The sequence below is a fragment of the Dermacentor andersoni genome, chromosome 10, assembly GCF_023375885.2.
Source record: "Dermacentor andersoni chromosome 10, qqDerAnde1_hic_scaffold, whole genome shotgun sequence".
Classification (NCBI taxonomy): domain Eukaryota; kingdom Metazoa; phylum Arthropoda; class Arachnida; order Ixodida; family Ixodidae; genus Dermacentor; species Dermacentor andersoni.
In genome coordinates, this window is record NC_092823.1 from 50,166,904 (window position 1) to 50,227,851 (window position 60,948).

A 60,948-nucleotide genomic window follows, 5' to 3' on the forward strand; every position below is an offset into this window, starting at 1 on the left:
TAAGTACTCTCCACACTGAAGACTTTGTGTGTGTGTAGTTTTTTATTTTTTTTATCATTCTCTCACCTATCGCATCCCCTTGCCCCTCCCCCAGTACAGGGTAGCCGACCGGAGATAATATCTGGTTAAACTTCCTGTCATTCCTTTGCCTTTCTCTCTCTGTCTCTTTTGACACTTCAGCTTTAGCACCCACACTACGAACACTTGCATGTGGGTCTGAAGTAGACTTTAACAGAATATCTGTCTCCACGTCCTCGCCCAAGATTGAAGATTTATGTCGTTTGTTCGTAGAAGTCTCAGCCTGTCTCAGCGTTTTATGTGCACGCACAATATTCTTTGAGCTTGGACGCGTACCTGGATGCCAGCATTGAAATGGCTCAGATGCGCGCCTTCTATGTTCACTTGGTGCCCCTAGAGCCAAAACCATATCCGCTCTTTCCTCATTGTAGTAAGCCATATCTGCTTCTCAATGTTGGTCACAGCCAAATACCGTTGCTCTGGAAAACACGCAGGGATACGGGCGCCTGAGGAGCACTGGATATAGTGCAGTTCGCTGGGATTGGTTCAAACGAGTTACATACATGAGGTATGATCTAAATCCGGCAAACTGGAACAGCCTGCGGGCGCACTCTCTCAGGGACTGACGCGCCGGTCAGGGTGCACAAGTGTGAAGTCAGACACGGCCACCCCGTACTGCGACCACTAAGCGATGCGCAAGTGCTGGGTGCTAGATAAAAAAAAAGAACGCCTGGTAAGCAGTAAGTGGGAGAAGGACAGCACACGGGGCCAGTGCGCAAAAGCGTCATCATCTGAAGACATGCGTAATCTTCCTCGAATATAGGCAAGGTTTTTTTTACCACTAGTTAGTTTTGTCCCTGTGTGATTTATCCGCCGTTAGTCAAGCCCTAAGGTTTAAAGTTTTAGCACCATCGTTCAATTCGAAAACTACTACAAGTTCATTTGTGTACGAAGGCAAAATTGAAGCATCCGTCATCGCCTTCCATCGTTCCCACGCGCTTCGCCCTTTCCTTCTTTGAAGCGCAATCAAAATGCTGCTTTCGTCTTTTCTCTTTCGTGGCCTTAGACTCTTTATCGCTCCAGCTACGCTCGGCCAGCAGTATGCATTTGCACCGTCGTGCGATAACAGCCGCATGTCCAGATACCTACACCAGGCACAACGCCCTGTAGCGGGCCAGTCTCGCTGCAGCCGACCTTGTTCATCCATCGCACGCTTGAGAGCAGCACAGAAACACAGAAACACAGCAGCATAGTACGCAGGCTCCCCATAATGTGGTATTTTTTCATATTTGGCGGGCTTTCTTTGGAACGCGGAAAAAAGGACAACGTGAGATATATTGTGTGGAAGCAATTCATTGGGAGGTTTCTCAAGCTGCTTTATAACTTTGCGTATCACACTTGGGGTCTCCAGCCAATACTTAAAATGTGGATTAATTAAACATCACTTATTCGTTAGTCAAGGGGCAAATAAAAAATAGCCTGAATAGCTCTAGGTCAGTGCCAACATTATGCAATCGGCTCAACACGCTTCCGGGGTGCTTCTCATTTTCAAAACTTTGGCTCAAGTTATGTGGGCCAACCTGTATACACGACAGTGGTTGAGTAGTTAACTGACTTGGATTGGTGTGGCACTGCGAACTAAATTCTTCTATCATAAACTGATTGAACCATTTCTTCTCTGGTTTTCAAATGTCTACGTAGAAGTCTCCAGCGAATATCACAGGGTTAGTGTCTTCAAGGCTAAACCATGCAATTTGCGTGGCCACGAACTTATTCATATGACATTTGGGTTTGCTTGGAGATATTGTGTCATTGTGATATCCACAGTGGACATCACAATGACACTGCCTCGTGATCGTGAGCCAATATGCTGCTCACAAAGGATTCCAGTATACGCATCAACTGCAAACAATGGATCCCGATTTATTTATTTCATTTATTATTTATCAGTGTAATTAGTATTAAGAGCGGAGTGCTCGAAGAATGCCTCACTTCAGCCACGGATCGGCCTGGCATTGCACTATCGCCGGGATTGGACCACACTCACCTTGTTTATTGTTGATGCAATAACCCCAAAAATACATGAAAATCTTCGTTCATTTATTTCACTTAACATCTTTAGGCGCGCAGTGCATGAAGCGTGCTTCACTTCCGCCGCGGGTTGCCAGGGTACTGCACAATATCCGGGATCAGCGCATGCTGAGCTTTTCTATTGTGGCCGCACGGGCGCGAAAAATGCATTGAACCCTAGCTTGATATACCTTCGTTGTAAAAACATTCTGTCATCATCCGAGCACACACACCAAGAACCACTACATGGGCTGGAACATGCTCACATAAAATAGTGCTCACGATCTTTTACCAATGGCTTCAACGCATTCAGAATAAGAAAAGCAAATTAGTACAATAGAATGGCATACTTCAATAATTATATTCTACGACTGTTTAGAGAGCGGTGTTACTTCAAAAATCCAGCACAAATACTGTTTTTTTTCATTATTCTAGGATCATAGTCGTAAGTGTCATAATGTATTAGCATAATCTAAAAAGCAAACGATGATTCCCCTGTTTTTAGAACGAAGCAAAAAAAGTATTTGGTGTACAGACCCACAGCAGCTTGAGAGGGGATGAGGTCGCCCGGAATAATCAAATACACTTCGGAATGAATGCCGCAGAAGTGGCCCTTGAGAAAGCGCTCCGGCTCATGTGGACATCCCCATGGCCAGCAGGCGAATTCAACGCCTGCACGAAAATTCCTAACTGCCCTGACATGCACACTTGCCTTTCTTTTCTGCTCAGGTTGTCCTTCATTGCAAAGAAGGCAAATGTACAATATCATACACTTTTGAAGAAACAGAGCACCGAAGAATCGATCACACATTGTTAACTCGAGCATGTCGTCGTATGCGTCGGTAAATTGTATGGTAAAAAATAAATGGCTGAGTAATAGTTGTATTCTATCGATAGTAGTGAACCGTACTCTCAGCAAATCTTCATTCTTCTCGACGAAAGGTGCCGGCTGGCGACCTGAGCGGAACGTCGGCCGTTCTGGACGCATTTCTTGGTGGTCGTAGTTTGCCGGCTGCCGCACTCGCCGTGTCCGTGCTTGCATCAGTGGCCTCCTCGGCGAGTGTGGTGAGCTTCATCGGCCACTACTACGCGTATGGATTCCACGTTGAGTGGACACTGACTGCGATTCCGCTTGCTGCTGCCACGTGTTCGTTCGTGCTCGTTCCCCTTCTCTACGATCTGCAAGTGGCGTCTGTTTTTCAGGTTAGTCCCAGCCGCGTAGTATGTTTCTGCGTTCATGAGTTCTGCTTGGAATTTTACGAGCACCATTGCATGTATGTGTTCGCTTGGTAGCACTTAGCAGAAAAAGGTCATTGATGGCTTCTGCTTTATAGGGTGAAAGGATCAGTGTTAAATAGATAATTGCGCGAAACTCGTCAATGAGTAGCGTATGTTTGTCGTAGAACTGAACATTCGTAGGCGAACGTGCATGGTGCACGTGACGCAAAATTATTCTTTATTTTACAATTGAGAAACAGGTTTCAAATAACGACTTTTGAGGTTTCCCACTTTCCAAAAAAAAAGAGACATGCCTAATATTTCTGAACTGTCATGTTATTTCAGCTGTTAACGTTTTCATCTGGCAGAGACGGCGCCATTGGGCTTCGAAGGAAAAATGTTCCAACATTATCAAACAATAGTTTCAGTTTTTGTTTACTGTTATTCGTTATGCGATAACAATAAGAATAACTGCAAGTAGGTGTGAGCAATATTACACATCTTTCTGAAGTTTTATTACTCAATGGGTGCCTACTGCTCAAATGCTTTAAGTCCACAGAAAAGGGTTTACGAAAACTAGCTATCAGGGATTTACATGCAGCGAAAAAAAAGGACTGTAAATCGTTCTCTTTAACATTACAATATTTTTTAGCAGATGCAAGTGATACTGGTAGTCGCATTTTCTCAATCTACCTAATATTTTAAATTCCTGCTTTATAGCAAAAACACCCAGTAAGTTCAATACAAGTTTCGCACTAATACATTTCTCTAAATACATCCTATGATGAGCCACTTTCATATTAACATGCCTACACATTTGTGTTCCGCATCCTTAAGTGTTGCATCTCTTGCATTCTTGGTAAGTCCTATGCAGGCGCCTTATTGGTACGTTTATATCAAATAAAACTGCTGCTATATCGGAATGTATGACTTCTAAGTTCTCAATATATCCCACACATGCTTGCTCAATGCACAGAAAATTACTACTGTACCAGCACCACAAACACATCTATAACGGGAACCAGTAAAGCAATGAATTCGAGCAGCGTTTGGGTCAAATTACCTTGTAGAATTCATGTTTTGAATTTGTTTGCAGTCTCGCACGCACGTCCCTTAGATACGTTGGCTTGACAAGAGTATTTTATTTCAAGGATAACACTTCAAATATAGATGTCTAAAACAGTGCGCGTTACAGAGCGTAACGAAGTGCCGACATGCTGAACTATTATTTATGAATGGCTGATCGGTCTTTCTTTTTTTGTAATTACAGTACCTACGCATGCGCTTCGACAAGACAGTGGGCATCACTGCCTGCGTCGTCTACTTCATCCTCAGTGTGAGCACATATTTCCTGCTTGTCTCGACAGCAGTCTCGCGACGCTTCTTAAGGGAAGCATCACTGAAAAGAACAGCATAAACCCAACTTTTTCAAGAACACTCTGTTCTTTGCATGCTTCGTGGTTATTTCCCTTTTCTCAATGTGTTTTGGACCAATCTGCCACCCGAGAATCACACTACACTGACGCTGCTGACGAAGGCAGGGTAAACCATCCTGAAGTTACGCCTGTATAACACGTGCAACGTTTTCAGTGGTCTCAATTTACGCTTTAGTGTCTGTGCGCTTTTTAAGTGTGATCTCGTCTGGCCTAGTTTATTTATTAGGTCAAGAAATGTGGTAGTTTCGCCCTAAGTGAGACGCATTGACGGCTATATTAGGGTATAACAATCTTACACGATATAAGACTCGTAGATTTACGGGGGAATTTATTATAGTGCCGTAAACGAACACGCCCAAGGAGACACATAACCTGGTCCTGTGTAACGTAAGACCATTTCAATCTCTTTTCATTGCAAATCCGCCTTTGGCCCTCCGTGGTACGTAAAGATAGCTTAGGCGCCACCCACATACTTCGGACCCGGGCCATTCTAACCTGTCACGGAGGGCTCCTGGCGGATTTGTAGTAACAACAGCTTAAAATAATTTTACGTTGTACCAGCCCAAAGCTCACATGATGACTGCGAGCAGTCGTGGTCACAACTCTGGCAGGAGGAATGCCAGCACCGGGGTGAGCGCGAGTCTCGAACAACGAGTGTTACCTCCTGCACCTGACATTGCCTTTTAATTTTGCTCCTCCACCGAAAAGCTCAGCATACTACGTGACCCACACGAATAGGCGTGCCAAAAGACAGCACGCACCGGGGCACCGCTGCCTTCCTCGCGTTAACTCTTCGTCCTCACTGGAGTGATGCAAAACTATCGATTGCATAATTCATAATATCGGTAGCTTTTTCACTATAAAGCTAAATTTCCCCATCAATAGCGCCCAATAAATTAGTGTTGACAGGAAATTACTGATCGCCATATTATTATGGAGCACATTATATCGATAGTAATATTGGTAGTGTTTAAAATCACGCGATGTACCGCACGTATGACCTTCCACACGAAACTTGGCGATGTTTTTCCCTGTTCTGCATTTGCCTAAACTGAGTGTTACTGATGATCAGTTATCGAAAAAAAACTAGAATGGCGAAAAAAATATTATCCGCCGCAATGTCAGTAGCGAACCACCGCAATACTAACAATAGCACTACCAAATATTGTTTTTGTTACATTATGGATAGTTAGCAAAATATGTTAATTCTATTGATATCGCTGTCGATAGCAATATCATCGGTAGTATTTTTTACACTATCTCAGTATTTACACTATCACAATGCTATTGATAGCACTGATAGGCAATTTACCGATAGGTCTGCATCAGTGTGCCGTACTTGCACTGTATGCTAACTCTCGCAACCACTGCCGATCACGTGACCTGGAATGACCAGCGCGTCGCCTGCGCATGCGCCGACTCACCCACGAAAGCACAGCGGAAGCAACGCCGCGATGGTGCCTGGAGTACCCGTTTTCGCAATAAAACGCTGTAAGAGGTGAGCGCGCGAGTATTAAAAAATGCTAACCTCACAATGACAGCATCGTGTCATTAATAAGTAGTATGAATATTACGTTTTGAAAGCCATTATCTGGGCTTTTTTCTTAAACCCGCCATTGCGACTACGCTGCCGCTTGGGGGTTGTAAGTTCTGGTTTTTTTTTTATCAGTTTAGAACGTAACAGACTTCGAAAATGCAAGCCCTGATTTCCTTGCGTTGTCCAAGTGCAACGAAGCTTTGGCAGTGAACAACATCATGAAATAACCTGTTTAGTGCCACCAAACTTGATTGTCGGTGTGGCCTGATTTTTTGTGAACAGCCCATTGCAATATTTAGGCCGCTCGGTTTGATATTATTAGGCGCGAAAATTTTACATTGAATGTGGTGTCACAGTTAGCCTTTCTAAGCGACAGTGATTTTCGGAATTTAATTCTTGCCCTTGATAATTAGCACTCGTAAACGACAGAATCACGACGACCGCAGAAGGTGAAGGTTGCCCTTAGATGTGCGCGAAGAACGTGGAGAGAAAGACAAGACAGCTGGAACCGTGATTTAGATGGTTACACCTGTTGTTTAACTGATAATTTTCTCATTGGGTCTGCTCAAAATATTACACAGCACTCAATCAACGGCCATCAAAGAATATAATTGCAAAATGGAAGTGCTGTTTGCTTGCATTGGTGATGAAACGAGTACCTCGGCCAAACATCTACAAAATATTTGACCATTAATGAACGAGCTTGTACATCATGTACACCTGTCATGCGCACGGTAAATAATTGATAATATATGGCCTGATCTTTTGTTCATCGCAGCAAAGCGTCGGCGCTATCGCAATGTTCAGCTCTGCCATTGCAGTGTCCACAAGTGAGTATACTTATTACCAAGTTATGGCTACGTACTCGAGAAGCAACGGGAAGAAAGCCTCACTTATTCGTTGTGTTCGCTGCATAATATCCAACAATGTTTGGTTTGTCCGGCTAGAGACATTACATAGTGTAGTCCTATATAAATGCAGTGGCAGTGTCGTTTAAAGCGTGGTGTGCTAAACTTTAGACATGCACTGTAGGCTGTTTCGCTTTATCTCTGCACTACAAAAAAACGTTTTCGGTGCAGTAACGATGACCAACATGAAACAAAAATTTCTTGCGTCAAAGAGAAAGAAATGGTAAAATGTTCTGAAGGTTCTCCGCTGTTCTCAAGACTTCAATCAGATTTGAGATACCTGCAGCAAGTTCCTCAGAAGACAGGCCCTGACTTGGTACCAAATATTTTATCAAGTCACTTACTATTTTATACACCCTTTCCTAAAAACACCTTATTGAGACACACGCGGTTGCCCGAGGAATACCGGCGCATATAAATGCCTTGCACGTCTCTAGTCGAGTAGCCTTGCCAAAAACACGTCGCCGTGCAAAGGCAGGGAATGAGGAACAACAGTTTTCTTTTAATTGCCTTGGCTATTTCTGTCAGCTGTGCTAATACATTTTGTATTTCATTTATGAGAAGGTGTAGTTGTAATGGGAAGGCCTCGCGTAATGTTCAAATGGCCTGCGACGAAAGATTTTGGGGATACCTCTCGGATGGGAAGTCACAAAGCATGGTATGCGTATTTTAAAGCTGTTTTCGATTTCTCTCTGAGAAAACGACGGCGAAGTTTCCCTGCTAAGGTGGCTGCTCACCGCTCCTGTGAAAAATCTCGCCTTCCGCGTAAATACGTCCCATACATCAAGAGATTGGACCCCAAGGCATCCGAGGACGCTGCGGACGCTCGTGCGCAGTCTGTTTTTTCGACATTCAGCGAATGTCACTCCATCGGCCCTGCAGCTGAATTGTACACCGGGACTAAGCCTAGTGCCTCCGGTGACGCGCTGGCGGCGGTAGATTCACCGGCGCCGCTCGTCACGACGGCATTTCCGGCCGCGCAATTGACACGTGAGCCTGGATCGCAGCTCCTGGTTCCTGCTCCAAGTCCTCTGGCTACAGCCCACCCATCGCCTTCCCAAAATGCACATCAGACCGTGAGTGATCAGCCCTCAGGGCGGAGCCCGGCGATGGCTTCCTAGGCACCGATCGGGAATGGGGCTCCAGTTGTTGTGCGTGACGGAACGAGTACCCCTATGGACTTGTCTTCTGCGCTACCATCTGTGCCGTCAGCCTCCCGTGGTTCTCAGAAGCGTCCTTCGGAGCAATCTGCACCAGATTCGAGTTCAGCCAACAGCGGCTCCCAAGGCAAGCGTTCCTGTCTAACGACTGACCACCCAGTTGTGTCGACACCGGGCTCGGTTTGCTATGAAGCAACCATTAAAGCTCTGGCCTCCACAAGCCTCACGAAGATTCCGAACAGGATTATTCAGGCGAATCTCGATGCTTGTCTTGCCACCACAGGCTTCCGCGGCTTCACGGCCAGGAAGAAGTCAAATACTATCGCTGTGTGGCTCCCGACATTGGCTGCTGTCGAGCGTTTGCAAACGCTTCAACGTCTCTCGATAACAAGCGAAGTCGCCGCGCCGGTCCAGGTGTACCTGGTAGAGGGCTCGGATTTACAGCGTTGTGTCGTTTACAACGTTGACGTTGGCGAGGACCAGACTGCTCTCCAGCGTGAGCTCTACTGTCCTACTCACCGTGTCATTCAAGCGCGTTACATGGGAAAGGGGCGCTCTTGCATCGTCACCTTGCAGGGCCCACCAACTCCCCCAGCCCGCCTGTACTACTATGGCTGCATTCTACGACCTCAGCCATATAAACCCAGTGTCGTCTATTGCTACAACTGTTTCCGACCGGGCCACATGCGCCGATCCTGTCCATTCACAGCGCCAGATGAAGCTGTACTAGCTGGCACAGTGTCCTACCTATGTGGACTCTGCCAAACCGACGACCACGAGATAACTTCTCCAACTTGTCCCACAACGCAAAAGGCCACTCAGAAGGTTCGTCGCGGGATTCATAAGTAATGGCCTCAGCATGCTGCAACACAACCAGTGCCGACATCTAACAGGTTTGCGGCGCTCCAGTGGGATGACGACGACTGGCCAGAGCTTTCCGATCCCGACCCGCCTGCACCCCATTCCCAACAGACTTACAGTGACAAAGTTCGCAAAGACCGCCGTCGCCCGCTGGTTACACAAAAGCAGAGCGGGCCGGAACATCCGCGTGATGATATGACAGCAGTTGACAATCAAATTGCCCGACATTTAGCGGAGGTATCCAAGCTCCGACGGCACCGTGAACTACTTGCGCGTCGGCGACGTGGAGTGGAATCTCACACCACTACAACTATCGATTCCGCTGCATCATCGTCTCTGTCACGCCCTGCTGTATCGGTAGCAGAGTCTACCAGGTCTTCAGCTCCGTTGCCGGATAACTCTACAACATCTCTTTTGCGGTTCATGGTCAGCCAGTTATCCAACCTGACATCTGTGATTTTGGAACGGCTGGACTCGTAATCAAAATGGCGGGCACAGGTGTTTGTGGCGTGCTTCAGTGGAACTGTAGAGGGCTCTCCACGAAAGTGGGGGAGCTTAAATCCCGTCTACGTATGAACAAGTTGCAGGTGTGGGCCCTGTTACTACAGGAGACCAACGCCTTGCCTGCCATTCCGAGCTTCAGTGGATACGTGTCTCCTTCGATGAGTGACCGTCGCGTGCACACAGCTGCCCCTCCAGGAAAGGCGGCAGTGTATGTTGATACGCGCTATCCTCAGGTCTGCCTTTCTCTTGAAAACTGGTGTAACTCATATCAGGAGGTAGTGGCATTAGCTGTGAAGTTACTCAAGGCAACTGTTGTGGTAGTGTCATACTACATAAGACCAGCCGGTGGCTCTTCAAGAAATAATCTGGGCTGGCTAGTGAATGTCCGTCGCCAATACCCAGCGTGTCCTATTTTAGTTGGTGTTGATTTCACCGCCCCTCACCCAGATTGGGGGTACCCTACTTCTAGCCCTCGAGGCAGGCGTGTGCGGGACGCCTTCGCGGATGCGTTGTTTGTACTACTGAACCATCCCAATTCAGCAACGTGGGCTGTGCCTCAAGCTCGACGTACAACATACGCACCGGATCTTACGTGGTGGTCGGGTCCCGGCACTACCACTTGGCACTTGGAGCCCGACTGCTGGGGTAGTGACCACCACCCTATCATCATCGGCCTTCACCGTCAAAGGCCCGCCGATTGCGCCGCAAGTGTTCTGTGGTCAACTGGGACACCTTTCGCTCCGTTCTCCAAGATACTTCTGTGGACTCGTCACCCATACTTGTTGACCGTATACAAAGCGCGATCAATGAAGCTACGACCATCAGCTGGGTAGAAGTCGATCGACCGGCACCGGATATCGGCCTGCTCAACTTGTGGGCTGCTCGCAGACAAGCAGAGCTGGCAGCATCCCGAGACCCCACTTCTGCACAAGCACGTACAAGACTGAATTTGTTTACTGCTAAGGCCCGCAGATATGAACGCAACCTCTCGCGGAGGCACTGGCATACGTGGTGTGAGCGATTTTCATCCAAGACATCGAATGCTTCTCTCTGGCGAACGTTCCGCGCCATGGAACATGGTTGCCGCCGTCCAGACGCGGCAGCCGCAGCCTGCTTCGCTGCTGGCTTGTCGCCGGATGATTTCGCCAGAGAAGCAGCCCGGAAGTTTTTCCCGCAGTACAACGTGTGGCCTCAAACAGCTAATGGTGCTTCCTTGGCAGGCATTCCGACACATATCGACTGGTTACCATCTACAGCAGACTCCGAGGGGATTGCAAGCTCTTTCACCATGCCTGAGTTGCTTGCAGCGATAGATAGTACCAGTCGCAAGACAGCGCCCGGTCCAGACTCTATTACTTATGAGGTCTAGAAGAACCTGAGTTGCGCTGTGCTGCCTCACCTCCTCGACACCATTAACAAGGTATGGCTAGATCGCGTTGTCCATCCAGGCTGGAAATCAGCTAATGTGATCCCGATTTCGAAACCAAGCAAACGTCCGACTGACCTTGGCAACTTCCGACCCATTTCCCTAACGTCAACGTTGTGTAAGCTTGCTGAGAAAATGCTAGCCACACGACTGTCGTGGTGGCTAGAGCACCACGGTTTCTACCACCCTGCTCGAATTGGTTTCCGTCCATCCATAGGTACTGAAGATGGGCAGGCTGTTTTGGCATCCTCGGTTTTATCAACTCGTAGCCACAGTGTCCGTACTGTCCTCGCTATGGACGTCGAAAAGGCTTATGATAACATCAGTCGTGCTGCCATCTTGGCTTCAATTGACATGCTGCATTTTCCCCCTAGAGTGCGGAATTCTGTAGAATCTTTCTTTGAAGACCGACATTTCGCAATTCGCCTCAGCGGTGACGCCGTCGGCTCAGTTGTCCCTCTTCGTGGCGTACCCCAGGGATCTGTATTGTCACCCACATTATTCAATATTGCTTTCATCCCGCTTGGATGGCGCTTACACGATGTACCCGACATAAAGTTCTTGTTGTACGCTGATGACATCACGGTATGGAGCACTCATCACGACCTGCAGACTGAAGCGGCTGCCCTTCAATCAGCTTTAGATATCACGGCAACTTACGCTTCTTCGGTCGGCCTTAGGCTTTCCGTCAGCAAATCTGCTTACATGACAGTCGCCAATCGCTGGGGCCGGCGTAAACTATCTGCAACACCCATTCGTCTTCATCTATCCGGAACCCCTCTTCAGCAATGTTCAACTATAAAAATTCTGGGTCTGATGGTACACGAGTCGGGAACCGGAACTGCTTGGCTCTCCAGCGCTAAAAAGCAGGCAATTCAGACGTTGGGTCTCATTAGGCGCATTGCTCCTAAAACGGGTGGCGCCAGCTCATAAGTTGCGCGACAATTGGTGAAGGCGGTAGTGCAACCATGCCTTGTGTATCAAGCCCAATTCCAGCATTTGACGAGGGGACAATGGGATCGCCTTGATGCTGTTAATCGCGAGGCAATGGGGATCATCACTTGCCTTCCCCGCATCACCCCGATCGTGGCTCTCCAAGAAAATGCCCAGCTCAACACACTAGATGAGCTGGTGCAGCAGCGACGTGATGCTCGCACGCTTAAGGCCAGCATTTCACACGCAACGTGTGCTCTCAGGGCTTACGCTTTCTCAAACTCGCTTCTACCACCACCATCGCCAGTTCTTCCTGGAGTTTTGTCCAGCTGAGTGATAACAAGCCAACTGATATACGTCGCCCGACATCAACTGACGCGGCGGCGTCGCTTCGTGACCGAATTATAGCTCAAGATGCCCACCTGCCGCTTGGCTCCATCGTCCTTTACGTTGATGCAGGCTTTCAGGACTATGAAACAACCACTGCAATTTATTGCCCATGCGCACCTACCCTTAATAAGACGACCCGGTTTGAAATCCAAGAACTTCCTTCCCTCCCTTTGTGCTGAGCTCCTAGCTGTCCGAGAAGCGTTGTGCTCTGTGGCCGCCTTTCCCATGGTCCCCACGGCCCGCATCGTCATCCGCACTGATGCCCTCCAGGCGACGCGGCTTTTTCGACGCGTCAGTCGCAGCCCTGACATATGCCAACAGATCCATCTTCTGGCGGCACGCATCCCGCAGCCAATATCTATCGAGTGGATCCCACACGACCTTCTAAGCTTCCAAAGTCGTGCGGATTCTGCGGCCCGTATAGCGATCTCTGCATCGTCACTGCCTCAACTCTTTCACCTAGATGATGCCGCCCTCCTTTTATCAAGAAAGGAGCACCTCCGGCGCCGCACACGTGCTCTCATACCTCCGTGTGCGGTAAACATCCCCCGCGGTCTTACCCGTGCAGAGGAGGTTGCGCTTCGGAGGATCCGGGTCTGGGTTGCCCTCACTCCTGCCGTGACTAGGAAGTGGCCGCACTTTCGCCCGTTATATCCTCGTCCTGAGTGTCCACTCTGCAAGTCGCAAAATGCTGAAGCCGACATCCACCACCTGCTGTGGGTTCGCCCTGCACTGAAACCGACGAGGCTCCGGCACCTCGCAGCAGCGGGACTGTCGCCGCATAATCGTAGTGATTACACTGCTTGGACGCAGGGACCGCATTATCGATCCCTCTTGGACTTCATTAGGTCAGCAAATCTTTTTTCATTCATTTAATCATCCTTATTCACCCCCATCCCATACCCCTGTATGCCCTGAGGCATTTACCCTCGCATTAAAAAATGTTTTCCGGTGTTTCCGCTTAATGAGGTAACAATTCGAAATCAAGTGTTTTTTAATACTTAGGCGCTCTTTCAAGAGGTGCATAAGTTCTAGGTACCATATGGAGTTGTCAGCAGAGTTTATTACGCGGCTTATATAGCCTTACATGGTTTGCGGTAGCGTACATGCTAACTCGTGCTGGCGTAGATTTTGTATTTTACATGAAGGACGAATTTACTGGCATTGAATTAAGAATGCAGGGTGTGCCAGATTAGGGATTACTAGTTCGATTCTCTAAAATTATTCACACCATTCCAGCGTAACGTCCACAAAAAGAACCTGACATCTCGTTGCTTCGCAAGTACTTTCGTCTGTCTTTTTTCATAGGATATGTTACTTAAGTTCTTCTCTTAGAGGAAATCTTTTCACCATACCAAGTTATATCTCGTCCCGCACCGACCGTCAACACAAAACTGAAGAGCCATTTTGTCGAACTAATTTGTACCATTCTTCCTTCTTGCCGAGAACAGCCATTGAACGAAACCGCTTTCCCGCCCCCAGACTATCAATTTTTTACACCACTAACGTGAAGATCGCCGTTGAAAGGGCCTTAGAGTTTGATTTTTATTCTTGTACTCTACAACACACATTTTACATTTTCACCGCTCCTATCTGCAGTGCCTACTAGGCCTTGGAACTATGTATAATAAATAAGAAATAAATCAATAAATAAGCACATAAATAAATAAATAAATAAATTTAAATTACGCTCCATGAGCTAATACTCTTTTTTCCTCAAGTGCACGCTGTTTATGTAAGCATATTTTACCCAGAATATATGCTTTAATGGTCACAGGACGAAGGTTCTAAAAACTGTAAATGATCGTACTTGTCTTTAGTTCGTGCAGACGAAGCAGCTCCTATTAGTTACAGTTAAGACACTGACTCAATAATGGCGGCAATGTAGTTGTACTACAGCACATTATCGCAGAATGTGCGGCTACCTATGTGTCATTCTCACTTCTCGTTATCCAGAAGAGCCTGTGTTATTCTGGTTGATTCTCCACTGTCGAGTAGTGTAATTGAAATTGTTTTCTACTACTAATAAAATACACATCAGTGCGTATCACATGCAAAACTGTGAAGCATTTTTTAACCTTTCGAGCTGTACACGCCAGCAATGTCTTTGCAAGAAAGCTTAACATTCCAATTTAGACTGTACTCATATTTTAGGCACTGCATTAATTCGCGATTGTGTGCCAGAACTTTCATCAAACAGCAAGAAGTTAATGGTACCAGGAAGATCAGTAGGCGGCTCCATTGAATTGTGAGGAGGCCTTGAGTAGCAGGGAGAGGATACTTACCTAAACGAATTATTCAGTGAATCAAGGATTTAGTCAATAAATCCAGTTTACTTTCCTTTGACAGGGGGGATGCGAGGACTAAAAGACGCAATGGCTGGACAACGGGTTCCGAATCCCATCAGTTGGATTGCGCTTGGAAGAAATTATTTCCCTCCAAATTTCGATATCTTCAACGCTAGGAGTGATTTGCCATGTCTCTTTTTATGTTTCAAATGTTTAGTGAAGAAAGCAAGATTACGGTCACAACAATACCTTCTAGGTATTTACACGTGCGGTTTGTAAGCTGCTGGACTGCATTAGCGGAATTTTTTAAAATTTATGCAGCAGCTCGCTTTGACGACTGATTGAGCATTGAAACACGATTGAGGACATGTTCGATTGAGCATAAAAAAAGGAGCCTAGGTTGAGTACGAGAAACATACTTTATTTTTATACTTTATGGTACTGCTAAAATACTAGTCTGCAGTTGAATCCGAACAGTTTCGCATAAAGAGCAAGTAATAAACTGTCGTTTGATAAGGGCTTGAGCCAGGCGACATTTCTGACAACACTTGCCTTCGTCGGGTCAGTGGGGGTTAGGCCTCTAGCCAGGCAGTATGTGTAGTGACTGCACCGAACTGGAAAAGTATTCGTGTTGCTGGCACTTTAGTTATCAATCATTAGAAATTGATGGTTCGAGGATGATCACAAGGTCGAAGATTAAACTTTCTCGAAGTCTAAATTTGTGATAGGCCGAATGAACTCTTTCAGAACTGACGCATGGTATTATTAGTTACGAATTATAAGTTGTTTCTTCTTGTTTTAGTGTTTCCTGTTTCCATCATCTACTCGAACATTGCAATTGGTTTGGCAGGAACAATTTATACTGCTCTGGTAAGTACACGAATTATATATGCCCTGATGTTTTCGAGTTACAAAAAGGCGTGGCAAGCTTTCTTAGCCATATAAACTTCAAAATGTCAATAACATTTAAAAAAGGGCATTTGGAAATTTCATTACACTTTTTAGAGCACTGCATTATGTAGCAACTAACATAGACTGCTAATATAAAAAAGACGGTCATGACAATGGAGTTTTCGACGTTAAACGCTCAAATGTGTAGCTTCACAAGCGCCGGTACTAGGCTCCCTCACTTCTAAACAATGAAACATTGGAGCAATTTGAGGGTACGACGCACGGTACAAGTATGCGAAGTATATGATAGTTATAATTTGGGGTCCTCTTTAAGCGTGCGACTAAACGTGCAGCTTCTCTTCGCGCCATCATAATCACTAGCAAATAGGACATGTAATGAACCTTCAATAATTATAAAATACATAGTAATCAAACAGTTATTGAGGAATCTGCTGAGTATGACTAACTGCTCCATATGGCTTCATAGATTATCAAAAGGCATTTGATTTAGTTGAGTAACCATCCGTCAGGCACTGCGTAATTAAGGAACAGAGGAAGCACACGTGAATAGCTCATAAAATATTTACAGACTCCAGAAATACCTGAAATATCCACAAGAAATGCAGAACAATACCTATCAAGAAAGGATGAAGAAAGGAAACATTCTCTTCACTGCTATTCGCTGCACGCTCAGAAGTATTCAAGCTATTACACTTAGAAGGATTACAAGTCTCAACAACCTTAGCTTTGTAGATAACGTGGCTCTGTTCAGAGATGATCGGGACCAATTGCAATAAATTGTTGTGAACCTTAACCATGCAAATCTAAAAGTACGGCTGCAGAATAATATGCAGAAGACAAAGGTAATGCTCTATAACCTGTCAAGAGCAGAATAATTCGTTATAGGCAGTCAGCCTCTAGAATGTGTGAAGGGCTGCATTTATCTAGGTCAATTACTCGAATGGGATCTGGACCATGGGACAGAAAATGCTACACAATAATAAAGATGTTTCTGAGTGAACACGGCACCCATTGAAATATATTGACCAGGAGCTTGCCGCTGTCGTGGAAATGTCTACAATCCTTGCATTCAACCTGCAATAACATGTAGCGCGAAAACTTGGAGGTTAAAAAGCAAGTTTCAGAACTGGTTACACCCCGTGCAAACAGCAACGGAAGGAAAAATTTTAGGTGTAACATTTAGACAGGAAGAGATCGGTGTAGATCAGAGAGCGAACGGCGGTGCCCATTACTCTAGTTAATACTAGGAGAAAAAGTGGAGCTGGGCTGGCTATCTAATGCTTATGGCATATAATCAGTGGTCTATTAGAGTTGCACAATGGGTGCCAAGAGAAGAACAGTACTGTCGAGGACCGCAGAAAATTACGTGGCACGATGAAATCTGGACAACTTCAGGACATAGCTTGGAATCATCCAGTGCAAGAGAACAGTAATTGGAGATCGCTGGGGGAGGCTTTTGTCCGGAAGTGGACATAAACGAAACGCGGATGATCATGAGTTATTGACTGTAAATGTTGTTGAATCTTGCCAGGTCTTGCTTAAACCAGGAACAAAAGATTCGGAAAGGCAGTGCTTCTTTGTGATTTTGCAACAGCATTGTCGTCTTTTTCTTTCTCACTGTTTCGCACAAGGGAGGTCTTCGTGGAGTTGTTTGGGCTGACTGCGCTCAAGCTGCCGTCATGGTTATGTCACCCATTGTCATCATTGGAAAAGTGGCATACGACGCGACCACTGCGACGCCCCCCCTCCGTCCCTTGAGCGATACAAACATAACAGACTTCGCGTTCCGGTGAGTCTCGAGGTCATAGTTAGCATGAAATAAAATGAAGTATCCCTCTGGCTGTTCATGAACACCTATCAAAGCGAAATTCTGCCTATGCGGTTTCCGAGGAGGTAAGTTGGTGAACCAAGTTGTTACTACCGCACTTTTCGTGGCAACGACAGGAGTTATAACGTTACTTCCACTAAGTGCGACCTAAAGTCGCTTTTAGTAATCACTTATTACAGCAGTTTGTATAAACAACGGGAGACAATCGTAAATATAAGAAAATATCTGAAGGCTTCTAGGCAGAAATGTGGTTTATTATTAAACTGTCAACTTGAAGGCGTGTGGTTTATGCAGCGAGGATATGTAGCTACCTTTTTTGGGGGGGGGAGACACATGGTGCCACATGTTGCGCCATGTGTCTCTAGCACGAGACATATGATGCGATTTCGCGTGCGACTGTTCGCATTACCAGCCCCGCCGGGCTGACCCAACAGGTTCCGACAGTTCGCGGCGTCGGATCGGACACCGCACATGTGACGAATTTGATGAATGAGTTCGTGCGGCTGCCTAATCACGCTGCCTTACTAATCATGCCTATATCCGTAGTGAATGACAGTGCTGGCAGTCTGTATGCTTCATGGTCACGTGGTGCGCAAGAATAGATGTGGCGCATTCGGCGGGGCGGAGCCAGCGAGCCTAGGGTGTCTCAATGTCCTCCTCCGCCACCGTGTCTTTCAGGATGGCGACAACTGCGTCATCTACTAGGGCGCGTGTTGAGCTCAATCTCACTGGACAGCACCATGCACCTAGCGTGGGAACGCGAGATGGTCTTTCTTTACGGGCAGGTACTGCTGCAAGGTATAACTATGCTAATGCCTTCTGAAAAGGCGCAATGTTTGACGTATTGTGATTCAGGATATTTGCCTATCATTCGCTTTCTTTCTTCTTCTTTAGTAGTTGGGAGGCAGCTCCTCAAATACAGAAAGAATTGTGTGTGCAACGTTGGTTGAGTAGAGAAAACACGGGGAATGCGGGAGATGGAAATTCAAGAAGATAAAACGAAGAACAAGTTGAAAGTAGCACCCACCTTTCGACAAGTGGACTTATCTTTTTCAAGGTGACATATGCTTTCCTCGGCACACTATGTATAGGACGGTTCTGCTAAATTGGGGAGAGGGTAAAGTGGGTAAGCGGTTGTAGCGACCAGAGGGTGTATTAGTAGTGAGTGTGTAGAACTGAAAAGAAAGAAGATGTGCTACTGAACGTTGGTGGAGGAATGCGAGGTAGCGCCGTGTGTCAGCTGGTTGATGTGCCAATGTACGTTCCTCTTTTCGTAGAAGGGGCCTAGACGACGAGGGGGGGGGGTGGTGGTGGTATTATCTGCTCCGCTGGATGTCAGTGAACTATTGTGTCTCTGAAAAAGAGAGTACATGTACCGGCGGAAAATAGGGCTCCTGAAAATGACTATATATATATATATGTATATATATATATATATGTAAAGAACCATAGGAATGAATGAAACGAAGGGGAGGTGGGGTGGTTCAAATGTCATTGAAAACCCAATAACAAAAAAATACTAAGCAACACAATGAGAAATAAGTAAGTGATGTTGCCTACAGTTTGGAATTTAGCATAGCTAATACCTTCTAAAGCTCTCTTTGATACGTTTACGCCTATTGGTTGCAATTTCTTGAACTTTTGGATGAGGTATGATTCTCTCTATTTTTCGTCTCGCGCGGAACGGAAATGTGACTGTGTGATGTAGAGTTTAAGGTCATCAAATTTTGATCTGGTTGGTTGAAATGCTCGGCAAAGGGTTTGGGAAGTTTTTTAGCTGTGCATGCCGATGTCCGTACAACCTGACGTTCACCGATTGTCCCGTTTCACCGATATATTGTGTCTCACAAAAGAAGCATTCAACGATATAAATTTGATCGGAACTAGTGCAAGTACAGTTAGTTTTCACTTGCTGTATATAACAATTCGAGGTGCTTTTAATTTTGAGGTCTTTTTGACGGTGCTTGATGTGTGTTCACCAGGGCTGAGAACATGCTTTTATTGCGGGGATATAACGTTGGCTGACCTTTGAATGCTCTAACATGCTTTTAAAGTTCGTGTAGCGGCGATAGGTATTCTTGGTACATCCGGGAACACTTTTCTCAGACGCTCGTTACTTGATAATATTGGGTGGTATTTCCATAGGAAGTTGTTTATCTTTGTGAGGGCATTAGCACATTTTGTTACAAAGCCTTTTGGTCTCTCATATTCTGGTGTAGGTTGTTTCTCAGCTAATGCCGACTGCCTCTACAATCTTGAGGCGACGTCATAAGCCAGGTTGAGAGGAATTTGTGGATAGTTGCTTTCCGCTAGCGTTACTTATACGTCATCTATGTCGTGAATAAATTCCTTGTCTTGGCTACAGATTCTTCTTCGTTCCTCTGGTCCAATAAAAATGCCTCGATAGGAGTGTCGCGGGTGATGACTGGTGTCGTCTAAATACTGCTGAGAGAGACGACCGTTCACTGACTTCTGGAGAAGCAGATAATCCCCGCTCCTCCCCCCCTTTGTCGTCCAGGCCCCTTCCACGAAAAGAGTAACCTACAGTGACACGTAAACCGGCTGACACATGGTTATACCTCAAATTCCTCCACCAAAGTTCAGTAGCACATCTTTCTTTTCAATTCTACATCGTCGCAACTAACACACCCTCGGTCGTTACCTCGCCCACCCGTGTTGCCCTCTCCCCACTTTAGAGGAACCGCACCTATATGTGGTGTGCCAGAGAGAACATATGTCGAAACGTTGGCTCCTGCTTTCATCTTGTTCTCGTTTTGCTCATCATTTTGGTTGTGTACGTACTTCATTTCTCTGCTTTGCTTTTGGTGCTCGCTAAGGTGTTATTACTTGCTTATTATATTTGCATGTTTACTGCTCTGTATTGTGCTTTTATTGTTGTAATAATTGATCAGGGGTCCCGTTGCAGTCCCTGACCGTGGGACCCTTGTCTGTGTGTTATTTACTGTAACAAACTATGTGAACGAATAATAAACTGAAACTGACGGCTTCGCCTCCAAGACAGGCACGTACCCAGGGGGGGGCCCGGGGGGGCCCGGGCCCCCCCCGAAATCAAGTGGCATACCCCCCCCCCCCCCTCCCCACCCACGCCACCACTCCTCACACATTCCTAAAGTGCCGCCAGATCAATGTTGATACTTGGCAGCTGTTCATCGGTCAGCATTATGCTGCCTTTTTCACTCCTTTTAGATGGCGGTAGTTATCGGCATCTCTTGTAATGTGAAGGACAGTTTTCTCATAGATTCTGCACCCGTGCGATTAACTCGAGATGCGTTCAGTTGTCACCATCTATTCAACCGTCACGCGCTAAGCTGTTGCTTTTGTTAGTTCAACCTTCTCTGTTTAGGCAGATCCTGGGACCAGGAGAGGGATACGGCGGTTACTCAGCTGGTCTGTACTCTCATGGAACGAGTTGCGGGCGGAGAAAATGCCAATTGCGTTTAACTTTTCCATTTGCTTCATTATTTCCTCGAGTTACGGCTCGCCGCGACGCTGGCAGATGCCCAGAACCATATACACGTGATATGGGTTAGATAAGGTGGGAAATAAAATAATGTGCAAGAGCGTCCATCATGAAACCCTGCAATAACCCTTAAACCCATAAGCAAGATGACTGTCGCCCGTTACCTCGTCTGTTTTTCCCTAATTGTATAGCACTTTTCGTGCAAAATCGGCAACTGGAAACAAAAAATCGCAAGGAGTTGAGAAATTAAGCGAGCTACTAAGGGAGAGAGCCAAGGAAACTACCAAACTGCAAGCAAAAGCGAATAATAAAAAAAGTTAACCGTTGTTTATGAGAATACTTATGCATCAACATCTTTTTATTTAAAAAGGAAGTAGAGAAAAGGCCGCCAGAAGTGGAAAACAATTACTTGTTTTGAATGACGCTTCCACAGTTATTGGTCGAACCGCCTCACGTAGCCACTTCTCTGCTGTGCTTATGTGGGTGTTTTTCTAACCTATCGCGGTGAGCGCAGTACGTCTAGAATCGTAGAGTCCTGCGCTCTACGCGGTTGTATGGGACTGGCGGCCGCACAGCGTTACGTAATTCGCGGAACTGTCAAAACTGATCAACAAGGCGAAAATAACTGATATTCGAAACTATAACATGAGAAAGACTGAAGAAGCCGTAAAAAATGAACGCAGCCTGAAATCAGTAAAAAAGAAACCTGGCATAGGACAAACCATGATGTATGCACTAAAAGATAAGAAGGATAATATCATCAGCAATCTCGAAGATATAGTAAAAGCAGCGGAAAAATTCTAAGCTGACCTGTACACAGTACCCAGAGGAGTCACGATACCTCACTTAGAAACAGTAATGAACAGGATACAGAAACTCTCCTACAACTAGCCATGAGGTCAGAAGGGCCCTGCAAGACATGAAACGATGAAGAGAAGGAGGAAAAGGTGGCATAACAGTCGATTTAATCAAAGATGGAGGAGACATAATGCTTGGAAAACTGGCGGCTCTTTATACGAAGTGTCTATCGACTGCAAGGGTCACAGAAAACTGTAAGAATGCAGACATACTAATCCACAAAAAAGGAGACGTTAAAGAATTGAAAAATTATAGGACCATTAGCTTGCTCCCAGTATTATATAAAACATTTACCAAAATAATATCCAATAAAATAAGGGCAACACTGGATTTTATCAACCAAGGGAACAGGGTGGCTTCAGGAAGAGATACTTCACAATGGATCACATCCATGTCATCAATCAGGTTATCGCGAAATCTGCAGAGTACAATAAGCCTCTCTATGTGGCTTATATAGATTACGAAAATGCATTTGATTTAGTAGAGATACCAGCAGTGATAGAGGCACTACGTAATCAAGGAGTACAGAAGGCTTACGTAAAAAGCTTGAAAAGTATTGCTACATGCGTGTGGTATTTGTTTGTTTGAACGATGCGCGTGGGCGCCATCACTCCAGAAAAGAGGAGGAAGAACGAACTGGGCTCGCGCTGTGAATCTAACCGGTCAGCGCTGCAACCGTTGTTGTAAATATAATCTGTAAATGGTTTCTCGGCTTACTGACTCGTCCTTCGCGGAAGAATATCTACAGAGGTTCTACAGCTACCTTAATTCTATACAAGAAAAGCAGGGGAGATACCTATAGAGAAAGGGGTCAGACAGGGAGACACAATTTCTCCAAAGCTATTCACTGCGTGCTTAGAAGAATTCAAGCTATTAAACTGGGAAGGCTTAGGAATAAAGATCGACGGCAAATATCTCAGCAACCTTCGGTTTGCCGATGACATTGTTCTATTCAACAACAATGCAGACGAGTTAGAACAAATGATTGGAGACCTTAACAGAGAGAGTGTAAGAGTGGGGTTGAATATTAATATGCAGAAGATGAAGATAATGATAAATAGCCGCGCAAAAGAACAAGAGATCAGGATCGCCAGTCGGCCACTAGAGACTGTGAAGGAGTACGTTTACCTAGGTCAATCAATCACAGGGAACCCTGATCATGAGAAGGAAATTCACAGAGGAATAAAAATAGGTTGGATCGCATACGGCAGACATTGCCAGCTCCTGACTGGAAACTTACCATTATTATTAAAAAGTAAGGTGTGCAATCAGTGCATTTTGCCAGTGCTGACATATGGGGCAGTGACTTGAGAGCAAGTTAAGGACAGCGCAAAGAGCGATCGAACGAAGATTGCTAGGCACAACGTTAAGAGAGAGAAAGATAGCGCTTTGGATCAGAGAGCGAACGGGTATAGAGGATATTCAAACTGAAATCAAGAGGAAAAAATGTAGCTGGGCAGGTAATGTAATGCGCCGGTTAGATAACCGTTGGACAATTAGGGTTACAGAATGGGTTCCAAGAGAAGGGAAACGCAATCGAGCACGACAAAACACTAGGTCGAGCGATGAAATTAGGAAATTTGCGGGCGCTAGTTGGAATCAGTTGGCGCAGGACAGAGGTAATTGGATATCGCAGGGAGAGGCGCTCGTCCTGCTGTGCACATAAAACAGGCTGATGATGATGATGAGGAGGATGATGATGATGATGATGATGATGATGATGATGATGGTGGAGGTGGTGGGCCCCCCCCCGAAAAAAATCCTGGGTACGTGCCTGCTCCAAGACCTTCCAGGGCATTCCGAACAAAATGAGACCCGGGAGTATCGCCGAATCGGGAGCAGTTCACAACGGCCTCCTATGCAGCACCTCCTCTAGCTGTGACTGTGCTGTGTCGGCCGCGAATGCCCGTGTCTTCTTTTTTTACTCTAATCTCTATGTTTTCGTGAGTGACGGCTTACGTATTTTTTCCTGATTAGCGAAGCTTATTTAGCTCCAGCTACGGTGAAAACTACGGCTTTGTGCTGGGAAAACTATAGCGCTCCCTTTTTTCCCTTCCGTCCTTCCTTGTTTGCGCCAGAGCGGTCATACTTATGGTCTATTCAACAATATGAACCGACTAGCCCAGCCACATGTACATCTGCATGACTTTGTGTGTATTTTGTGTCCTAGACTCTGCAACTTGTTTGAGAGGAATTTTTTCGTTTTATAGGAACCACGTGTCTTTTGTCCGAGCAATAGGAAACAATAGAAAGCAAAGTGCCTTTGGCGTTGCTCTGCTAAATCCGAGGGGGTGGTATCAAATGTAGGCCACGGTGGCTGTACTTCGAGAGGACCTAATGCAAAAAAACAAACAAAGAAGCCCATTGGGCGCACCTTCAAAAGTAAAGGAGCCCAAAATTATTCCTGAGTCCCCCACTACAGGGTGCGTCATATCAGACCTTGCATATTACGGAAGAACTATCTTTAGCAGCATGAGGCCCGCGTGAATATCACTGCTACTCCTGGGGGCTTGTCGCGTTTGCTTGCGAAGCCTTTCGCACATACTAGCCTTTAGAGCTACTACGGGTCCTTCGTGCGGGTGTTGCATCCATACCGAAACAAGCGTCGTGTACAATGACTGGAATGAACCTTCAAGCTTTCCATTTGTTAGTTATCCTTAATTTATGGCGGAACAACTTCTCTCTCGTATGCAAAGGGTGACTTTGGACCTAACAAGTGACGAGAACGTCTGGAGTGGGCTGGCGGGAGCAGTGCCGTTCAGCCTCGTCCGAACTGGGTTTGACCAGATGGCGGTGCAGAGGTTTATGGCTGCGCGGACACTGCGGGATGCCAAACGGTGACTACGCCTTTCTTGGTTAAAAAGAACAAAAAAAGAAACGTCTCACTAGGATGTGCACTGAGCGTAAGACGACATGCGAAATGTCAACAGGCCCATGTTGCTGCAAAGTGAATTTACAGCTGCGCTTACGAAAAGAAAGTTAAGTTTTTGCTTCTATGTGTGTGTCCATTTTGTTGCCCTTATTTATTACGCTGGGAAAAACATTGAATTCGCAGCACCAAATAACCGAACGCTAAACCTTGGTGAGCCTCTTTCAGCAATCTTAAGCCCTTGATGCACCACTTATTTCTGTCCATTGGAAAGTTCGTTTCACTATAGCTCTTGCATTCTCATTTGTGAATTAAATGATGCAAACTCAGAATAAATTATGAATTACTATTTCTTCGGTTACAGTGGCCAACTTTCAGGATCCTAGCTCCATGCGAGAACTCTTCACAGAAACGTTCGGTATGAGAAAGTCAGGTATTCTATGCCTAGCATAACTGGAAAGTCCCAATCTATAGGGACGTAAATAGAAGGCCCTCGTAACATATTGCGAAAGACAGTGGAAGGAGTGAGCTGATTTATGTTCATGGCGTGATTGGAGCGCAAAGTACCGGAAGTGCGGAAAGACAAACGTGATGTTAGCGGAAAAAAGCGTTCCGGTGTTTGTTCTTTTTCACGCTGAAATCTCGTTTGTCTTTCTGTTTTTCAGTGCTTTGCGCTGAAATCGCGCTATGACAGCCTATCTCATATGAGATGCACTATGAGACGACTCGTCTGTCTCAGTCTGCACGTGTCATTGCTTGCGCTGTCATTCGCTCGTTTCGGGCAAAAGTCAGCCAACTGCACCACATGACCTGCCAACTCGTTTTCATAAAATGCTCGTGACGTTCTCGTGACGCCTGTGGCAGAAAGGATCTTCCACATCCGCCGCCAAGGTTTGTGAGTGATGGTGCTGGCTGACACTCACGGGGTTAGTTCTAGTAGAGGCACATAACTACCCCAGAAAGTGTATCGCAAAACGGGACCGCGGTAACTCAATTGGTGGAGAATCGCACGCTCAATGCGAAAGACGTGAAATCGTTGCCAACTTGCTGCAAGTTGTTTTTTCGTCCACTTTCATTTCCATCAATTTATGCTGTTTTTAATTCAATTATTAAGCAGAATTAATTTCCCCTGTGTTGTCCTTGTTGTCTTTGTAGGCTTTTTATGATGTTTTTTTATAGATAATTCCTACTTCAATTTTAACTTCGTTCAGCATTGGTTAAATGCAAGAAGCGGAATATTTTGCAAGAAGTCTTCTACTTACTTAGGCAAACCTACGTGGAACTAGATGAACAGTGTCCTGATTACCTAAGTTAGCGTGCACAATTGTGCACAGAGCGCCTGCAGTAGTTAATTGATTATGTAAAACGAAATAAGGGTGGATAATAAAGCTTAGATGTTCTTCGCAAGTTAGTCCAAAGCGCAGCTTACGAAGGTAATCTTCTTTTCCAGAATAGCCGTTGCGGGACCACTTTTCGTGCTGCTTTTCTTCTTCGTGGCAGACTGCGCGGGCATAGCCATCATTTACTGGTTCAGAGACTGTGATCCACTCCTCCGTGGCGCCATCAAAAGTTACGATCAGGTGAAATTCTTAAATTAGTTACTCTACTTTCAGCACTAGCGTCATCTAAGACACAGTATCTGTAGATAATCAGCGCACAAAAGTGAATCTGTAAATATTAATGCTAGGTATGCTTTTGTGCCATGTTTTAGCAAAGTTTAGCCAATGTTTAGAAATATGTCGAGCCATTCTAAGAGGACGCGTTGAAACGCGTGTTGCTTGTCATACAGAGGAGCAAGACACATTTTATACTTGGCGCTTCATCCAGTCAATTTACAATATTATTTGGCTAACTTTGCACGTATTACCCTAACGAAAAAGCATGTGGTGAGAATGTAGTACAGCGTTTCAGGAAACATCTGACTTAGGAGCCTATCAATTTTTACGTTTTACGTAAATATATTTTCAGCGTACCAAAACAATCACACGCAATATAAGAAAAAAAAACGAAATGCCCTCTTGTGTGCACCGATTACAATCTTTGAAACCCTCCGCATAATAACAAGCCCTGCACGTAGGCTGCTCAACAGTCGCTTAAAATAGACCATGGCTGAGATGCAGGCGTTGGCTGCGCAGCTTGTCCAAGTGATCATCATCGCCGATGCTGCGCATACTTTCTGTAAGCCTGCTGATGGAAAAGCGCGACTTATTTCTTCAACTTTAGCTTGAGGAGCTTGACATCGTTGTTTCCCTTCCCTGTCGTCTTGCCGAATGGAACGGCTGCAAAGAAAGGCTAAAGAGACAGCTGGTGGTTGCCGATGTTCCTAGCTTGACGAGCGAAACACGTTGCGATGTTGGTTCCCAGCTCAGGGGGCCATCGCAGTGTACGGACGTGTAGCGCGCTACCACATGCCATAGTGATCCGACCAAAAAACAACGACATGTCCAGCAGGCTGACGGTGCGCGAAGAGTGGAAACGGCAGTTGTAAGATCGCAAGGACCAGCGGCTCTTGGTTCCACTCCCGACTGATTGAGTGGCTGGCAAAATACAATTTATGGACGTCAGACAACAACTTCCTTCTAGTTTTTGCTCGCCCACAAATTTGTGACTCCGGACATCGCGTCATCGCTCTCAGCTCCTGCCCTACACTTGCCTCAGACGCTTCGTTAGGCCTAGCGTTGCCAGGAGCTCGAGACCGTGTTCCTCGCATTCCGCCTTCAATCCAGTAAGCCATGGCCTCGGATTCCTCCCGTCAAGTACCGTCACCAGTGGCACCACTCCGCGAGCCCGAGGTCTCCACTCTCAAGCCGTCGCCGCCCTGCGTGCCCTGTGAATCAAGCTAAGCTGATTGTCCTGGGATCGCTGGCCGGCAGCGACTCCTACTGCTCCGCGCTCGAGTGTTGGATGGGGGGCAATATATTGATTGCACGGCACATCCCACATAATGTGGATCCCACATTTATCCCTCATAATGTGGAATAGAGTGGCTTTCTCGGAACACCATGGGCAGCGTGAATAGTATGCCGTGGTGTGGATGTTAATGAGGAGGAGAAACTTTGGGTAGATACCTGCTTGGACATGTCTCCAGCTGGTAGGTTCCTCTTTGGTGAGTGAGGGTTGGGGGGAGAGTATTTTCTTCGCGTAACCTTATAATAATTTAGAATGGACAAGCAGTCACACGGTACTGAAGAGGCTAACGTCACATAGTACAGGCTCGCCGGCGTGCTGCCGGCGGAGCTTGTCGGAGACTGAATTCCTGCAGGCCCTATAGCCTGACCTTCCAGTTATCGTGCTCTGCCCTGGCGCTTTTGTTTTTGCCTCTGGTGCCAGGAGAGAGCCAGTTCTTATTTTTCGGACTGTGTGCATTGTTGTTGACGGCCTGCGGGAGCAGCGGGGCGAAGGCTTGGTCGTCGTCACTGGTCGAGGTGAGTTCCTCTAGCTCATTTAGGTCCGCGAGCTGGAGCGTTTGGGGGCGGGGGTAGGCGTTATAGCAGGGGCTGCATTGCTGGAGGTCGTCCGGCTTGCAGACTCGATGTCGTAGGCGGTGTACCCATGGGGGTGCAGGAGGCCATGTTACGAGGCGTAGCCGGCCCTCGCCGAGGGCGCGCTAGGCGTACTTGCGAGGCTTAGCGGGTCGGCGCCTGCTTCGTTCTTTTTGAGCCGATCGTAGAATGTTGAGTGACCCTACTGGGTTGAGATTGGGGTCCTCAGGACTCCGCCGATGAGGGATCGAATCTCCGGCACAGTGCCTGGGGCGATAACGAGGTGGACTGGTCAAAATGGGTGAAGGTGGTGGAGCTGAGGTACGTGCGACCACTCAGCTCTGCGGCCATGTTGAATCCCGTGGTGTACGGCGCCGACACGAGACAGATGTGTCGCTCATGAGCCTGGCTGCTTCTACCTGCCATGCGGAGTGGCGACCAGAGCCAGCATTTCGTGACACGTTTACGACCCGGGTCGTCTGCGGCTCACTGTCCCAAATCTATTTCGGCGGGGAGCTTTCAGATGAGGTCGAGCGAGATGAACGCGATTGCTGGTAGCCAGGTGCACCTGTGAGCAGGCTGGCGCCGAGCAGACGTGGCAGGCACATCACAACTCGGATGGCCCCGAGACGTGTGACTTCGCCCATTATTGCACAAAGCTCTCTTCATGAAGGGTGATAATAGGCGCTGCTCCGCGTCCGTCGTTTGTGTGGCCGTTTTGACGGCAAAAACTAAGGGGTTCGAATCTGTCTTAGGCTCCTGACGTGAGCGGGCCAGGCGTCTCATCGGCACAGAAAGTCTGCACACCGTAGACATTAAGTAGAAACCCCATGAAAGCAATCTTGCGCGTGACAGTGACAAGTGACGCGCTGGAGATGGCTGTCGCGTTCGCTCGTCGCCTGCTAGTCGTATCCGACGCGAGCGACGACTTTAAGCGACGTCTCCCTAGTGTTAACGGTATGAGGGCAGCAAATAGACACGTAAACTGGCGTGAGGCGTGCTTTATAATTTAAGTAGATATGTTTTACTGTGTTACTAGCACAATATGTATCTGAAAGTCTTGTAGTAGGTTCTTAACTTTGCACGTATGAAAATTTAGTCGCTTGCTCATTCCGTGGGACAACCGGTAGTACTTGACAGATGTACGTCCAGTCGGGCTTCGCGCTACTGGCTAGTTGCTCATAGAACTTCCGGAAGACGAGCGACGAATTCAAGTTTCAGAAACGAGGATCTAGCGCAAGTACGAGCGATCTGTTCGCGCTACTGCCTTTTTTACCACTAGTCACTGTCGCCCACAATATCACTCTCATGGGGTTTGGGCTTTATTCACTGCATGCTTCGTGGCCGTTCTGACCATCATCGAAGCCTCCTTTAAGACTAAGGGGAACCGATTAGTTTGGTGCCGAGCAGATGAGGATTTCCAAGAAGTATTTACTCGCGAAGTGTAGGCGAGCCTGAAGTGCACCAGTGATAGCTTTCTTTTGTCTATGGCTCGCAATTACTACGTTATCAAATGCTCCGAAGATAGTACGCAGGTACGAGCGATGTGGCGGCACAGCATAGTTCAATCATGTAGGAGAGCAGACAATCGGGCTAGTTGGTTGAAATGCATACTGAAAAAGTCTGCGGAGACACACGAGGACATGCCGAGAAAAAAACAAGGATGGTGCTCGTCCTTGTTTTTTCTCGGCTTGTTCTCGTGTCTCCGCGCAAACTTTTTGAGTATATGTATATATCAATCACGCTGCCGTATTACTTTGCAGGGGCTTCCTCTATCTTAGTACTTCATTGCGCCCACTGTGTTGGGCTCTGTTGCTTTAAGCTGTGCACGCATTTCCAATCACGGAACGAACACTTGCTGTACGCTGGTGGCCCTCCTCCTTGTTGAATTTCTGATGTTATTTTTAGGGAAGGAAGCAAATACTTTGAATTGCGGTGAAAGAAGGTGAGCCTAGACGTGGTTCAACGCTTGATTTACCGACAGACCGCTCACACAGTAATCCTCGTACAGGTTTGGTGATTAATGTGCCGGCGGACCATTCTCAATACCACTCGGTGGCGATTAGATTGTAAATGGTTGAGGCGGGGCACCGACGGGTAGCAGATGTGGCTCATTGCCCCGATCAAGAGTTCTGGAAAAAATTGAAGGTGCTATGCACCATCCGTTCTGCCAATATGGGTAGCCCTATAGGTGTTGCACTTCCACCTTGTATATCTATGTATATCCCTTGTAACGTCTTCTTGTAAATACAAAGTATCTTCAACGTTCATATGTGCCTGCTTCTATCCAACCGAAGCCTCCAGCGGACTTTCGCAGCTATCCTTTGAGGCGATGAGTTCTCGTCTTTCCGTCTACCTAATTTTTTCCTGTGTTCGTTATTTGACACGAGCAACTCTTCCTAACATAGCCATTCACCAAGTCGCCTGGAAAGAAGTTCTTCTAGACAACCCGTGGGAACAGAGACGTACGAGCAAGACTGTGAAACTTCGGCCTGTATTGACCGCGAATATCAGAACGTGATACTCACAGTAAACCAGTATGGCTAACGTTGTTCATTCCATGCCACGAATATGCATAACAATTTAATGAGAAATCAATATAACGTCATGAACAGAAAACATCTTGTGCAATGCACAGCAGCAGCTTCACTGAAGTCTCAATATGGTGGCTGAACGAGTAATAAATCTTCGTAGAATATCACTTGAATCAACCATGGTACAACGAATTGACAACGAAAATTAAGTTATCATTTATGAAAGAGATGTGACTGCAGTGTTCAGGACTATTCGGCACTTTTGCTACTGCGCAGTGATGTAGAAGACAGACAGCGTCATTTAGTTGCATTTACAAAAATCAGCAGCCGGTAAAATATATATATATATATACATATATATATATATATATATATATATACATATATATATATATATGTATATGTATATATATTAAAGACCGCTTTGATTTTTATAAATGCAACTAAATGATTCTGTCTTTCTTCAACATCCATATAGATATATATATATACATATATATATATATATATATATATATATATATATATATATATATATATATATATATATATATATATATATATAGAGAGAGAGAGAGAGAGAGAGAGAGAGAGAGAGAGAGAGAGAGTTTATAACCTGCGTAACGGTAGTCAGTGTGTCCGCACACATGCAACACTCCGGAATACACGGGCTGAAACAGTCTCGTGTTGTGAGGCTCACGGTTCGGTCGATAAGGCACTGTGGGTTCACCCGTGCTCGAGCTGGCTGCGACTACGACACGCCCCGTGAAGCACGGTTCTCGAGCTCGGCACGCTCAGGAGCCGCAGCAGCATCAGCTAGGGGATGCCTTATTTCGCGCAGTCTCGGTGTACGGCTCGGACGCCGCTTGCGACCGACGTGCTACAGTAGCACGTCCAGCACGGCCTCTGTGCCCAGCTGGTACGCCGCTCGCAATCCACGTGCGGCGGTCGCACATTAGGACCGCGTCTAGCACAGCAAAATCTGTGATGGACTGGAAAGATGCTCGGCACAGCTCAGGTGGGGCAGCTCAGGGACCGGCGTGTCTCGGGTCAGCCAGCGTCTCCAGCACTGGGCAGCAGGAGCCCTGATTACTCGGACGTCCTTGTCTATGCTCGGCTCCGCGATCCTGCGCCCATTGCTATGGACGTCTCGCCTGGCAGGAACTCTCACCTCCTTCACCACAGGAGCTCGGAGCTGCTGCTCGCCTGGTTCGAACACTGCGAGATCGCGTCTCTTCCACCGTGCTTGTGCGCCCGTTCCCTTCTTCGTTGATCACGAAGCTTGGGTGGCGGCTCCGATCTTCAAGAGGCACCTCGCGGCACTTAGATGTGACAGTGACACTGATTTCTTTTTAAAGCGACAATGCGCGAAGAACTACGCAGCTTACAGAAACAAATGTCGCGTAGTTGGTTTTGCATTGGCGTTTCTGCTCAACATTGCACTGACCTCGGTGTTCTTTAATCAATCCGTTCATAGAAACACTTCATTGTCAATGCTCGTGTTCACGCTGTGTGCGTCTCTCAATGTTGCAGCGCTGTGTTTTAATTATGATGTTCCAAGTAGCCTCAGACAAGCCTGAATCAAAAATGTGCCTTTAGTATTTTTAAAGCTGAAGTATTCTTAAATAAAGAGGCAAGCTCGGATGCATGCTGGAAATTCGCTTAAAAATCACGCTATATACGTGCTCCTGGGGCCCCAACTAGTGGTTCTGCAAGCTTTAGCGAGGATTACGGAAATTTCGCGTTGCTTCTTTTCATTTATACAATACCCGGGTTTTAGCTTGACAGCACGTTGGCCAGGCACCAATGGTGGTGACAAATAGCTTCAAAGATGTTTTACGAGAATACCCAACTATACAAGTGATGACCCTGTTTCCTTATCATCAGCGGAGCCCGCTTAATCTGGCGGAACGCTTAGTTACCTTTTACATTATTGATTCAGGGCTGTCAGAACACTCTGAGGCGACCTCACAAATATGCATTAAAAATAATTTCATCGGAACTGCTCGTTTTGTGAAAAAGGGGAGTGTATCTTTCACGAGTAGAAATACAGATGCGTGGCTGAAAAACGTTTCCCACCAATGATCCTTAAGAAAAGCGAGAGGAAATATATTCAAGAACGTAAACTCTTTAGGAGAGTTCCTCTTTAGTGTGTAATATATTTTTTAAGTTACGTGAGTAGAAGAAACGAGAACACCCTTAAAATATGAGTATGTCTGCGCGAAAAGTGGCGGAGTTACAGCAACCGTGGTTCGACGATATATAGTTGGCTGCTCAACTACGCCAAATGCATTCGTAGGCTCACAACTCTTACGGGGCATTCGTGGTCTAGAGAAAAGCACCCTAATACTGATTTGGTTGACTGATATGACGCTAGTGCGCTTTCCAGTGCGTGCACGGCGTAACTGCCGCATTTGGCTTTGTTTACACGTAAGATGGCGTCGGCTTTCACCCCTGCTTCAGGGTGCCTTTTCCAAAATGAAAAAATTCATGCGAAGCATTTGGAAAGTTCATATACTGTATGCTGCAACATAACAATCCCATGCCTAAGTTTTGCGACGATCACGGAATGACAATTTCAAATTATTCTTTTCATACCGTTACAAAAGTGGAAATTAGTACCATAAGAGGGCGTATTAAAGCAATAGGTAGCATTATCAGCAATAACGAATGGCACTTTCTTGCTGTCGACGCTTTTTCTTCCAATTGCGTTGTTATTTTGGGGCGTGATGTTGCCCAGGTGACATGCGTCATCCGCCATACATGCGCACGTAGCGGAAGCTATGCTCAAATGTTTGATGCCTCGGTAACTGTCCGTGTATTCTATCAGATTATTCCTCATTATATGATGACAAACCTCGCCAACGTGCCCGTGCTCAGAGGTTTATTCTTGGCCGGACTCGTTGGAGCGTCAACAAGGTAAGAACCCTCAACTGCTTTCGAGTGCGCAGGCATAAAGGAAGCTCCCACTTTGCTCTTTTCTGCGGATGCACTGAGATGCAGACACATCGAACAAGATGTCATAAAGTTTAATACTAAAAAGCACGACCCGCGTTTAATCTGCTGAATTTAAATTCGTCCGCAACACTTTAAAAAAATCTCCTAAGCGTTGGTCTTCCTTTTAAGTGGCGCTAATTTCACATATGGTGAGAAAAGGCATTGACGTACTTGGAAGAAAATTTCGAGGGGCTTCAATGATGGCATGTATAAACAGTCATTTAACAGATTGATTTATTACGAATCTGAAACGTTTGTACTTAGCGTTAGTCATAACGTTCCTTCTAAAGAGTATATGGTTGCAACAATATACTTGCATCCTGCTTTGTACCAAGAGCTTTTGCGACAGCTCTCTCTGTACAAAATGTGAATTATACCTGTGTTTATTCTGCTGCTATAAAGCAAGAAATGATTCACGATGGACGATTACTGAAAAACGGTACGCCTGTCCTCAGAGGAACTCTATTATTCGCTTTAAACTTCATCCTTTGTATATCTGAGAGCATAAAAGGAAAACTTTTTTGCGTCACTCTGAATTTTCCCAAATCATTGTGAATGCGAAAGTTTATAAATTTACAACTTGTTGACAGAATGTTTATCACTGTTGTTGGTTAGGCATTTGGTCCCGTATTTTCTCATTGCACCTTTTATTTTAAAAAGGAAGCAAATATGCGGAAATTGGCAGCATGATACTTGAAGACAAAGGCTGTGCTCGTTTCTTATTTAAGAAAACGAAAGCTCATGCAGACGTGGAAACCACTGGAACTATTCGGATCTCACTTAGGACGTCACCGATGGCCGATTTACTTACCGGTCTCTCCACCTGGAAAGAACAAGACCTCCAAATAAATTTGTGACCGTGTCGCCTTGCCTAATATACATTTTATTTATTCGATTGCAGCACTGTATCATCGATTGTAAACTCCCACGCAGCAATATGTTACATTGATGTGGTCACACCTTACGTCAAGATAAGCGAGCAGAAGGCTGGCCTCGTAATGCGCCTTCTAGGTATGTCCACTGACCTTTGGATATAATATTTGCCCAGTGATCTTTTGAAAGCACAACACTGTTTTTATTCGTAAATAGCTGAGGAATAAAGATACTGCCTTTCCTGGCATGGTCATTTTGGTAAGGAATGTCTTTCCTAGAGCACCATGTTATAGTTCTTTTCTGGCATGCGTGATGTCTTCTGATCTAGCCATCGTGAACATTTAAGAAATGCGGGAAACAGCAGTACTGCTGCACGCTAAGCTCATTTATTTTTATAATGCTTATGACTTGCTTCGTGAAGATGAGTTCTGTGTTTTATGTTTCTCAAAGCAACGCCGTCATTCATGAAGGCGTGACTGCATCTTGTGAAAATGAATGCAGCTGTACTTGATGTACGCACTGTGAGCCTAGAAAGATTTGCTTCTTCGCAAGGCACATATAGTTTGTCATAGCTTACTGCCTAATAAAATTCACACAACAGACGATAATGCTCGCATTACCATTGTTATGGTTCTCCCGCCGGTGACCGAAATTACAATGGTGTTGTTCTCACATTTAATGAATACAGAGGAAGGATTCAGTAAAATTAGATAATGACTAAAAATTTATATATTTCTTCAAAGTTTTTTAAACATAGGTTTTAATACACAGTTTTATTTGACATCTTAGTGTAGTAAAAATTAAGAAATAAAAACGGCCAAGGCGATGTATATACTTCCCACTGCCAGACGAGATGAGCTATGCAATAAAAATATGGCGACCCGAATTCGAAACCAAAGTTGTGCCTGATCTCATAATAGTTCAGAAACTTCTAGCAAAAATATCACCAAGTAACCTATGGAACATGGAATGCAAAAAACGTAGTTTCACCGCAAAAGAGGCTCATCTTTATGTGAAATGTTTCAAACACTATTGTAGAAGGAGCTGAATGCTCTACTCTTGCGCGCCTGCATTCTTCGTAAAATGTTACCTGATGACGTGTATCAATTATTAGATTAGCATCTCTTGCGTCTAATAACCCAAGGGAAAAGCTCTTCCCGCTTAGCTGCGGAAATCAAATGTCACACATCTGAATAGTAAAACATCTTCCAGACCAAGAACAATGTGCTCAAACATGTGACTTTTACCATCTGAAGGCTAAGCGGCTCAGTTTAAATTTTAATCTGACCATTCAAAGTAAGCATTTATGCTTTGGGAAGTTGCAAACTGTAACCTACCTCTGAGAACCTGCAACATGTCTTGCTCAAATGCCCAATGCGCTTTAAAAAGCACACAATCCTACCGTTTGAAGTATGAAAGCGCAATTCATTAATCTTTCGCAATGCTTTCAATGTTTGAAAGCACCACTGTGTACAAAAATTCAATCAAATCTAGATGTAGACAACTTGTGTCCCAATGGGGACAAGGGCTTAAATCAGGTGAGACGACGAATTGTTGATAGAAAAGATTACTGCTTTTATGCATTTCGTAAAAACCTTATTATATATCAAAAGCATAGGCAATGTATTTTCCAATTGTGGGTGTTCAGGCAAGTTAGGTTACCCAGCGCTTGTATACGTTGCCTTTCTGCGACGACTGTCACTGATTACTAAAAATAGAAAATTTGAGGTAAGATAGAATAATGCCTTGCCAAGCGTTATTGCTACCGCAGACATAAGGCTTATTTTCGCTAGAACAGTCTTTACGAAAATTTCATTACAACCAAAACGAACACGTTATCAAGGCATAACGTTTCGCTAAAACCTTTTGTCTATTACTAGGTCTAGGAAAAACTGTATCAGATATATGCCGTGGAAATGTGTTTGTATAAAGGGAAAATCAGACATCCACCTTGTGGGTTTCCGCAAAACTATTACGTCAAACTCTTGCCTTTGCTTCGAGTTGTTCACAAATTCAATTTTGCCCTGCCATCTGCTAGCCGCCTGGTTAGCTCATATGGTAGAGCGGCTGCAGCGGAAAGGCGGTGGTTCCGGGTTCTAGTCCCGGACAAGGACGCATTTTCTTCAACTGCGAAGCTTTTCTTTCTTTCGAGAAACCCGTATGGGTTTCCTTTGTGGCTATTGCTACGAATGGGTTGATGTCTGATGTGACCTTTAATAATTACGTATCTCCACCTTGCGGGTTTCCGCAGAACTATTACGTCAAATGTGTTTGTACTATGTACCATTATTAGCGCGAAAGCCTTAAGTGGATCATACCCCCGATGGTCTGCAAAACGCGGCATACGGAACAGAACGTCATGTTAGGTCGCTTCACGTAGATATGCGCTCGTTTCAGTGCTCGCTCGATGGTTGTCCTCTTTTTCCACAGCTGGCTCCGATGTCGCTCATCATGCCAGCGTTCCCATACTACACCCTCGCGCTCGCCACTTCTCTTCCGTTTGTTATCGCCTTCATGTCGCTCATCATGCCAAAACAAAGCCAAAGTTAATTAAGACAGAGGTAATAGAGGCACTCGAACCCACGACATTCGGTGGGAGTCGAACCCCAGACCTTATGTGGAAGTCGAACCCACCTCGGTTCGTGTTAATTGCGGCAAATTTATTTAAGGTAGCATCAATTAGGGTACTCGAGCCCACGACCTTTGGTCGGAAAAACAAGAAATAAGAACTAACGATACATTCTAATGAGAATGTGAGATAATTTAATTAATGTCTCTTGAGCACGCAGGCTTTCGCCTTCACCCTTGTTGGCGTGCGCTAAAGTGACAGCCACTTTTTTTGTACGGCATTGGTTTCGCATAATGGGAAAGTGAAAACGAAAACGGCAGTTGATATGCCTGCAGAATTTTAGTACGTATTCCTTGAATTGGCGAAAGGAAAAACTTTATAGTTGGTGGGCATTTTTGTCTGAAAATGCATTTTTTGTTTTTGAAAAGGATGTTTGAGGTTTAGGGTATTTGTTCTCCGCGAAAAGGAGCGAGAAGTGGTATGCCGGGTGGCGTGTCTTGGTGCTATGAGGCTGATTCAGGGGCTCCGTTTCTCTGCTGTAGCGCTCGCTAACGTAAAGTTTGAATATGCACAACATATCCTAATAGTCGTTCATTGAATAGTTAAGCAGAAAAATTTGAGGCCGCGTGTTGCGCAAATTGTGGAAATTTATTCGCATTTTGGGCGCTATAACGTAAAACTATTCCAAACTTTTCTATTCCAATTCTGCAATCAGCCCTCCACGATTGGTGAAACACTTTTTAGACCACCCCCACTTCACCTGTCGGTCACGCGACGTCACGAAAACGGCGATAGCGTCCCATATGATATGACGTGGACATACTGATTATGCATGATTGCACCGTAGCAAAGAAAAATAGTTATTGCTGATTCGACGCCTTTTAGCCATTAGCTCTCGGCTATTGGTCAAAAGTTTTCGGGCTGCACCAACTTCACCTGCATGTCATGCGACGTCACAAAACCACAAAAACTGACTGCGTGAAAGTGACGTGTACGCGTTAAAGATACATTAATACGCCGAACAAAACGGAATTTTCTTCTGAATGGCCGCAGGCTGCCCTGTTCTGAAAGGAATAAAAGATGGCTGCCGCTGATCGCTCAGGCACTGGCTACTCGCACCTGCCGGAAAGCATGGGTTTATATGCGTGTGTGACGAAGAAGATCGGCAGGCTGAAAAGCCCCGTTGCCATCGCGTGGCTCGTACCCAGCTCGTTCGCTGGCTGCGCCCTACCTGCTGCTGCTGAGTTTGTCGCTGCTGCTCTACGAGCCGAATAAACCCCCCTTTACACGTGTAATAAAACTTTTTGCGTGGTCGTGTAACGTTTTCAAGCACTTTCGGCACGTTTACGACCTCGTTCTGCCAACTCTTCTTTGCTGAGGATCCGTTTTAGCGTCATTCTAAAGCTTCCATTGCATTCCGCTGCGATTGTCGGCGAGCCAGCGTAAGCTAAGTAAACGAAAGCGAACCAATCACAGGCGCCGGCACAACCTTCTCCATCCGGTTATCGATTTTCAGTGCAGTGGCTCGACCCGATCAAATCCCTATCCACTTGAGCGTGCTCCTCACCTGTTGTTAGCCAATTAGATAAGGCAAGACGCTCAGTGTAGGCAATATTATTCGTTTTTCAAGCAAACAAAAGTGACCTCCTATGAACGAGGTGAGTGTTTGTTTGGTCTCTTGAGACAACCCTGCGTGTGACCACCCGATGCTTGCGTGGGCGGTTACGCAACTTTGACGTCAGCAAATTGGAATAAAAACTCAATGGAATAGTTTTACATTATAGGACACTTGTACTTCTCGGTTTCCAAAAAAAAAATAGTCGAGTATCGAGCAAATTCTGATGCTCGTTGCTGCTGTGAAGTTGGGCCAGTGAAAAGTTTAATGTTTTCTCAGATGCCTCATTTTAGTAATCTACACAGCAAACGGTATAATGGAACGCGATTGTAGCCTCAGCATTCTGACGTTTGTAATAGTGAAGTCGGAACGTGAAATCTCGCTCTAAATCTCAGACACGCATGCAAAACCTCGTTACAGCTTTCACAAGTGGCACTATAATGACCTTGTGCGCAATCGCTGTACCTTATCTTGGCACCGCAACACGGGTACGTACGACCGTTCACTGCACTTAATTGTACAGGTTCGGATCACAGTAGCCGGGCTTCTAAGATTGAACACGCATATCAATTGCTATTCTATCGACGTTGTATTAGAAGGCAGCCCCACATGAGCGCCATATGCAATAGAAGTCTGCGAGGATTATAAGTTCAAAGAACATTACATCTCCATTATCTATTCCTAGACACCTGACATCTTGAAGATCTAAAGGGATAACTTGAAAAAAGAAACCCCTTCCTAGCAATGAAGATAACATGTACTTAATAGTAAATTGGTTATATTTAGCCCTGCTGTAGTACCACTTTAGATGTGCTATTAAGATGCTCAAATCTTCACAACTTTACGCAGTGATCGAAAAAAACAGTGCCTAGATATCCTCAGTGCAACAAACATACGCCTTCAAGGTAACTCCTTTATAAGGCGAAGCTTTTATGTCTTCTCATTCGGCCCTCCTGGTAGCTCTTAGTGGCATGGTGTTGCACTACGTAGCACGAGATCGCGGTATCATATCACGGTGGCTGTGGCCGTATTTTGATGGTGGCGAAGTGCACGAACATCTGTGTACAGTGCATTGGGGGTATGTTTTAGAACTACAGGCGGTGAAAAACAATCCTTAGTCCCTAACTATGGCGTGTCCCGTAATGAAGTTGTGGTTGTGATAGGCAAAACCCCAGAATTTAATTCATTTTCTTCTTTGCCGGGGCCGTAACGTGTCTAATCGGTGGACTGGTCGCCGCGATATTGAGCAGATTCTGGAGATATTGAAACTGTGAACTAGGCAGACGCCGGCTATGGTGTAGTGAAAAGTATTTTGACCCAAGAGAAAGTGTAATTTGTGGTCACGTGCAGTGCGTGTGAGGGACCACGAGGGGGGTTACACGTCTTGCTCATTTTCCGGGTGTGACAATGAGTAGCCAACAGGAACAGTTTGATGACATTTATTTAATCGCTGCACTATGCGTATATTGCCTAATGTGCGCTGAACCTGCATAATTTTTATTCTGGGTTCTGCATCTTTTTTTGATGGTTTCTCTTCATTTTTGTGTCTTCATGGATAGCTCTTCATGTCACTTTTTTGTTCTGTGGCGGGACCATTTACCGGGCTCTTCCTCCTGGCCCTGTCGTCGCCATGGGTCAACGCAAAGGTTTGACATTAGTTTATTGTTTTCTAAATGTTGGTTATCTTTCTGCTTTGTAATGTTTTGCCAAAAAGGGTGTCACTGACTGCAAATTTCTTTCGTAGAAAAGTGACTCTCTATGCTAGATTGAATGAGTTTATGTGATATATGTCACATGCTCGCAAATAATGGTGCAATTTAAAAGCACAAAATAACTGAACCACAACGCATTCCAGGCATATAATTAGGTGTCTTCACATCGTCACACATACAGGCTGCAGAATGGTTATCATAGGGACTTCCTATATGTACAATGAACAACTTAGGGCAATCGTGGGTTCCTTTAAACACATACATAGATTCGAGCGCTGTATGCGAGTTCTATGATGCTACTTGGGTATTTTGCGGGTGGATCATCCGCATTCACTTGAATTAATAAGTTATATTACAGCAGAATTTCTTTTCCGACAGATTAATGGGCAATGCTAAATTGAAATTCGAGGCTCCACTGAAACCTACTTGCGGTAAATCAGAAGCTTGATAAATCTTCTTGCACGTATTACGAAAAATCCCATTGTACCAGTTATAACGTCTTTATTTGAAAACTCTTTTCAAACATGATGTGAGTTTCTTAGTAGCGGCAATCACTCTCAGCTTATGCGGGTGTTAAATTATAGTTTAATTCACCTGTTCTTATATCCTGCTCTTAGTTATTCCGCATCATGACAATCTTTAGCGCTTCTAGCAATTACATATTATTTCAGTGATGTTGCAGAGTTTACGTTATTTTGCCGCTTTACTGAACTCAGAAATGTAGACTGTGCCTTTGAAGAAAAAAGATAGAAACTCTGGACATCATTTAACATAGTACGAAACATTTTTGGGCGCATTTCTAATTTTCCTAACTTTAAAATTGCCACTGTAAAAACATGCATAGCACCCAGCCCAAGCTGTCATGCTGTGCTTTCGTAGTGCCAGTGGTCGCATTTTCGACATGGGAGTACACCTTTCAAAGAGATGCCACCCTTTCTGTAGCCGTATGTGTTTCTGTAGGAGGGTTGTGAAAAAATACAAATTAGAACGCAAATAAGAAGTAATTGGGCTTTTCACATAAAAATGTTATTCCTACACAGCAGGAAGTTCTACACATATCCGCTTCCCACATGTGCCCATCCATGTCAATACACTTTTCATAACGTGCAGTGAGCTTCTCTTTCGAATCCGTGAAATGTATGTTTTGATGATCACAAAAGCACGTTCTCCTCACTTTCTGCACCTCGCCATATGATCTGAACCGACAACCACGTAGCGCCTCCTCCAAGGAGCAGAGGCGTGTTTACTCAAGGGCACTATATCAGGCCTCTACAGACATTCCCATACAGGGGGCATTTGTGAAAAAGTGATGTGTATAAATCTTCCCATTTGTTGAAATAGGTTTGTATGAGAATTTACCACTATATTTTTATTTGCCTATATGCCGAGAGTTTCCGGAAACTCGATTTTGGTGCAACAAGCGTGCGACCTATGTATTATTACATGGTACTTATTACATGGTACTTGCTGCTCGGTAATGAGAGCCTGTAAAATATCTACCAAGGTTCACTAAATTTGCGTTAGTAAGTGTTTCAGAAATTTTTGATTGCGCACGCAAGCCACGAAGTTTGGCATATGTACCATGCGCACAAGAACAATTGCTCAAAATTTGTCCGTACGATGCCCCCATTCACATACCCGTCATACATTGCGTATCGTTGTGGGAAGAGTTGTGGACACATTTTAATGCGTCAGCAGTCTTCACGCACTTTCCGTGGGCTATGTGATATTGTATGCATCTAACCGTTTTCTGCCTGCCAAGTTCACTGGCTAGTCCATGGTCTAATGGGCAGCGCATCACGCTACTGTGCTGAGAGAGTGAGATTCGAAACCAACCTTCGGAACAACTTGGGTGGCTGAGTATGTGTAAATGCGCACATATGTGCCGCTCTTTAACGAACCTCTTTCACGCTTGCGTACCTCACTGTAGGTGCGGAACGGCGTAGAAAGCACTGCTGATTGAAAATCTTTGACGCCGCATTCGAGCACTGAGCCTGTTCCGCTAGGTGTGTGACGGTCTTCGATTAAACTCTTCGATGCCAACATTGGTCACTGGGTACGTGCCAATAAATTTGGGCCGCGTCTTAATGGACGTCTTTGATACCAATTTGGGTAACTAGATATGCGTCACTGCAAGGTTGCCGCTCTACAATCACAACAGGAAACATTTGGTGGAACCCGTCTAATGATGCAAGTCGACGGTAATATGTCCGCCATTAAATCATTACAGAGACACAACGTATTGCCACCGCCGCAACGATTTATGCACGCGCGGTGCACTGCAGCAGGATTGCTCTTTCTCGCTTCGTTAGGAAGATGGCGCCATCTAACGCTACCATCACGTAGCCAGCCTGTGGCTTCCCAAACGCATGGCGCACCGGCGCGCCCGAACGCCCACAAACGCGTCATGTGGTTTCCACAGTCGCCTCTCGCGTTTCTTTCTTGACATGCTGGGCCATCTATACGCAGAGCAGAGAAGTCCGCGCGTGGATTAAGAGATGAGAAAGGTGATGCTGCGGTGCCTGCGAAAGCTGAGAATTGTTTCCTCGCTTGCCGCACGCTCTGTGGCGCTTACTTAATCACCAAATTATTGTGCGTTAATGGAAGACCGGCCCTTACCTAGTGTAGTCTTGGAGCATCTAGCTAAAGCTTTGGCATGGAAGACAATCATTGAAATGCGGCACGAACCCAGTGCACTTGTACTTTCTGCCTGCTAATGCGTCGGGTTACTGTCATTGAGGAACCCTTTTGACGCGGGCTAAATACCACTCACCATCGCAGAAATTTAGGGCACATATTGCGTCATTGTAATAATAATAATAATAATAATAATAATAACTTGTTTATGCACATCAACGATGGAGGAGACTGCGGGTAAAGGTCGCTTTGGAAACAAACAACTTGATTGAAGCCCGCAGCCACTTCTACAAAGCAGTCGGAGATAGCACGCATATATAGAATACAAAACATTCAAAACTAATGCACTTTCACAGGAAAAGTTCGCAGAAGTTCAAATGAAAGAAAGAGGCAAGATAATACTGTCACGTGGTAGTGACGGTGAAGAAAGAAGCAGTACGGTGGAATACAAAACTAGCTTTTATTGGGCGAACCTGTGCCCACAAAACAGGCTACACTTATAGCACAACGAAAGCGGCGAACACAGTCGGCGATCGTCGAAAATCTGATCTGCGAGTCAAGCGCGTCGGCTTTTATAGAGCAGTCGTCGAATGTTCCAGACTAATCGTTCGGACCCGCGTACCTTCCACAAAGTTCTACACCATTCGCGTTACACGATGAAATCAGATAACACAACGTTCGGCGACAACAGACAGCGGATAGAAGCATCGATAACTTTCCAGAAACTTCGGATACATGCAGGCGCGTCCCATGCTGTGCGATTACATTTGTTAGGCGGCGAAACGTGGTTGCCCGATAAAGATAAGTACACGTGTCAATACTCTTTATTTATCATTGGAGCAAGGACTGCTGAAATATTCGCGTATGTTCATAAAGAAGTTTTTTGTATGTCAATCCCTGATTATGCGATAAATTTAAAAGGAGTAGAAGTGTGTATGATATTTTTGGATAGGATAATTTGCCCACGCAGTGACCACCTTCCATGTTCTTTGTAATGGGTGGCGCATCAATACTTGTTTTTATCGAGATTAGATAGCTCACGAAGAAACCACAAGATTTCTTTTACCTCCCGGTTTAACGCCAGACTTAAATTATAATTATAAAGATTATAAAGAGCGGCAAATCCTCTGCGATACATACCAACGCAAGTTGGCCCCAAATACGTTAATTGAACAGCGACAAACACCCACTGGCCCGTACCCAGTAACACAAGTTGGCATCAAAGGGATTCATAGAAGAGCAGTGAAGATTGGTTGGCACGGAGCCAGTGTTCCAAGTCAGCGACAAACGACTCACCGTACAGCTGTACCCACCAAGTCCCGCGCTTACAGGGACACATGTCGACTTGTAGGAGGTGCATCGAAGAGAAGCACGTTTGTAGATATTGCCACATACTCGGCGACCCAACTTGTCCCAATGGTTTATTTTGAACCTCGTTCCCCTCATCACAGCAGCCCGATGCCTTAAAAAAAATTTAAAATTAAATTACGGCGATTCGCGTGCCAAAAGCACGATCCGATTTTGAGGCACGTCGCTGAGGGGAACTCCGGAAATATAGACCACCTGGCGTTCATTAACGTGAACCTAAATCTAAGTATGCGGACGCTTTCGCATTTCGCCCCCATCGAAATGCGGCCACCATGGCCGGGATTTGATCATGCGACCTGGTGTTTGGCAGCCCAACACCACAACGACTAAGCAATCGTGGCGGATCCGATGCGTTAGCCATTAAACCACGGACTACCCAGTGCACCAGGCTGGCGGGAAAACGGTTTGATAAAAACTTACATGGATGTTAACATAGACATATGTTTGGCCCTTCTTAACGTTATGAAGTATCCGTTAAATACTAACGTAAATAAATGTACCCTAAGCTTACCCGACGCTTGGCGGAATCGAACGCATGTCAGAAGTGTTGTTGCAAGGTAGCAATTCGACACTTTACCAAACGGCACAACACATTCACTGGGCATCTGACACTTCTCAATGATCGCGTTTCTCGCCAAAGCTTTAGCTTGCTGCGCATGAATGGATTGTGTATGCGCCGCTATTCAGGGAACCTCTCGCCAACTTGGGTCGTCACGGAGTATGTTCCACTGGATGTGCGGCAAGCGAGAGAACAATTGTGAGCGTTCGCTGGCACCGACGCGCCTCGGCTTTCGTCGCAAAGCCCATGCGCGCACTTCTCGTCAGTGCCACCAGATGGCACCGTGTTTCCAAAAAGAAGCACGAGAGAGCAGCCCCCATGCCGCATCACGTGCTTCTAAGCTAAGCGTTCGCCAGCACCGGCGGGCCGTGAATCTCGGAATCCATGCATAGGTTTCGCAGTAGTGGCAACAGATGGCGCCGAGTGTTCTTAGGGAAGTTCCAAGGAGGATCTACGCCTTAGACATGACTCGCTTCGACGGTGGCAGTAAGTTGTGTGGGTACATAGATTCAGTGCTAACCGTATTACCATCGACAATGATCGTGAGACTGGTTCCGCCGAAATAGCTAAATAAAGGCGATGGAAAGAAAGTAGAGAGCGAACAAGACGTAGAATTAACAGAAATGAGTTCTGGAATTTCTTTGATGAAGCGAAGACAAGTCACCTTGTGGAAATGTCGGCGGAAACTTGTAGGTGCTTTATTGTCTAGTGTTGGTGACTTAAGAGTAAGCTTTATCTCGGGTGCTCCTATCTAAATACATGTAAACGGATAATTAGTTTTTCTCGGCAGCCACTGCACCAAATTTGACGAGATTTGTTGCACTTAAAAGAAAAGCTTAAAATTTAATGACTGCTGCTTTGGAATTTCAGATTTAGCTTGTCAATTTTTTATTAAAAATTGGTGAAAACAAAAATGTTCAGAAAACGAAACTATCAAGTTTACAACTCTGTAACTCAGCAATTAAATAAGGTAATACAATTCTGTGAATTTCATCCAGTAATGCATCTAAAGCGAACAAAATTGATATATTACACATGAATCTCAAAAATATAGTAATATCCAAATACAGCTTTTGCATAATCCTTGTAAACAACGTAAGAAATTCATGTGAAATGTAAAATTACATATCCAATTTGTCCGCTTTCGATGGTCTAATGGATGCCGTTTACAGAAGCGCGATATCTGTTCTTGATGCATAGCTATGAATTTGTAAACTTCGTGCTTCTATTTTTTCAAACTTTTGAATTTTGAAAATTCTTGTAACAGAATTCAGGACCTAAATCGAAATTCCGCTTCCAACAGTCACTATAATTTAACTTTCTCTCTGAAATGCAACAAATTTCATTGGTCCAGGGGTTGTTGGCCCAAAACTGGTCCAGGGGTTATCTCAGAAAAATGTGTTTGCGTTTTACATGTATATGAACAGGTCGCGTCGGAGTTGGGCCCGAGCGAAAGCTTCCTCTTAAAGCCCCTGTCTACCTCTTCGTTTTCCGTAGATAAATATTTGCTTTTAGCCCTTAAGTGAATTCATGACCACAGCTTTCCTCTGTAGCATTTTACGGTAAAATTCTCCCAATAAGGCTGAAGTTTTTGTCAATATGTTCTTTGACCCTAATCTTTCTATGTTACGATCAGAGAAGCATCTGATTGCCACAGTTCAATGCATAGTCCAGCTGGATTTTTCAATTATATATACTTTACGCATACTTTAAGCAACACTTCTGCAGAGATCACCTGGATATTCATTTGTACATGGATCGGGCTTTATTGTACAGCTTCATAGAAAATACTCAAAATGAAACGGGAGAATACTACGGGCTTCCCAAAAAGTGTTCCGCCACAAGATTATGCATGTTATTTAATAATAACATATGGACCTAGGGGCGCTCCTCAATGGTATGAAAATGGAATATTCAGGCTTCTCCAAACCCGTGGACAGTATAGTGCTGGTGGATTTAGGTGAAACTTGACACTATATTCTTGTTTAGGTCAGTTTTTTTTAAAAGCGATTGTCATTCTTACAATAACTCAACACTTGTCGATGTCAGTCTTTCTGTCTGTATGACTGTCGGTCAGTTTGGATAGCTAACCATTTTGTTGCCAACTTGGGCCGCTCGATCGTCCGTGGTTTACTGGTTCGACAACCCGGTTTAAAACAAAACCTCGGATCAATGTGTATCACTGGAGTTTTGAAGCTGGGCATGTGCCGCTATTCAATAAACATCTCAAGGCACCATCGTGGATCACTGGATTCGTGCTAATCATTATGTGCCACTTGGAATGTGGTTTATTTAGTGACAGTCTTGTATCATTCATGTGGTGCTGGGCGCAATCAAACAGGCACTTACATTCAGAAATCTTGTTTGAATGTATGTTCAAACGCTCGCCAAGCGTACACTTCGCGACGGCGCCGCTAAGTGGCGCGGTGTATTCAGGTCTCAAGGAAACGTATAAAAATTATTAGATGCATACGAAAGAATAATGAGGTGTATGCAAAAATGCTCGAATGGAAAGCATGTACAGCATACCTGATTACGTCAAGCAGGCTGGTTGACCATTTGTCACCGCCCCATTTCAGAGGGGATGGCAATAAATAACCATCAACATCGGCAACATCTTTGCAATCATCATCAATTCAGTAGGACCTGGAAACCAGTAATGCTGACAGCGCTAACGTTATCAAACGCGATTCGTTGCTTACAATCTGGTATGTTGTCAGGGTTTGAATGTAACCAAAAATTAGTAGTCAGAAATCAGGCATTTGTATTGGCTCAAAGGTTGCCCCTATTAGCAATATTTACTTGAGTGAGGTTGACAGCTGCTTGCAGAAAGCCTTAAGTGATAGCGTTATCAAGATATTTCGTTTCTTTGATGATTACCTGATTTTCCGCAATAGGGAAGAATTCGATTCCGCTGCTACCTCAATAAGTGAGCAATTTAAATTTTATGAAGGAGGATTAAAGTTTACCAAGGTATTTCCTCAGCGACGCGTAATTCAGTTTCTTGACATTTCCTTGATCTTTGAACAAAATGACGTTTGTTGGCAGTGCTCCCCAAGATCTTCGAAGCCGTTGCTAAACTATATATCCAAGCATTCGAAAGTAGTAAAAAACGGAATTGCCATGTCGTGCCTTAAGTCTTCTCTCACCAGATCCTGCATGCACGAAATTAGCGCCAGTTCTAATGCGCAGGTTCGGCGGCTGTTAGAAGCAGGTTATCCTAGTGCAGCAGTGGCCACTGTGGCTGAGCGCCTAAAGAAGTCGGTTTCGAGGGGTACGGACGTGGTTACAGAAAAGAATAATAGCAAAAAAAGAGTAGTGGCTATTTCGTACATTCATTCAGTGTAGCACATGCTTAAATAAGTTGCAAGTAGATATGATTTTAATCTTGCTTTCACTGCTCCCAATAAGCTAGGTAAGATATGCGCTGCCGTACAGAGGAAAAAGGAGCAGGTTAAAGGCAAAAAAAAGAACAGATCTTTGTCCAGTGAACCACAATAAGAACAACAGTTTTACTGACTGTCGTATGGGTGTGGTTTATAAAATTCCCCTTAGCTGTGGCCAGTTCTGCATAGGGGAAACAGGATGGTGTATCAATCAGAGGCTAATGGAACATAAAAGGTCGTTAACCGGTTGATCGCCTTCTAATCTTTCCCTACATTGCCAAGATTGTGACTGCACGCCAGAGTTAGATCAATGAGCGATATTGTGCAGGAATAAGAATGAAGATGCGCGTCTTATGGTAGAAGCATGGCACATTTATAATGGTGGAAGTGCGTGCGTGAGTCAGCCTTCGATTGCTTTACATAAGGAATAGATTAAGTGCCATAGCAGTTATCTCTCACGTAGACCGGCACATGTACCCGACTGACACGTGGCATTCCTGAGATTGCGCAGATGAGTTTTGTGTCTTCTTTCTTTTTTTCGCCTCAGTGCTCCCTTGAGTTGATAGTCGGCGTTCGTGCTGTCCACGTCTCTAGTCTTGTGTCTTGTCTGCACGCCTCACTTCTTTTTTTGCATAATCGAGGCCGGTTGGCTTTGGGAACCCATGTTAAAACCATAAATGAGGCCGTGCAGGATGATATTGGTTGAACCTATTTTGAAACCAGGGAAGCCCAGCGTAACATTACTTTTGAAAAAAGATTCTGGAACGGAGATGAAAATAAATTGGCAGCTAAACTGCGAAGAGTGTCTCTACTTGAAAAGCGTGGGCACAGAATGGAGGAAGAAGCACAGAAAATTTGCGGCCTATTATGGCGTAATACAAAGTTTAAGCAGGCAACCAGAAGCCATCAGAATGAAAAATGGGAGAAACCGATACAGTGAAGTGGATCCAAAGAATGGAAGGCAAAACGACAACAAAGTTTTACAAGAGTGTGAAGAAAGAATAATAAAGAATAATAACGGTAGTATACCGGCCTCCGAATGGCATTATTTCAAGTTTCATAGATTTCTTTGAAACATTTTTAGACTACGTTAGCGCAAATAACTTTCGTCTCATCTGCGGAGATTTCAATGTAGATGTCACAGGGGATAGCACCTTAACCCAACGCTTTCTTATTTCTCTTCAGTCAACTGGTTTCGTGAATTTAATCAACACACCTACACGTGTTACACAGACTACTTTACCTTGTATTGATCTCCTCATTACCAATATTGAAACTATCGTCAACCAAGCTGGTACCATTACCTCAGATGTTAGTGATCACTGTCCTGTGTTTATGTTCTTTTACACAGATGCGAAAAATTGCAGGAGTCCTGAAACGCCAATTTATGCTCAATATATATCAAATAGCGCTCTGGCAACATTGAAGTACAACATTATTATGGACGATTTGTCCTACTTATACAGGATAAAATATGCAGATGTTGGGCACACAAAGTTCATTTCCTAATTCATAGCAATATACGCTTTACATTTTCCTTTCAAAGAAATTAAACACTAAAAAAAATCCGAAAACCGTGGGTCACACCCGCACATATTAAAATGATAAAGAACAAGAATAAGCTTTACCACGCTTTTCTACGTACTCGGTCGCCAGAAATTTGATTAGATTCAAAAGCACACGGAGCAAACTAAACACTGAGCTTAGACACGCCAAGCGAACATATAATCAGCAAATCTTTTCTGAACTTACAAGGAAACAGCCCAATGAAGTTTGGAAATTCATAAATGACGTTATGGGCCATGGCAGAAAGAACGCGTCCGTAGGAAGAATGAACCATAAAGGAAGTGAGCTGTCGGGGGAAGCACATCCTGATCATTTTAATAGTTATTTCACGAATACTGGAATACCAGTAAATCAGATACCGAATTCCGAAACGCCAATAAACACATGCTCCGACAGTGTTTTCCTTGAGCCTGCCGACGAATTAGAGGTTTACAGGACATTCATGAACCTAAACAACAGCAAGGCTTCAGACATCGATAACCTTCGAATAAAACCAGTTAAGTATGTCATAGAATTCATAGCTCCTGTGATTACTGATATATTGAACCTGATTCTAGAAACTGGCGTCTATCCTGTTGAAATGAAGAAAAGTAGGGTGAGCATCTTATTCAAGGGTGGTGACAGAAACGACACAAGCAATCATAGGCCAGTCTCTGTCATTCCTATCTTTTCCAAAGGATTAGAAAAGGTGATATTCACTAGTTTGTCTAAATTTTTCCATTGTAAGAATATTATATGTGACGCCAAATTCGGCTTCCGGTAAGGGCGATCAACAGAAACCGCACTCCTTACCATTAAAGAAATGATTGTGTGAAATATTCAAGAAAACCTTTTCACTCTTGGCCTGTTTGTTGATTTTAGTAAGGTGTTTGACTGTCTCAACCATAATATTTTCATTTACAAGCTTTCACTTAGTGGAATCCGCGGAACACCTCTGGCTCTAATAAAGTCCTACTTAGAAAACAGGAAGCAGGCATATATCTAGATAATAAACAATCATTTTTTTACCAGCACAAAATGGTGTACCACAAGGCAGTGTGTCAGGACTTTTGCTTTTTAATATATAATAATGATATCATGAGCATTGACTCAACTGTAAAATTTATCATATATGCAGACGACAGCAGCCTATTAATTTCGGGTCCTAATGCAGACGATCTAATTATGAAATGTAATCTAATACTTTACAAATTACACCTATGGTCCAATTTGAATTGCATTAGAATAAATCCTAAGAAGACGAAAGTAGTAATATTTAGAGCTAAAAATAAAATAGTCAAAACATGCCATGCTGTCAGATGCCAAGGCGAAGAAGTTCAAGTAGTGAAGGAACACAAAATTCTAGGAGTTACGTTTTCTTCAAACTTATGTTGGGGCAAACACATAGAAGATGTTGGTAAAAAAGTAGCCGCAGTGACGGGAATCTTATATCGTTGCCGACATCTTCTTCCAACACAGGCCAAAATCCAAATTTATCATTGACTGTTTGCTTCACATATTAACTACTGTGGTCAAGTATAGGCTACAACGACAAAAAGAAACGTTGAAAAGATAGGTGTACTTCAAAAGAGGATCCTGCGACATATTGCTAACCTTGATTACCTGTCTCCAACGCGAAGTGCTTTTATAGGCTATAGTATAATTAGTGTGGAATATATGTATGCGTATTGCCTGCTCCGCTCTTTTATCTTTTCCACTGTAGCTTTCCAAGATTTTTGAATGAATCTAGCCTCTCTAAGAAAAAGACATGTTACACTATCCACACGTAACGATGATGTTTGGCTCCGCCCGAAATTTCGAAATAATTATAAAGTTCAGTCATTACAGCATAATCCGGCATTTATTCTAAATGCGCATAAATGTGTGATAAGTTCCGGCACAAAAGAACTGAGAATGTATTTTCTATCCAAAGAATGAATGGCTATGTGTGTGTGCCTTTTGTTTTGCAAGTGCTGCTAACATGAACATGTATGTATTCTATTTTTCTTTATACTATGGTTTCTTAACTTCTTTTGTTTGTATTGTCATGTGTTCACAAATATAGATAAAGTTATTGCAAACACATTTTGAAATCATATGCTGTTGATTTATTAATTAATTGCCCTTATGCTACTGTGTAACTCATTGTTCTTCGCATTTCCTGATGTCATTTACTATAGACACTACCTGTAGCTGTAAACCAATACTGCCTTGTAGATGGGGTCATGAGCCTAGCGAAGCTGTCGAGACAGCTTTTAGCTCTGGAGCCTTTCCAGGACCCATTAATTCTGGAAAAATAAAACATGGAACTGAATTGAATTGAAATTAAAGGGGAAACCTGTACAATAACACAAAGGACAGTGCCTTACTTTTTGAGGCTCTAGGTGATGGCTTCAGGACAAAAACATACCAGAGCAAATATTCGCAGCATACTGAGACCGGTATCTGCTGCAGCGAAAATCGGGTGACAACTAGGTACATCGTAATGAAATGCAAACGTATTCATCCAGTGAAACCCGTAGATAACGTACATCATCCAACAGTGCTTTCGTCAAAGTAGACGGAAGCATCAACTGGTCAGCCATCGAGATAAGCAACAGGCGGTTACAGTATTGGCGGAAAAAGTGCAGGGAAGAAATTGACACCACCGGCTTCGTTATAGGCTTATGTAGCGGTTCAAGCACGATAGCGAACTTTTGAGGAAGAGAAAACGGATTAAGGAGGTATATATAAAAATGCTAGAATAAAATTAATCTACAGACTGCCAGATTAACTCAAGCGGGCGAGGAGACTTTTGTCGCCGCTCCATTTCAAAGGGGATGCCAATGAATCATCATCACCGAAACCCGAAAGAGGCTCCTCGCTTAATGCACGAGTCATACATGACGCTTCTAAGTAGTGGCGTTGCGTCGCGTCGCTTCGCTGTTTCAACGGTTATTGTATAAATGTCCGCATTAGTCATGAGACTAGTTCTGCAGGAATTTTTCTTCGGTCAAGGAATTTAAACGAAACATTGGATTGATTTATGCCACCCATGCATCTTCTATGGTGCTCCATTGGAAGAATGTGCGGTGAGAGTACCAATAATGTATTTTTTCCAGGGCGCGGGCTGGGCGACGCTGCTGGTCTGCATATTCATCCTCTGGCACGCTATAGGAAGGAGCCTATCAAATATCGCGCAACCTCCTCACCTTCCTAAAACACTCGACCGTTGCCCACTACCTACGAACATAAGTGGCTGGATTGAGGAGCCTCTAGCTGGAGCACATCAGCAAGAAGACACGAGGTTCGTTCTTTTACGCATTAGCTACACGCGGTTGATATCGCCCCGCTAGATGTACCAGCGCACAGTGAAGCTTGTGTGCCCGGGGTCGGCCGAGTGATACAAATAGACACCATGGAGAAAACATCCATGCAGAGGTAACGCTACTGTAATTCAACCCCTAATACGATTTCTTAATGTAGGCATATTGACTATCTTGTGTGTGCAATAATTCCTGGCCGATGCGTGCGTCTTTCTTTTCTCATATAAAAAGGTGCAGCTTTGTATGAACTGAGAAGTATTGAGAGTGATCGCGAAGTGTTACACAACCACACAAAGAATGGTTCATAGTTTATCGGCAATAGAACACGCAGTAGGCACTCCATTACTAATTTTTAAGCAGCTCATCAAGCATGCTGTCACGTGTGCCCAGGAATAGAAGAAGAGAACACGCTGTCGCAACGCTGGTGTGATGAAGAGCGCCGGCAGAAAGTAGAAAATGCTTCTCGCGGCCTCTGGCTTAAACGCGTGTCCTGAACATCTCCGCACACAATCTGTAGCGCAGAGCAGGCGAGATGACAGCGCGCATTCAGCAACTAGCCATCTTGGCTCGTCCAGACATTGCACACGCTGCAAGTTAGCTCCAAAATAGGGTGCGTGGGCCACGCGCATGCGCTCGGGATCGCCTTGTGCAGCAGAATGTCTCGGCCTTGCCAGGTGTGCACACGTGGCAGCAATAGCCACCACTGTGGTTCTGAGGAGGGGACGCGTGCTCATCTCCCTCCACTACCGCAGGATTGATGGCGTCAGCGCGCAATCACCTCTACGTTTAGCACGCGCATGATGGCGTGAGCTCCAACATTGGGCTCGCCAGACGATGGCGAGTATCAAACCATGAATGTTCTCTACCCAGCCTCGCACGCTTTCCTTCACATCCACAGCATACGGCACGTGGACTGTGATCTGATCGCATTTGTCATTATACCTACCATCATGACGGCTGCAAAAGTTACCTGTGCAGTTGGTATATTTGCTATCGAAATTGAGAAACGCTTCTTTTATAAAACCTTGGTCTGGGCGTCAAACAAGAATCAGTAACCCTGCTGGATAATGTAAGGATGAAGCGCTGTCAGTATGCGCAATGTGCCAGTGTGTCATGTACGATTTATTTGCGTTTTTCTTTGCATGGGGGGCTGTCTTGGTCGCTTTTATTTTTACATTTCCTTTTTTTTGCGTTTGTATGCGAGAATATCCTGCGTAGGCCTGAAAAACTAAATTCCATTAAGACACGGTCCGCTTTTCGTGCACTCCTTTCATTGTCCTTCCTCTTACTGCAAAGCTATGTTTGTTGTCATCATACAATTCAACTCTCCTACTGTGTGGTGCTAAAATACTGATTTATTACCTGAAACCGTCAATTATGGAACGCTTAGCGAAGAACACAGGTCCTGTCTTTTCCCCTTTCTCTTGGGCTTTTCACTGCGAAATCTGTACCACCTAGCGATCTTCCCTACTCAATCTGTACAACATATTTATGTCAATTGCAGTTCGAGTGTGTTCAGGCTATACCTGGTGTCTTTTTACTGGATATCTTTCATCGGGGCCCTGATGACGATTTTCTTGGGGACTGCTCTAAGTCTTGTGACTGGTGAGTTTTAGACACGCAATAATCTTCTGCGTTCAAATGTGACGAAAATTGCTGAATATAAGACACAAATTTGACATTATTCGCAAACATTTATTCGTGGGAAGCAAATTATTGCACAATTTTGTGAAAGCCAATCCAGCTTCACGTTCACCAGTCCTCTGCTGGATTGCATGCCTCTGAACTCGTACGCAATTTAAATTGAAGTTCACTTTTCAGCAGTAACTAGCACAATAAAAGCCGCTAATTAGGCTAGTTAGATTGCTGGATTCATGGTTACGAAAATTCAGCGCATACCTATGCTGTGCTCAGACAGGTTTGCGCTAAATTTTTGTAATAATGAAGGTCGAGGTAAACAGGGTCAACGAATGAAATTTGGGAATGTGAGTAAGCGATTATCCCTGTCTCGTATGTTGGCGGCGTCACCGTATTGTTCAATAAACCTCGAGCAGTGTGTAAAACTTGCCTCGTACTTACGAATGCAGTAAATACTTTGATGACGATGATAATCCTTTGTGTAAAGTGAGACTTAAGAGTTTATCTCGTCGGCACTGTTTGCACATTACTAAGAAGCAGCAGCGTTTGCTAATGCAATAATCACCGAGGTCCGCTATGTTTCAGGTGGTCGCCGAACGGCAAGAGTAAATCTACGTTTTACTAGCCCGGTATTTCTGAATTTCTGGAAGCGGTTCAGATATATGCGTCGAACATTTCAGGTGAGCGAAATCTGAAATCAGTGTCTAGCCTTTTTAACGACTGAGAATATTGGAGAAGGCACACAGAACAACACTTATCGCCACAATTTTGTTGCAGTTTGCTTTTGCTATCTCTACATTCGTACAGAGAAACATTACCACCTCGTTTCTCTCGGAATGCCATGCTGAACAGAATGGAACTTAAACGAAGCCCCGGTGTTACAAGGCACAATAAGTATTTGAAATAACATAAACCGGAAGAGTGTAGAAGTCTCACACAAATTTCGCATATTCACAAATTACGCCTAAACTTGTCACCTTTGCTCTACCGTGCAAGTTCCCAAGTGCACTTCCCATATTTCATGATTACTAACAGCTTGTTTTTGTCCACTACACAAGGAAACCACCTGCCGACAGTCTCGATTGGTATGCGTCTTGCTCTGACCGACTGCTTTCTATGGTTCCAAATTCTATGGTTGATTGAATTTGTCGAAACTTTTACCGTTTGTGATTGCTTTCCTTCTACTGACACCCGTTTTGTAAGCATAAATGACCGCGGATCACCTCTAATAATTACTGACCTCACCAAGTCTACTTCCTTATCCCGGCCACGGCGGCCGCATTTCGTTGGGGGCGAAATGCGAAAACACCCGTGTACTTAGATTTAGGTGCACGTTAACAAACCCCAGGTGGTCGAAATTTCCGGAGTCCCCCACTACGGCGTGCCTCATAATCAGAAAGTGGTTTTGGCACGTAAAACCGCATAATTTAATTTTATGTCTACTTCCTTTACCTTCGCGTATACTGTCAGACAGAACGTCAGAAATGACCATGATCAGTCATTATTGTGAGTCACGCATTGGCAGGTCTTGTAACAGGAGTGGCCAATTCAGAATTTTTTTGCGCCAGCAGCTAAGATTACAACGACGCACAGGCATTGGACTGCCAACGCTGCGCAGTGGCTGGTCACAGCGGTCGAAAAAAGCGCACAAACGGGATAAGGGAGACGCATGACGTGTTCAGTGATTTGATATTCCAGGGACTGTGCAAGCAAGCAGGTCACCAGTAGTATTGAAAACAGAACTGGCGCAGGATTTATGCCTACGCTACGAATATAATGAGGCCTGAGTCTTTCCCGGGCTTCTTGCACCAGCTCTACCCATCCCCTCAGTCGCACGACTTCGAACTCCCAGGGCTCGCATCTCCGCATCGTCGTGTCATTGATGTCGCCTCACGTCGGCTTCACGGGCACGCAGTTCAGCGTTCTCACTCAGCATCTGACGCTCCGCTTAGATGTCCGCTGCATGATACTCGGAACGTTCGGCCCGCTGGAGCCACTTGGCGTCTGCTTTCCACTCCATAAACTCCGGATCCTTGGCCTGCATCTCCTGCATTGACTCCGCCTCTCTCATACGTCTTTCCTCAGCAAATGCATATTGCAAGTGTAACAGTTGTTTATAAGAAAAGGGACAAGAATGGCTTTGCAAACTATTGGTCTTTGTCAATACTACCTGTTTTCTCGAAAGGGCTTGAGAAAGTAATTTTGACCCGGATGAATAATTTCTGTAGTAAGCATGATGTACTGACACCTTCACAATTTGGTTTTCGGAAACACCGGTCCACCGAACTCGCTCCACTAGAACAAAAAAAAACACATTCTAAAATCTCTTGACGGCAGGAATTTAGCTTTAGGAATGTATTTAGAATTTTCGAAGGCTTTTGATCACCTGAACCACAAGTTACCTTTAAAAAAGCTTCAAGTATATGCCTTTTGAGGAACGTCATTGATGCTTTTGAGCAGCTATCTCGGAAGTCGACAACAGTATGTTGAAATAAACTGTCACCGATTAAATGTTAAAACTGTGTCTTCCGGTGGGCCGCAAGGCAGCATTTTGGGCCCGTTTCTATTATTACATACGTGAACGACATAACACAGATAGGCAGATAAATAAAAAATGTGCATATATGCTGATTACACCAGCTTATTGTTTTCAACCTCGTCTGCCTCAAACATGGTCATGAAAGCAAATACTGCACTTAGGCACCTCGAGAAGTGCACAAAACATAACGCTCTAAAAATTAACACTTCCAAAACAAAGGTCATTATTTGCCGTCCAAAAAACAAGGAAGTTCGTATTAACGATGATATCATTCTTAATAATTTACAAATAGAGATAATAAATTCCTTTAAAGTACTAGGTGTACTTTTCAATGAGAAAATGACATGGGATGACCACACAAATTACGTAGCACCTAAACTGTCATGTGTCATTGGATTGATGTATACCCATAAGCACCTCCTCCCTATAAAAGTGAAATTGGTACTTCAGAATTCATTGTTCTGTTCCCATCTAAACTATTGTCGTTTAGTCTGGGGGGAAACACCCCTCATGAATCTACGAAAATTACGCGTTCAGCAGAAAAGAATGCTCAGAATAATATACAATGTAGCATATGACCACCCATCTAAATCGCTCTTTATGAAAAACATAATGCCGATTCATGGTCTGTACGCAAACCGCCTAATTTCTAAGTACATTAGCGAGCTGAAAAACAACGTCTCGTTCATTGCACATCTGGCAGCACTGCCGAAGAGAAATATTACGTACGCAACCAGAAACACCGATGTTTGGCACATACATTCATTCCGAACACGTTACGGACAACATATGCTCAGGAACACTCTTCCGTATTTCTTAAACCTCTGCAAAATTACGGTATAAATCTCCAACGCGTTCGGCCAAAAGATTTGCGTCATTTTGTTTCACTTGTACGCGAAAGGGTGGCACTTTCTGTTTGAAATGTTCGACATATATTATGCACATCGCTTTCTCTTTTTGAATTATGGTACATTTGCGTAAAAATTGTCATTTGTTTCTGCATTGTGATATTCCTTTTCGTCTGTGGTCATATGCATGTACTGGTTGCCTTTTTTTTTTCTAAATATCATGTATTTATATCGGGGAGGCGAGAGCCCGTCAAGCTGGATATCTAGCTTTTTCTCTCCCTCTCCCACATCCTAGGTATGGAAAATAAAGGATTATTATTATTATTATTATTATTATTATTATTATTATTATTAATAATAATAATATTAATATTATCCGTATATCGCCCGCTTATGGCGCATCGGCTCTCCACGCCTAGCTTTCGTCTCCGCCTTCTCGGTATCAGTCTTACGTTGCCGGCCCCGTCGCCAAGCAGAATACGTGCATGCGCCATCGCCGCTCGTAGTAGGCGACGACTGAGAACAGCGCCCCCTACCGGTAGACGCCACCCCCTCCATCGCACACATGTTCTCTCCCTGCGACCTAGCGGCGGAACCGGGGCGGCGTGTGCGCTCTCCACTGACGAACTATGGCGTCAGGTTCACAGCGCCACACAGCGGATTCTGTGACGAATGGAAACATTCCGCTCTCACAGACAGATCAACCTTAACGTCAATGTACCGCGTCATCGCGTGGCGACACACTTCACGTTCCCGCCACGGATTTATACTCCTTCCTTTCCCTCTCCGACACAGGTGTTCATGCAGTCGCGAAAACAGCGCTTTTGGCATCCGTTATCACCCTATCGACCAATCAATCTTTTCGCGACACAATGCCACCGACGCCCACTTTTCAGCGAGAAGGGCTCCTTAACGCGATCGCTGTTAAAAATGCTTCATGGTAGGCCTTTGTGCAGCGAGCACTGACTGTTCCCACAATATCTAAATTTAAATTATCACGTTTAAGGGGCCAGAGGATTTGAGGGCTTTCTGTTCTTTGTCACGCTTGGAAATCGCGGTACGCGATTATATTTACATTCCACATCTACCAAATTGCGGCCTCCGTTGCCGGGGTTGAACCCCGAACTCCGTGCTCAATGAAGAAACATCATAGAAACTATGGAGGTGATATGACATTATGTTGTACGTCCGGAAAGATTGCAGAGAACTACGAAATTTCCGACTTCCTCATCTCTGAAGTGCATGTCTGGACCAATTAAATTTCACATATTTCGTTTTCCCTATTCTCTTCGCAAAAACGTTGATTGAATGATCTGTGCCCACTCTTGTAGCAACGAGTAGGGCTGTTTAGGAATAGTAAGAAAAGCTGTGAAAACTTGGCCAAAATCTTGAATTACCCTTGGTCTTTCTTTTCCCGCAGCTTCAAGGAGACGAGAGGAAAAATGGAGTTGCTGTATTGCAACCCAAAAAGCGAGGCGACGAAGATGAAGAACTTGTACGCCTCGACACAGAGCTGGCTCCTATGAACAAAGAAAGTGATCGACTTGGAGGATGTCCTAATGATTCGCAACGTGCTACAATTAATATTAACGAACCAACGTAGAAAATACGCATATTTATTACTTTCCTTTTGCATACAATGAGGCGGCACGCCTTTTCGCACGGCCTTGTCAAAACATCAGGAGGGTACGCCTACAAATCGCCTTTTCTTGCGGGCTTTACGGTTCCGGTAACGCGTTTCAAAACATGAGATGTGTTGCGATTGTGCTTGTCGTTTGCAAAATTTCCAGACAAATATATTGGCGCTCATTTTGTCCTGATTGCAGTCGGCTGCAGTATCGCTGCTGCTTGTGGGTGGCTATCGCTCGGCCGCTTTTCCACGAAAGCGTCCAACATGTTAAGGGAAATTCGTAAAGGTGCGCATATAGTACGGTGGTTCCAAAGTGACAGCTAGGGGCCGGAGAAGTTGGCTGTGTCACGATACTGACGCGAGGTACGCCGAGTACATGCCTCTCGTATCGCAAGGCGCGGAGAGCATGGCCCCCGTCAAAGCGGTAATCGAGCACAAGAGGGCGCTGGATTCGCTGGAGTGTAATATCGTACCTGTTTTAATTTTTGTTAGATGTGTGCTCAGAGGACCCACAAATTCGATTCCCTCCTCTCACATCAATGGCTTCATGCTTTCCTCTGTCTAAGTAATAAAAAAGCGTAAAAAAACTCTACCTCATTGTGACTTTTGTAGTGCATAACGGTCCGCTGACGTACGCCTTGTCAATTTTTTTCTTGTTGTATTTAGCGTCCAAGAGCAACACAGGGCTACGGTCGACCCCGCAGTAAAGTGGTGCAGTGTAATTTTGTCCACCTGGGATCCTTTGAAATACGTCTAAATTTATATATGCAAGCTCTTTTTTATGTAGCCAAACATCATCTGCACTTATTTTAGGCAAATAACGAGAAGTAAAAATAACACTTCGACCTCGGTAGACGTTTGAAGTACTGCAATTTTTTGTTTCATTTGGCGCTGCCATTATTATAGGACATTCCAAACAAAGCTGAGAGCAAGATTTGTTGAAAGGAAAGGTGTGAGAGGCCGGCCGGAAACGGCATATTATCGCTAAAGGCATAGGTAAAAAAGAGAGGGGTG

General features: G+C 44.8%; 1 protein-coding gene and 1 long non-coding RNA gene across 2 annotated transcripts; both read left to right on the top strand.

Moving 5' to 3' along the window:
* Positions 1-24,535: 24,535 nt before the first annotated feature.
* On the top strand, positions 24,536-33,656 carry LOC129388012 (uncharacterized). Its single transcript, XR_011890773.1, has 3 exons — positions 24,536-24,665; positions 26,148-26,277; positions 33,544-33,656. It is a non-coding gene; the product is annotated as an uncharacterized lncRNA (long non-coding RNA).
* An 830-nt stretch (positions 33,657-34,486) lies between these two features.
* LOC129388270 (sodium-coupled monocarboxylate transporter 1-like) lies at positions 34,487-60,526 on the top strand. The gene is made up of 6 exons (XM_055078413.2): positions 34,487-34,721; positions 40,327-40,413; positions 53,076-53,260; positions 54,784-54,884; positions 55,503-55,597; positions 59,725-60,526. The coding sequence occupies exons 2-6, from the start codon at positions 40,333-40,335 to the stop codon at positions 59,905-59,907; spliced, it is 645 nt and encodes a 214-aa protein (XP_054934388.2). The 5' UTR covers positions 34,487-34,721; positions 40,327-40,332; the 3' UTR covers positions 59,908-60,526.
* Positions 60,527-60,948: the final 422 nt, after the last annotated feature.

Excerpts from the sequence above, each read along its gene's own strand:
- LOC129388270 (XM_055078413.2), top strand. The coding sequence starts at position 40,333 with ATGTCACTTTTTTGTTCTGTGGCGGGACCATTTACCGGGCTCTTCCTC. Across the intron at positions 40,414-53,075 it reads CGCCATGGGTCAACGCAAAG|GGCGCGGGCTGGGCGACGCT; the intron begins GTTTGACATTAG and ends TATTTTTTCCAG. Across the intron at positions 55,598-59,724 it reads ATATGCGTCGAACATTTCAG|CTTCAAGGAGACGAGAGGAA; the intron begins GTGAGCGAAATC and ends CTTTTCCCGCAG.